General features: G+C 40.4%; 3 protein-coding genes across 8 annotated transcripts in view; all 3 read right to left on the reverse strand.

The window, feature by feature from the left end:
• Window positions 1-9,866, reverse strand: part of LOC308096297 (H-2 class II histocompatibility antigen, E-S beta chain-like) — a 17,033-nt gene extending 7,167 nt beyond the window's left edge. For 2 of the 6 annotated variants that reach the window (XR_013934136.1, XM_080443684.1), the window contains exons 1-6: window positions 9,750-9,847; window positions 9,527-9,610; window positions 6,863-6,961; window positions 6,716-6,799; window positions 5,287-5,541; window positions 473-742 (exon numbers count right to left, since the gene is read on the reverse strand). Coding sequence is in view for 1 of the 6 variants with exons in the window: in XM_080443684.1 (XP_080299810.1) it covers window positions 473-742; window positions 5,287-5,541; window positions 6,716-6,782 (592 nt within the window). In the remaining 5 variants the exon portion in view is untranslated. Of the gene's footprint in view, window positions 1-472; window positions 743-5,286; window positions 5,542-6,715; window positions 6,800-6,862; window positions 6,962-9,526; window positions 9,611-9,749 lie in introns of all 6 variants that reach the window. The other 4 variants (XR_013934135.1, XR_013934133.1, XR_013934134.1 and 1 more) reach the window with 4 other exon arrangements.
• A 17,828-nt stretch (window positions 9,867-27,694) lies between these two features.
• On the reverse strand, window positions 27,695-35,080 carry LOC308096295 (putative C-type lectin domain family 20 member A). The gene is made up of 6 exons (XM_080443682.1): window positions 34,954-35,080; window positions 33,209-33,393; window positions 32,199-32,430; window positions 31,574-31,930; window positions 30,877-30,983; window positions 27,695-30,169 (listed from the first exon to the last, which is right to left on the reverse strand). The coding sequence occupies exons 1-6, from the start codon at window positions 35,015-35,017 to the stop codon at window positions 30,017-30,019; spliced, it is 1,098 nt and encodes a 365-aa protein (XP_080299808.1). The 5' UTR covers window positions 35,018-35,080; the 3' UTR covers window positions 27,695-30,016.
• Window positions 35,081-48,353: 13,273 nt separating this feature from the next.
• On the reverse strand, window positions 48,354-53,130 carry LOC308096588 (chitinase-3-like protein 1; the record flags this gene model as incomplete). The annotated part of the gene is made up of 12 exons (XM_080444003.1): window positions 53,103-53,130; window positions 52,993-53,019; window positions 52,489-52,693; window positions 52,138-52,194; window positions 51,873-52,038; window positions 51,170-51,294; window positions 50,955-51,078; window positions 50,611-50,793; window positions 50,170-50,286; window positions 49,909-50,041; window positions 48,951-49,459; window positions 48,354-48,419 (listed from the first exon to the last, which is right to left on the reverse strand). The coding sequence occupies exons 1-12, from the start codon at window positions 53,125-53,127 to the stop codon at window positions 48,354-48,356; spliced, it is 1,737 nt and encodes a 578-aa protein (XP_080300129.1). The 5' UTR covers window positions 53,128-53,130.
• Between the last annotated feature and the right edge of the window lie 4,608 nt (window positions 53,131-57,738).

The raw sequence follows: 57,738 nt of genomic DNA on the forward strand, positions 1-57,738 counted from the left end.
AGGATCTGAAATGTTTCTCAGAATATTAACCCATTCAAAACAGGAACATATCTGTGTCATTTTACATTTCTTTGGCTTTCTTTATTCAAAAATAGCAGATCTACAAGCTCATAGCGCGGCACAGAGTGCCGCGCTATGAGCTTGTAGATCTGCTATTTTGTTTTTAAATCGTGAGAATGTGTGCAAATCTTTAAATATATATATTTTTAAAGCAAACATTTGTCAAATATGTTGTTCCAGGCACAGAGGCACAGAGTGCCGCGCTATGAGCTTGTAGATCTGCTATTTTTGAATAGCCAAAGAAATCATAAATGACAGAGATGCGTCCCGCAATGTGTTAAGGAATGTTTTATAATCATTATCAGATCAATATTAACACCATTAATCATCTCTGAATAGAATGATTTATTATGATGTCATGTTATAGTTTATGAGGTGATGAGTGTTGAGTGCTGCTCTGAGATCAGCTCACCTCTCTTGTTCAGAACAGCGAGGTAGTAGTTCTCAATGTTGGGTTTGCAGACTGCCTCTCGTTTTGCTCTCATCGCAGCCAGTGTTCCAGGATTATTCCAGCGCTCTGCGTTCTTCACACCAAACTCAGTGTATCCAACCCACTGATCTACTCTACTGTCCCACCTGTTCAGCTCATCACCATCAAAATTCATTGACTCTATGTACTGTATGTCCTTCAGCTCACTGGAGTTAAACACACAGCGGAAAGCCACATAGAGCACATATCCATCTGGAAATAGACAATTAAAAATGTCATTAATGTTCAGTTTTATTATCATCTGTATAATATCAACACTAGGCTAACTTCCCCCTATCGGCCAAACATGTCACTACATATAAAGTCTAAAATAGGTTCAGGATGTGAAATCTGTCATTACAATTGTTTTAATGATTGAATATCTTAAATACAATGTCTGTCTGTCTGTCTGTCTGTCTGTCTGTCAGACCCATCATGTATTTCCAGGATAACAGAGATAACACTCACAGAAAGGTTGTTATTTAGAGAGAGAAATGCCTCACAATATGAATACATTTTGATATGTTTTATTTTGATGGTAACTGTTTGAACTGGATTTGACATGATTCATGTCTTTTAATTGAAAATCCAATTAAAGAAATTAAAGTGTGTGTGTGTGTGTGTGTGTGTGTGTGTGTGTGTGTGTGTGTGTGTGTGTGTGTGTGTGTGTGTGTGTGTGTGTGTGTGTGTGTGTGTGTGTGTGTGTGTGTGTGTGTGTGTGTGTAATAGGAGGCAGGCGGGGCTACTAGCAGCCAGTGATGGAAAAAAGTACTCAAATGTTTTACTTAAGTAAAAGTATCAATACTGCAATATAGAAATACTCTGTAACAAGTGAAAGTCCGGAATTCAAAATATACTTGAGTAAAAGTACAAAAGTATTGGTATGAAAATGTACTTAAAATACAAAAAGTAAAATGACTCTTTGTGCAGAAATGTCCCATTTTCAAATCTTTTGAAAATAGCAGATCTACAAGCTCACAACGTGTCACATCGCAACGCATTTTGTGAGCTTGTAGATCTGCTATTTTCAAATAACCAAAATGTATATAGGGCTGAAGTGGTTAATGTACGTTTTGTAATAATAATCAAAATCTGTAAAGTAACTATTATAAGTTTTCAAATAAATGTAGTGGAGTTAAAGTACAATATTTGGATCAGAGATGAAGTGGAGTAGAAGTAAAAGTATTGAAAACGAGAAATACTGAAGTAAAGTACAAATACTTCAAAATTGTACCTTAAGTACAGTACTTAGTAGTAAATCTACTCAGTTACTTTCCACCACTGCTAGCAGCCCACACACTGACTGCAACTCACTGTGAGAGACGAGGGAACGTCTTCAGGTGAATGGGACAAGTGATAAGAACCATTGGAAGCTAATTAAATAACAATAGAATAGTTAAAGGACGACTTCACCTATTTTCAACCTGTCTTCATATAATTGGTCCTCACTAATGCTCATGATAAAACGGTAAAATGTTCTTCTACTCAGTCTGTGTCTCAGAGGAGGGCTCTGGATAGTTCAGAAACCTGTCTACCAGTGACATCATCGATGGGGAATCCAAGCTAATAGAAAATGCAGGCTTTGTATTTCTGGAAAGTTGCAATGCAATAATGTTCCCCCGATAATAAAAATCTAAATAAAAAAATTGAAATCTTGTTGGAAAAAAAAATCCTGCCTAATAATGATGTCACTGGTAGACAGGTTTCTGGACTGTCCACAGTCCTCCTATGAGACACAGACCAAGTAGAAAAAATTGTACCATTTTATCATGAGCATTAGTGAGGACCAATTATATGAAGATAGGTTGAAAATCGGTGAAGTCGTCCTTTAATGAGTGGGGCGGGGCCACTCAACCCCCCTCCTCCCCAAAGCTACATTTACAGCAGGAAGCCACATGGGAGGAGCTTCAAAGAACTGATTCAGTTGTGTGTGTTCATGTATGAAAAAGATACTATATAGCCTACATTAGTGTGTGTGTTCATGTATGAAAAACATACTATATAGCCTACGTTAGTGTGTGTGTTCATGTATGAAAAACATACTATATAGCCTACGTTAGTGTGTGTGTTCATGTATGAAAAACATACTATATAGCCTACGTTAGAGTGTGTGTTCATGTATGTAAAAAAACTATATACTGTAGCCTACGTTAGTGTGTGTGTTCATGTATGAAAAACATACTATATAGCCTACGTTAGTGTGTGTGTTCATGTATGAAAAACATACTATATAGCCTACGTTAGTGTGTGTGTAAAAACATACTATATAGCCTACGTTAGTGTGTGTGTTCATGTATGAAAAACATACTATATAGCCTACGTTAGTGTGTGTGTTCATGTATGAAAAACCTACTATATAGCCTACGTTAGTGTGTGTGTAAAAACATACTATATAGCCTACGTTAGTGTGTGTGTAAAAACATACTATATAGCCTACGTTAGTGTGTGTGTCTCATGTATGAAAAACATACTATATAGCCTACGTTAGTGTGTGTGTTAATGTATGAAAAAAATACTATATAGCCTACGTTAGTGTGTGTGTTCATGTATGAAAAAAATACTATATAGCCTACGTTAGTGTGTGTTCATGTATGAAAAACATACTATATAGCCTACGTGAGTATCTGTGTTCATGTATGTAAAACATACTATATAGCCTACGTTAGTGTGTGTGTAAAAACATATTATATAGCCTATGTTAGTGTGTGTGTTCATGTATGAAAAACATACTATATAGCCTACGTTAGTGTGTGTGTCTCAAGTATGAAAAAAATACTATATAGCCTACGTTAGTGTGTGTGTAAAAACATACTATATAGCCTACGTTAGTGTGTGTGTAAAAACATACTATATACTGTAGCCTACGTTAGTGTGTGTGTAAAAAAATACTATATAGCCTACGTTAGTGTGTGTCTCATTTTCCCGCCTAGCGTACATGTGAAATTCAGATTATCACATGAAAAAGTCGGTAGCACTTGCTATGCATCCTATGTGTATAACACATCATGAACATACTTATAAGGCATTATAATCTGCTCATAACCCTGTATAATCAGATTTATAAGAGCTCATAAATACTCATAATGCTTTATAACCATAACCATAACAATAACACATTATAAGGCCTTTTATAATGACGTATAAGTATCAAGTGTTATAATACTTCATAATTGCTGCCAAATTGGTAACAGTTGCTATGCATGCCAAATTAATTCTCATAGTTATAATCCATTATAATCAATTGATAATGCTTTACTATCACTGTTATAATGTGTCATAACCATTATAATGCATTATTATAATGCATTATACTACGATTTTAAGTTATTATAAGTGGTCATGTGTTACTTTATGATCATTTTATAAGGCTTTATTATCATGTTTATAATGCCTTATTATCACTTATAAGGTGTTATACTGTGATTATAAGTTATTATAAAGTGAACATTTGTGACATTATGATCATTTTATAAGATGGTATTTTAACATTTGTATTGCCTTTAAATCACTGTTATAATGCATTATAATTACTGTTATAATGCATTACACTATGATCATAAGTTATTATAAGTGGCCTTTTGTTACTTTATGATCATTTAATAATGCTGTATTATATAATATCTGAAATGCCTTATACTCACTGTCATAACGCATTTTAATCACTGTTATAATGCCTTATTGTCGCTTATAATGCATTATAACTGTGATTTACATGCATTATAACAGTGATAATAAAGGATTATTTATAATGGATTATAACTATGAGAATACATTTTGGGTTGCATAGCAAGTGTTACCAAGTGGGTAGCAATTATGAAGTATTATAATACTTGACATTATAAGTCATTATAACATGCTGTATAATGTGTTATGATTGCATTATACGTTGTTATGAATATTTATAACTGTAATCATCAAGTGTTATAAGCATAATACAATGTATTTATACTTGAACTTATAAGTCATTATAACAAGCTTTATAATATGTTATGGTTATGGTTATAAAGCATTATGAGTATTTATGAGCTCTTATAAATCTGATTATACAGGGTTATGAGCAGATTATTATGCATTATAAGTATGTTCATGATGCGTTATACACATAGGATGCATAGCAAGTATTACCAAAAAGTCTATTGAAGTCTGATGTTTGTTTGTTTGCTTTGACGTTCTGTGGCCTATTTGTAACCTGTAACCCTGTATTCTGCACTTTAAATGCGCAGTTGGAGTAAGGTTGTTTATATATTGTTCACAGTGCCTGTTGGGACGTTTGGCAGAAACTAAATGATCGTTTGAGTTACCTGAAGCCAAGGTGGCTTTGTATGCAGCCTAAGTATAGCACCCCTGGATAGCGGAGCGAGGTACAGGAGTGTTCTTTTGTTTGTTGTTTGGATTTTCTTTCTGAGTTAATTTGGTATCTATTAATTGTTTGTCTGGTATTTTGATTTGGTTAGTACTTTTCGTTTGGTTTTGCATTTGAAATGGGTTATTAATTCACTGAATTACATCAACTATAAATTAACTATTTTATTGTTGAATTGTACTTAAAGGAGATACTTTGAAATGCACTGATTTTATTGTTGAGTGAAACTATGAAATGATTTAATATGATTATAACAGTATTCATTTCTATTTTTATAGTTTTCACAGTGTTCGAACAGAGCTTCATTCTGTGTTGAAGAAAAATAAATACACCCGTTGAAACCATCCACCTTCGTCATCATTCTAATCCAAGGGCCGCTACAGTATTCATGTACCTTTCACTGGTGGTTTCTTCATGGCAGTGCGGATGGTGTCCAGGTTGGCTTTGCACCACGCCTGTGAATTCAAAGCTGTTTCATAACTTCCTGGGAAGGTCATATGATCTACAAACGAAGGCTGAGGCTCCACCCCCTTCCCTTTGTTGAAGTCTACGTAGAACATCACTTCACCATCCAGTGCATGCATGTACTCTTTATATGAGTCTTTAACTGTGTCTGAACAGCCAAGGAGTTGAATGTGTTCATGGAACACTGGAAATAAAACAAAGATTAAAATAAATTCAACAACAAACTTCTTTATCATCATCATCATCATCATCATGTAATATTATGAAACAGATTCATAATGATATATTTCATGATGTGAACATAATATAATATAATATAATATAATATAATATAATATAATATAATATAATATAATATAATATAATATAATATAATATACAGTGGCGGAAAAAGTAGCAAAAAAAATACCTACGTAAAAGTACAAAAAGTATTGGTATCAAAATGTACTTAAAGTACCAAAAGTAGAAACTACTCATTATGCAGAATGTCCCATTTCACAAGTTTTCAAAAAAAAATAATTTGAAAATAGCAGATCTACAAGCTCACAATGCGTCGCATCGCAACATATTGTGAGCTTGTAGGCCTAGATCGGCTATTTTCAAATTGTCTAAATGTATGTAGGACTGAGGTGTATGTTTTGTAATCAAAACTTTAGTTACTAAGTAACTAGTAACTAAAGTTGTCAAATAATTGTAGTGAAGTGAAAGTATAATATTTACCTCTGAAATGTAGTGGAGTAGAAGTAAAAATATAGTACATTGGATGTACTCCAGCAAAGTAAAAATACCTCAAAATTGTACTTAAGTACAGTACTTGAGTAAATGTACTTAGTTACTTTACACCACTGATAATACAATATAATGAAAGGTTAGAAACATTGTGTGTGTGTGTGTGTGTGTGTGTGTGTGTGTGTGTGTGTGTGTGTGTGTGTGTGTGTGTGTGTGTGTGTGTGTGTGTGTTATTAGTGTGTATTGTTCATAAGTCAGGTTGCACAGTGTAAAATAATTGATCCAAAGGCCTTGAGGCTGGACTACCGCTTACCAATGGTATTATAAATAATAACACTATGAATAAACTGTATGTATATCAGATATTGATATATCAGTATATTGATATATCAGTATATTATTCAGTATATAATCAACAGACAAGACACAATTTTTATTTATATAAATAACAACATAGACATATGTATAACAATATAGATATGCTGAGTGTTTTAATAATATAAATATAACAATAGAAATATACATGTATTTTATATAACGAGAGTACATTTGTGAATGACTATTTTATATAATAAGAGTAGATTTATAACAGTATCTTTAATATAATAACATAAATATAATGTACTTACTTCCTGGGATCGCTTTGACATGAAGTACAGAGGAGAGGATGAGGAGGGTGGCTGTAATCTTCATCATCACTGATCAAAACTGAACTGAATTTAACAGATGAGAATAAACAGATGAGAATAAACAGATGAGAATAAACAGATGTTTACCTCAAGAGAAGTTCCGGAGTCTGAAAGAGAATGAAGGAGGACTCGTTCTGTAGTTTAGACAAATCAGCCAATCAGATTAAAGATATGATGTTACATCATCTGTCTCCGGGAAGACAATGGTAGGGACTTTTGAAGAAAAACCATAAATTAGTTAAATGACAGAAAGACAGAAAGACAGATAGAAATATTTAGAAGTAAAATGTTCTAATTAATTAAAAGCTTTCAGATGAGACATGATGGGAGGTTGATGGGAGGTTAAAGGTGTCAAGCAGACAGCACCGCAGCCTAGGCCACGCCACGAGGGGCGGTACCTACCAATCCTGATCATGAATCAGCCGCAACTCAACGCACCTGTGAGGACCGGCTAGGTGTGGCACCAAACTACAAACACAGCCACTCTGTCTCAGTCTCCACTGGCTCTCCTGGTGAATGGACAGGTGCTCAGGCGGTAAGCGAGAACTCCACTATTTCCCTTAACAATTAACATTGCTAGTGAAATTGAGAACTAAAAGACTATCTTTTATTTTATAGGCAACCTGCGGAACGACGTAAAAACATGGAATGAAATGTGAATGGAAACCCCGAACCCGGGAAGAACCTGTGTTTCCCTTACTTACCTTATGATTTAAGAAACGTATAAACAATGCTCTGTGAAGCGAAAACTCAATAATTGCCCTTTATTGGGTTTGTACCCTGCCTCCCTGTGTCTTGGCCTTGATCAGTGTCCCACAACATTTACACATGATGTGAAATGTGTCTCATTTAACTCTGTGTACATTTACACATGATGTGAAATGTGTCCTCATTTAACTCTGTGTACATTTACACATGATGTGAAATGTGTCTCATTTAACTCTGTGTACATTTACACATGATGTGAAATGTGTCTCATTTAACTCTGTGTACATTTACACATGATGTGAAATGTGTCCTCATTTAACTCTGTGTACATTTACACATGATGTGAAATGTGTCTCATTTAACTCTGTGTACATTTACACATGATGTGAAATGTGTCTCATTTAACTCTGTGTACATTTACACATGATGTGAAATGTGTCCTCATTTAACTCTGTGTACATTTACACATGATGTGAAATGTGTCCTCATTTAACTCTGTGTACATTTACACATGATGTGAAATGTGTCCTCATTTAACTCTGTGTACATTTACACATGATGTGAAATGTGTCCTCATTTAACTCTGTGTACATTTACACATGATGTGAAATGTGTCTCATTTAACTCTGTGTACATTTACACATGATGTGAAATGTGTCTCATTTAACTCTGTGTACATTTACACATGATGTGAAATGTGTCTCATTTAACTCTGTGTACATTTACACATGATGTGAAATGTGTCTCATTTAACTCTGTGTACATTTACACATGATGTGAAATGTGTCTCATTTAACTCTGTGTACATTTACACATGATGTGAAATGTGTCCTCATTTAACTCTGTGTACATTTACACATGATGTGAAATGTGTCTCATTTAACTCTGTGTACATTTACACATGATGTGAAATGTGTCCTCATTTAACTCTGTGTACATTTACACATGATGTGAAATGTGTCTCATTTAACTCTGTGTACATTTACACATGATGTGAAATGTGTCTCATTTAACTCTGTGTACATTTACACATGATGTGAAATGTGTCCTCATTTAACTCTGTGTACATTTACACATGATGTGAAATGTGTCTCATTTAACTCTGTGTACATTTACACATGATGTGAAATGTGTCCTCATTTAACTCTGTGTACATTTACACATGATGTGAAATGTGTCCTCATTTAACTCTGTGTACATTTACACATGATGTGAAATGTGTCTCATTTAACTCTGTGTACATTTACACATGATGTGAAATGTGTCCTCATTTAACTCTGTGTACATTTACACATGATGTGAAATGTGTCCTCATTTAACTCTGTGTACATTTACACATGATGTGAAATGTGTCTCATTTAACTCTGTGTACAACATGATGACATCAAACAAACTTAATGTCACACATATGGAGCAACTACAGTAGTGTTACACAGTGTAACACAGTGTAACACTGTGTACACTGTGTTACACTGTGTAACACAATGTTTAACACTTCATATGGTCATAATTCAGAGACCATTGCTCTGATCTGTGCAATATAGGACTGGATTAGAAGGCAGCAGTAAAACTCTAAGTATTAATGTACTTTTAATAATGTTAAACTGAGGTGTTCCACATTCTCACATTCATCAGAAGCAGTTAGGGTTTCAGTGCCTTGCTCAAGGACACTTCAACATGAAGCCAGGAGTAGTCAGGGGTCAAACCGGGAACCTCTGTAAACTGAACTCACAGACGCTCCTCTAATCCAAGCCTCATTACATCTCACTGATGAAACCATCACGTCATGTGATCAAAGTGTTACTTCAGAGGGGTGTGTGTGTGTGTGTGCGTGTGCGTGTGTGTGTGTGTGTGTGTGTGTGTGCAAAGTGTCACATGAAAAGTGTTTGTGTGTGTGTGTGTCTGTCTGTCTGTCTGTCTGTCTGTCTGTCTGTCTGTCACAGGTCATTTGTTTTTATTGTGCATTGTTCATATTTGGTTTTATATAATGACAGTAGATATAAATGTATATATTATATAATAACATAAATATAATGTACTTACTTCCTGGGATCGCTTTGACATGAAGTGCAGAGGAGAGGATGAGGAGGGTGGCTGTAATCTTCATCAACACTGATCAAAACTGAACTGAATTGAATAGATGAGAATAAACAGATGAGAATAATAAACAGATGAGAATAAACAGATGAGAATAATAAACAGATCAGAATAAACACATCAGAATAAACACATCAGAATAAACAGATGAGAATAAACAGATGTTTACCTCAAGAGAAGTTCTGGAGTCTGAAAGAGAATGAAGGAGGACTCGTTCTATAGTTTAGACAAATCAGCCAATCAGATTAAAGATATGATGTTACATCATCTGTTTCCGGCAAGACGAACACACTGGTCAATTTAGAAGAAAAACATAGTTAGAATGAAAGAAAGACAGAAATATGTTTATAAAAGTAAAATGTTGTACTTAATTAAAAGATTTCAGAAGAGACATGATGAGAAGGTTAAAGGTTAAAGTTCATCACTTCATATTGAAGTGATTAAATAATAATTTAATAATACGGATGGAATATGGAATGCAGGTATATGTACTCTAATGGTAAATATTAAATAGTACTAATTCATTGGAGTCAAGTTAAATTCATTTCCCTCAAAACCATGAACATAAAATGCTGTCTTTTAAGATGTAGATTTATGTAGATTTATGTAGATTTTTGTTAGGTCATTTAGTTTATCCTTGAGGACTACGAGGGCCAGAATGAGATGGTCAAAGGGCCGGGTTCGGCCCCCGGGCCGTATGTTGCCCATGTGTGACTTAAACCCTCAATACGCTACTTATTAAACTTGACCTTGACCTCTGTACTTGGTTCACTCTTTTCTTCCCTCTACACCAAAACCTCTTCGTAGAAAATAGTCCATCTACAAGTTATGGATCTACAAGCTATACAAGCTATAGATCTACACCTAAGTTATAGATCTACAAGCTCACTGGGCGTGGTGTTTGACCCTCTAGGGGTCCCAGACCACATGTTGAAGACCCCTGGTCTAGACTTTGAGATGACCAGAACGTCTCAGGCTACACTCCTGTTCGTGTGTCTGTTTGTGTGTCTGCGTGTGTGTGCGCTTGTGTGTGTGTGTGTGTGTGTGTGTGTGTGTGTGTGTGTGTGTGTGTGTGTGTGTGTGTGTGTGTGTGTGTGTGTGTGTGTGTGTGTGTGTGTGTGTGTGTGTGTGTGTGTGTGTGTGTGTGTGTGTGAAATGCTGTTCATGTTCATTAAACATCAATCTAAGCCTCATTACATCTCACTGCTGAAACCATCAAATGTCTTTAAAAACACACTGGTCATGTGATCAAAGTGTCACATGAGAAGTGTGTGTGTGTGTGTGTGTGTGTGTGTGTGTGTGTGTGTGTGTGTGTGTGTGTGTGTGTGTGTGTGTGTGTGTGTGTGTGTGTGTGTGTGTGTGTGTGTGTGTGTGTGTGTGTGTGTGTGTGTGTGTGTGTGTGTGTGTGTGTGTGAAATGCTGTTCATGTTCATTAAACATCAATCTAAGCCTCATTACATCTCACTGCTGAAACCATCAAATGTCTTTAAAAACACACTGGTCATGTGATCAAAGTGTCACATGAGGTGTGTGTGTGTGTGTGTGTGTGTGTGTGTGTGTGTGTGTGTGTGTGTGTGTGTGTGTGTGTGTGTGTGTGTGTGTGTGAGTGCTTTCTGACTCTTGAGGTGAGAGGTTGTGTTTTTCTGAGCTCCTGAGCCTTGGATTGCTGGAACACTTTTTGGAACACTTTTTAAAGACTTTTGTGAAATACTTTCAACACTTTTCACAAAGACCAAAAAGGATCAAGGACAACAAGGAATAAAACAGCTTTTTACCACTCAACAAAACATTTGGAGTTAAAACTTGCTCCTTTACCAGAAAAGACACACAACAAACTTGAGTAAGTAAACCTGAAGTTTGGAGATACATTGCAGAACTCTAGTCTAGAGACATTGAAGTGTAGTAAGATTGTTGTAAGACTGTAGTAAAATAGAATACTGTAGAATCATAGTAAACTGCATGGGAACAGTTTAAACATTTAGACACATAGAATAGTAGTAGTAGTAGAAGCAGGCAGCAAAGTAGCATAACAAAGGAAAGTACCGGGGGAGGGGTGTTAGACAGGGGCGTGAAGCTAGGTGAGCCAGGTGTGAGCCTGAACAATGGAAGCCATGGCAACCGAGCTTCTAGCTACAGCAACAGCACACACACCCACAACACCGATACCAATTGAATATCCAACATCAGCTAAGGTTAAGATGGATAAGGAGAACTACAAGACAGAACTCCTGACAAATAACTTAGAGACACTTTATGCAGACTATAACTCAAAGAAGGTTGAAACAAACCTAATCTTTTTCACACATAGACCTCAGGCATGGATTGAAGCCACACAAAAGCACTACACAGAGATACAAAAGGTACCACTGACTGATGGATGTAGCCTTAAACTGCACTCAGAGGAAGGAGCCACCACTGTAAACATTTACAAAACTGGAAGAGTAACAATCCAGGGAAATAGAACACCCATAAGGAATGACTTCACCAAAATCAGGGAGATGGCACAAGAAAAGTGCACTCCAACCACTATAGACATAGACAAGACAATACATCCAGACACAGTAGAGAGTCCACCCCCACCCCCACCAATCAGTGCCACAAAAGCTCACACCATAGAGCCACACCTGCTTACCAAGTTGAATGACCAATTCTTTAGATTAGAATATAGGCAAGTACAGATGGAGCAACAGCTATTGGGGTATACGGAAGAACAGACAGTTCCCAGGGCCAGTGCCACAAAGGAACAGGCAGAGAGTGAGCCTACGCTCAGACAGGAGTTGGTACAGCTACGGGAACATATGGGAAAGGAGATAAGACAGCTAAAGGAAGACATGAGAAAGGAGCTAGCAAAGCTAAAAGAAAGACAGGAAAAGGAAATAGCAGAGACTAGGGAAAGTATGCGAAAAGACACAGAACAGCTAAGGAAAACGACAGAAAAGGAAATAGGGCAACTGAGGAGAGAGATAGAAAAGCTTGAAAGGGAAGCAAGACCAACCAGCAATGAGCAGGAAGGGTTAGAAATACCAGATAACCCTGACCAATCAGCGGTACCTCAAAGCCAAGTACTCTCCCAAGAGATCGTTCAAGAAGAGGACCCACCACAACCCTCCCCCACTGCTACACCTCCAGAAAACCGCCAGCTACAAAAACCAGAAATTGTACTCCTGACTGACTCAAATGGGAAATACATCGATGCAAGAAAGCTCTTCCCAAAGCACAGAGTTGAACACATCAGATGTCGAAACACAACACGTGCAATGGAGTTACTGACAAGGGACCGGCTGGGCTCCCCCAGCCATATAATAATCCACACCGGCACAAACGACATATGGGTACAGGAAGACCACGAGATGGTCACATCTACCAAGGGAATGATAGAAAAAGCCACCTCAACATTCCCCAACGCAGAAGTAGTCATCTCGGCACTGCTACACAGAGGCGACGTCGAATACGACTACATCAACGCAATCAACGCACAGACTTCCAGAATCTGTGCAAGGAAGAGTAAGGTCCACTTCGCAGAACACCCAACCCTGCACAAGGGAAGCCTACACGACCAGGTACACATCCGCAAGGCTGATATCCCAACCTTTGCAAAGAGCCTGAAGGACATCGCACTCGACCGCGACTACCCTACAGACACAACACCCTACACACGCAACCACCGTGGACAACATCCTACACCCAGAGGACACCGCACTGCACACAGAGGACACTCTACTAGACGTCACCACCCCTATCAACCTAGCAGACCCTCTCCTAGACACCCCTCCGCCCCATCCAGACCCCATGCCACACAACAGGGCGGCCCACCCACACCCCTGATGCATATCCTCACTGCTCCACCCAGACCTCATCCCACACACAGCTCACCCACACCACTGATGTCCATCCCATACACTCTTGCATCAGCCTCACCAGCCTCACCACCGCCCACTCTCCCCCTCCCTCTCCAACCATACACATACGCACAGGCGGTGACCAGAGCCATCCCCAGCACACACAGCATCGAGCAGATGTTCAGGGAATTCTACACAGCATGGGCCCAGGGCAGAACCTCTGGAATGTAACAACAATGTGAACAATGGAGTACAAATCACTCACCATATCATCCTGGAATATACAAGGTTTGAGGTCGACTGCCCTTGGCATCAAGAGCAGAACCCCAGACTTTGCCAAAGAGATTGCAAACATAGACATCATTGTTCTACAAGAGACATGGCACAGAGGGGACGGCCCCACTGGCTGTCCTACTGGCTACAGAGAACTCGTGGTACCATCTACAAAACTGGCAGGAGTCACCCAGGGAAGGGACTCTGGAGGTATGCTAATATGGTACAAATCAGAACTAATCCACGCCATTAAGCTAGTAAAAACTGGAACTTCTTCCATCTGGCTGGAATTAAACAAGGAACTTACCACAACCGAAAAAAATGTCTACCTGTGTGCCACCTACATCCCCCCAATTGAATCCCCTTACTTTACAGAGGACTTTTTCCCCACACTAGAAGAGGATATCAGCCATTTCCAGGCACACGGTCACATTGTAATTTGTGGAGACCTAAATGCCAGAACAGGACAAGGGCCTGACACCCTCAACACACAGGGAAACAAACACTTACCAGGAGGGGGACACATCAGCTCCCCAACATGTCCCCCGAGATACAATCACGACAAAACAACAAACAAACATGGGTCACAACTGCTACAGCTCTGTCGCTCACTGGGTCTGTACATCGTTAACGGTAGACTCCGAGGGGACTCCTTCGGTAGATATACATACAGCTCATCCCAGGGAAACAGCACGGTAGATTACTTTATCACGGACATAAACCTGGCATCGCTCAGAGCTTTCACAGTCAGCCCGCAAACACCCCTGTCAGACCACAACAGAACCACAGCCTATCTAAACAGATCAACACACAGACACAAAGAACAAACGCCAAACAAACTACATACTATAAAAAAACGTTACAAATGGAATGAACACAGCGCAGAAGCTTTCCAAAATGCTATTAGGCAAAAACAAGTCCAATCACAACTGGATCAGTTCCTAGAAAAAACCTTTGAAGAAAACAGTGAAAGTGTAAACAGGGCAGTAGAAGGCCTCAATCATATATTTGAACTAACAGCCTCACTAGCAAACCTAAAAGTATCAAATAGGAAAGCCAGAAAAAATGTTGAGAATGACAAATGGTACGATAATGACTGCAATAATCTCAGGAAAAAATTAAGGAAACTATCAAACCAAAAACACAGAGACCCAGACAACCACAACACACGTCTCCAATATGGGGAAACACTGAAACAATACAAGAAAACAGTAAGAGAAAAAAGAGATCAACATGTTAGAAACCAACTGCAAGATATCGAGGATTCCATACAGACAAACAGCTTCTGGGAAAACTGGAACAGACTTAATAAGCTAAAACAGGACGAACTACCCATCCAAAATGGAGATATATGGGTGAACCATTTTTCTAGCCTCTTTGGCCCAATCGAGAAGAACAAAGAGCAAAAACAAATAAAAGATAAACTACAAAACCTAGAGTCAGCCGTAAAAGACTACCAGAATCCACTAGATTCCCAAATCAACCTAAAAGAACTACAAGACAAAATAAAAACACTTAAAACCAAGAAGGCCTGCGGGGCGGACGGTATTCTAAATGAAATGATCAAATTCACCGACCTCAAATTCCAAATAGCCATACTAAAACTCCTAAATATCGTGCTCAGCTCTGGGATCTTCCCCAGCACATGGAATCAAGGGCTGATAACGCCACTCCACAAAAGTGGAGACAAATATGACCCAAATAACTACCGCGGGATCTGTGTAAACAGCAACCTCGGAAAGATCCTCTGCATGATCCTCAACCACAGAATTCTAAACTTCCTCACAGAAAGCAATGTCCTGAGCAAATCACAAATTGGCTTTCTACCAAAATATCGCACAACAGACCACATTTACACTCTAAACACCCTAATTGACAACCAATTAAACAAAAATAAAAGCAAATTATTCTCCTGCTTTGTCGACTTCAAAAAAGCATTCGATTCAATTTGGCATGAGGGTCTGATGTACAAACTGTTGGAGAGTGGCATTGGGGGGAAAACCTATGACATCATAAAATCAATGTACACTAACAACAAATGTGCAGTTAAAATAGGCGAAAAGCACACAGACTTTTTCCCCCAAAGCCGAGGAGTTAGACAGGGATGCAGCCTGAGTCCAACACTCTTCAACATATATATCAACGAATTAGCAAAAACGTTAGAACAGTCCACAGCTCCAGGCATCCCCTTGGCAAACACAGAAATCAAATGCTTACTTTTTGCAGATGACCTGCTGCTGCTGTCTCCAACCAAGGAAGGACTACAGCAGCAACTTGATCTCCTACACAAATTCTCCCAGACATGGGCCCTGACAGTGAACCTAACTAAAACTAAAATCATGATATTTCAAAAAAGATCCAGCCGCCAAAACCATCAATTTTTCCTAAATACAATCCCACTAGAACAAACAAAAAACTATACCTACCTTGGCCTAAACATCAGCAGCACAGGGAACTACAACCAAGCTGTAAAGGACCTGAGAGACAAGGCAAGAAGGGCATTCTATGCTATCAAAAGAAACATCAAAATAGACATCCCAATTAAAACCTGGCTTAAAATACTGGACTCTGTGATAGAACCAATTTCCCTCTATGGTTGTGAGATCTGGGGACCATTAGCAAACCATGACCCTGAAAAATGGGATAAACACCAAACCGAGACCCTACACACAGAATTCTGCAAATCCATTCTCCGTACCCAGCGAAAAACACCAAATAATGCATGCAGGGCAGAATTAGGACGATACCCACTAATTATCAAAATAAAAAAGAGAGCACTTAAGTTCTACAACCACCTAAAAGAAAGCGACCTAGATGCACTCCATAACAAGGCACTCACACACAGCGAAACCCTAGAGAGATGCCCCCTCAGCCAGCTGGCCCTGGAACTCCGGGCACAAACACAAACAGAGCCACGAGATAGAAAACCCATTGGACTAAACCAAATTATAAAACAGCAAAAGGAAAACTACCTGACACACTGGAAAGAAGCAACACTAAAGCAGAGTAAACTAGAATGCTATCTGGCCCTAAACAGAGAATACGCAGTGGCAGAATACCTGAGCACCGTGACTGACCCAAAACAAAGAAAAATCTTAACTAGGTACAGACTCAGTGAGCACAGTCTTGCGATCGAGAAAGGTCGTCACAGGCAGACCTGTATCCCGAGAGAAGACAGACTATGCACCCACTGCACACAAAATGAAGTGGAAACCGAGCTACACTTCCTAACCGTCTGTCCATTGTACCAAGACATCAGAGACACATACTTCCCACAGATTACAACCACACACGGAGATTTTGAAAACATGACCAATGACAAAAAACTCCCATATCTGCTGGGCGAAGTACAACAATGTGCAAACACAGCAGCAAGATTCGTGAGTTGCTGTGATAGGAAAAGGATATCAAACGGAACACAACCACCCTAAAGACTAATCATTGGGTATATTCCGGCACTATAACTGCACCCAGTGATCTTGGTACATAGAAATTGATCTATTGAAGATTCTGACTTTCAAATGTACATATTTTTTGTTTTGATTGTATTGCTGTATTGTTGTATTATGCTTTCTGCTTTGGCAATGTAAACGTATGTTTTCTCATGCCAATAAAGCCCTTTGAATTGAATTGAATTGAATTGTGTGTGTGTGTGTGTGTGTGTGTGTGTGTGTGTGTGTGTGTGTGTGTGTGTGTGTGTGTGTGTGTGTGTGTGTGTGTGTGTGTGTGTGTGTGTGTGTGTGTGGTTGAAGCTTCTCTCTGGAAACTCCCCAACCTTTAATTTCACTTCATGATTCTCTCAGCAGCCAATCAGAATTATTCTTGTATTAAACATCACCAGTTACTAGTGTTGTTGAACAACCTGACAGACTGACTGTACATTTATTGTCTCCGCCAGGCCGAAAGGCATGGCGAGAGAGTATGTTTTGCCCCCTGTCCGTCCGTCCGTCCGTCCGTCCGTGTGTCCGTCCGTCATTCTGTCATTTTGTGTACAGCTAATCTCCGGCACCGTTGGCTTGATCGCAGAGAAACTGTGCACACACACTCCCTGGATGCCAGAGCAGAACCTCTGACCCACATTTTTCACCTGGGCCTGTTATAGCGCCACCAGGAGGCCGCTTTTTGCAAAACATATTTTTTGACAGTACTCCTATAGATTTTATCCAAAAATCCCCCAAATCGGTACACAGTATCTCTATAGTCATTAAAAGAAACGGCTCGTTTCAGATTTTTCATATTCCATCCTGATTGGCAAAAAATGTCTTTCAAAGTTTGCAGGAGTACTCCGTTTCGAACAAAATGCCTCGAATCATGAACACAGCATGCGATTTCCTTGAAATTTTGCACACACATTCCCATTAGGCCGAGGAAGAAATGCCATTTGAAAATGTTCAAATCAGCCTCATGGTGGCGCTGTAACAGGCCGATTCGTGTTTTTACCTATAACTGCACCGATCAGTGTAAAACTTTGTAAAAAAACTTTGCCCTGCATTTTTCACATTTGCTTTTTATAGCGCCTTAAGCCTTCAGATTTGATCCAAATTTCACACAAATCGGTACACATGATCTCTATAGTCATGTGATCAAGACGGATCTGTTTGATTTTTCATATTCCATCCTGATTGGCTAACATTGACATGTAATGTTTGCAGGAGTGGCCCGTTTTGAACAAAATGCCGCAAATCATGAACGCAGCGTTGCGGTGAAACTTTGAATGCACATTTGCACTACGTTGAGGAACAAATGCCACCCTTTTAACATTGGCCTGTTATAGCGCCACCAGCAGGTCAAATTTAGCAAAACACATTTTTAGAAAAAAAATCTCAAATCATGCATGCAGTGTCCGATGGCTGTGCACGGCCTAGGAATAAATGGCACCCATTTCACATTGGCCTATTATATGCCACCAGGAGGTTAGAACAAAATTTCTCAAATCATGCATGCAGTGTCCGATTGCTGTGCACGGCCTAGGAATAAATGGCACCCTTTTCACATTGGCCTATTATAGCGCCACCAGGAGGCCATAATAACCTACCTGACCTGGCGGAGACTTGTGCTCCGAGGAGCACTTTTTCTAGTTTTTTACTATTCTGGTTGAGGTTATGTCTAACTTTGACCACAAAGAGGCAGCGTTCATCATATTCTGCATCCAGCCACACAGGACTTGCTGTCATTGCACACTGACCTGTCTTTTCTTGAACTAATATATGTACAAGGTTACAGGCACAACATGTACAATATTTAGTTTGAGGACACTGCCAACCCAACAGAATAGTGTTTGATTAAATGTTGCCAATCATGGATTATAGTGTCTTTAATTCATGTATGGATCTTCACTTGTCTTACATAGTGCCTGCTGCTTTGCAGTCAAAGCACATGAGGTGTTGATTGATTGAATACTTTATTTAGAAGTTTGCAGAAAAAAAGCACATGAAAGTACAGTTTAAATACAAGGTCAACTAAATAGGATTGAAAAGCCCATGAAAGCCATGGCTTGTTTCAAATGGAGTCCCACATGTACTGATGGTCCATTGTGGAACCTTGGGCCGTCAACCTTTACTTTATAGAGTGCAGTCAGAAGACAGGCCTTGATAGCCACAGCGTTGATATACTGAATGTAATAGATAAGAACTTCAGAATTCTCCAGGCGCTCAACCGAACGCTTGTTTGCATGCAGACTTAGATGTGGAGCGAAGTGCCTTCGTGATATATCAGGTCGTATTGTTTTAATATCATTAATTTGCTGTTCTTTTATTCACATAGTATAGAGGGAATCTCCCTTGTTTGTCAATAAAGATGCCTTGCGCATGTAAAAGGTAATTTCTGTGTATGTCGTCTATAAACTGGACTTTAGGGTTTATTGAACCAAGAGTGACAGGTCTGTCACGGCACGTCAGCTGGTGACCCCGACCGTGACCCTGTCCAGTCCAGACGACCGCTGGATCCATAGGATTCAAATAACAATTCGCCCATACACTATGTGCTACAATTCCTTGGGGCCCCAGGAAGGGTACACGCGGTGCTATATGTGAATTGTATTATACCAAATTTAGGTCAATTATTAAAGACAATGTGTAAATATGATTGCATACATGTGAAGTCACCACTGAACAGCAGATTGAATGACCTTTGTGTTTAATACTTAGGCTCTGTACTTCCTATACCCCATGATGTCCTGTTAGCGTGGCTGGGTGGACCGAGTTGATCCTCCCAGCAACTGTCTCTGTATATGTTTATGAGACCACCGGAGACACCCCGACATTTTTTTTTTTTACACGGATGTTTAACTATCATAAGTGACTATCAGTTATTTGTCTTTATTTATATATATATTCATGTCAAGGCCTCTAGAATAACCCACGATTCAACTTGGGTGTTCGAGCAATGCATGGCTATATATATAAATATATGGATTTATTTTTGTTGTACCTCGAAATACCACTTTTTCACGCTTTGGTTTTCGGTGCGGGTGAAATTATCTAATATTAGTTTTACACTAGATGTAGGGGGTTTGTCTGTGTGCCTGCATGAATATATCCTTACAATTGTCATAATGTACTAATAGTTTACTGAGACACTACACTGTTTCTTTGTATTCTGTGGTCCAATAGTTTACTGAGACACTACACTGTTTCTCTGTATTCTGTGGTCCAATAGTTTACTGAGACACTACATTGTTTCTCTGTATTCTGTGGTCCAATAGTTTACTGAGACACTACACTGTTTCTCTGTATTCTATGATCCTATAGTTTACTGAGACACCACACTGTTTCTCTGTATTCTATGATCCTATAGTTTACTGAGACACTACACTGTCTCTCTGTATTCTATGATCTTATAGTTTACTGAGACACTACACTGTTTCTCTGTATTCTATGATCCTATAGTTTACTGAGACACTACACTGTCTCTCTGTATTCTATGACCCTATAGTTTACTGACACACTACACTGGTTGAGTTTGCACGGCTCTCTATTCAGCTAACCACGCCGGGTCCATAAGAGAAGATAGCGTGCAGCCTAGGTTGTCTCGTCATATGTCGTTGTTTGTATTTGTTTGTTTGTTTGTTTTGTCTTGTATGTAACGAACAAGGTTTAGACTTACAGTGAAGTCTTGAAAAAAATATACACTGCGACCGAGTGAAGGTTTAGACTTAAAGTGGAGTCTTGAAAAAAATATACACTGCGACCGAGTGAAGGTTTAGACTTAAAGTGGAGTCTTGAAAAAAATATACACTGCGACCGAGTGAAGGTTTAGACTTAAAGTGGAGTCTTGAAAAAAATATACACTGCGACCGAGTGAAGGTTTAGACTTAAAGTGGAGTCTTGAAAAAAATATACACTGCGACCGAGTGAAGGTTTAGACTTAAAGTGGAGTCTTGAAAAAAATATACACTGCGACCGAGTGAAGGTTTAGACTTAAAGTGGAGTCTTGAAAAAAATATACACTGCGACCGAGTGAAGGTTTAGACTTAAAGTGGAGTCTTGAAAAAAATATACACTGCGACCGAGTGAAGGTTTAGACTTAAAGTGGAGTCTTGAAAAAAATATACACTGCGACCGAGTGAAGGTTTAGACTTAAAGTGGAGTCTTGAAAAAAATATACACTGCGACCGAGTGAAGGTTTAGACTTAAAGTGGAGTCTTGAAAAAAATATACACTGCGACCGAGTGAAGGTTTAGACTTAAAGTGGAGTCTTGAAAAAAATATACACTGCGACCGAGTGAAGGTTTAGACTTAAAGTGGAGTCTTGAAAAAAATATACACTGCGACCGAGTGAAGGTTTAGACTTAAAGTGGAGTCTTGAAAAAATATACACTGTGACCGAGTGAAGGTTTAGACTTACAGTGAAGTCTTGAAAAAAATATACACTGCGACCGTTTGTTTGTTTGTTTGTTTGTTTGTTTTGTTTATTAAGGAGCATCCACTAGTCTCCACCTTAGTGGAGGCAATTCTTCCTGAGGTCCAATATTGTGCTTAAGTACAGTCTTGAGGTATTGTTACTTTAAGAGGCCCTCGCAGCTGTCTGTATTTTAACTTTAACTCCACCTCACATCAGAGGCAAATAGTGTGCTTCTGCCCCTGCAAAACACCTTGAGAACGTTGGTAACTGTTTACTTTGAAGTGGTAGATAATTGCTGCAGAACCACTTCAGCCCTGCATACAGCTCAGCCATTTGGAAATTGCCGATCTACAAGCTCACAAGCTATTTCATCTCAAGCACTTCGTGCTTGTGGATCTGCTATTTTCAAAGGGAAACTTGTGCATGTTAAATCTGAGAAATTGTGAATGGGGACAGGCTGCCTATTACTGTAAACACTTCTCACGTTGGTGTCTCACTCCACTCCGATACCATTTTTTGTTTTTGGTACTTTGACCCAAGTACATGTCAGTGGATAGTGTAATCTGCTCCGTAAGCATTTTGTTTAGAGATTTTGTCCTGCTTAGGAATTTAAACAAGGAAGATAACCGCCTGCACGGGGTTCAGTGGTGGAAGCCAAGGTCACGAAGTACATTTACTCAAGTGTTCTACTTGAGTACATTTTGAGGGTCCCATTTTGTATCTCACTAGAGTGGTTCCAGTTTTCAATACTTTTACTTCTACTTAAGTGTACATTTCAGAAGCCGACATTGTACATTTACTCCAGTATGATTACTGGAAACCGTGGCTGTTTAGGCTAGCTCAATAGTGACTCATTGTGCTAGTAGAATCTGCTATTGTTGTTAGAGTTATGAACAGTCTGAAATACGCTATAACTATGATTCGTAATCCCAGAAATTAAGGACACAGATAACTAGGGAGTGGTAGCCCTTAGATTAAAAGATTGGAGTCAGTTATTTTGGAAAATGGAAAAAGAGGAAAAAAAAGCGAGGAGAGAAATATGATGTTCAAATAAATTAGTTTCTTCAGAGAATTCTGTAAAAAAAAAAAAAAAAAAAAATAGCTTCCATACAGTAAGTGAGTCACTCCCCTCAGAGAGAGAGAGAGAGAGAGAGCCTGGCGCAGCACTATAGAAAAAAAGGGGGGACCCTGTGAACTGATCAGATCTTATATGCAGAAATAATGTACTGTGACCAAACTAAGCGTTATCCGTAATAATTGTATCAATTTGTAGATCTGCTATTTTCGTTAAATTTTATGCACAGTCTGCAATATGTTGTATACCTATGATTTGTATAATCCCAAAAACCAACAGTTTACTTTCTTAGAAGTGACCAGACCAGAAACAACATGCAAGTGCACTAAGGTGACTAAATGATTGTTGACTCTGAACTGAATATCAGTAAAAAAAAATATATATAATAATAATAAAGAGAAAAGCCAATTTGACCGTGTGGTTAAGTAAGTAGAGTGTAAGTGTAAAATAAATAGGTTATATTTAAAATAAGTAATAATAATAATTATTATTATTATAATAATTTTAAGAATGTAACAGTGGACAGAAAGCCCAAACGCTTCTATGTATTGTTACATTAGTATATCTATATTTTTTTGTTATTACAACTATCTCAGACTTTAGAAGTGGGTTGGTTTCACATTCGAGGACTGCAACACTGGTTGGCGGACGGTCATTTCTTTCTATGAACTGGAAACATGCAGTGGAAGGCCCTATAATTCTGTCTGATCGACATGCTGAGGCAGAGGGGCACCAACATTGCAAACTGCAGTGTTCACGAGACTCACTTCCGATGACACCTATGGCATCCAGAGAGCAAGCCTTGGGAAAGCTTGCGTGACTTTTGACAAACTTTTATCTGTTACAGACACTGGAACTACTATGCCATGGAGAAGGACACACTTTCTAAGCAAGAAGTGGGAATATCTGAAGCAAGGTTGACTTACTGCTAATCGTTGTTGTTGGGGCCTCGACATGTGTAAACAAATACATTTTCTATCGCTCTGGGTGGGACACAATAAAAAAAAAATATATATATATTCTTTTTTACAAATAACTTACACTAGAGAGGAGACAAACATGATACTTATTAGAGATTAAGTGGAATTTAAAACAAATGTATTTCTGCTTTAACAAACAAACAATTAGTTGCACTAATATATTATAGAGTAAACCTGATTTTGACTCGCATAGATTAAAGTTTCAAAAGATCACATAATAATATTTCACCAGTAGTAATATAATATTACATCTGATGTATAGTGACATCATAGACTAAAATAACTATAATAGCTTAATCAGAGAAAACAACCAAATTGAAGTGAAACTGTTGTAATGTGTAGTGTTAAATAGAATGCCACAATCAAACTATATATATATTCAAATTAAACTAAATTATACAGGCCAATGTCAAATTAGTTAACTGAACGGAAACATGCTGTGTGCGTATTGGCTCTTTTTGTGCTCTGGCTTGATTTGATTCACATACAGCGAAGTGAGGTGTTTGTGTGCGTTGGTTTCTCTGAAACAGGTCATGGGTTGCAGAAGAGAATTGTACAATTTTTGTACAGCCCGAGAATAATGTCAATTGACCTGTGCATAAAGCACAGGAAAGTTGTTTTGTTGTGTTTCCAATTACATTTTGTGTATGGTATGTGTTGTTGTGTATGTCAAAAAAGGTAAAGGAGGGTGGCACCCTGGCCTCTGCACATTCCTATGCTGTGTGCCCTGCCGGGTGTCAGGTCAAGGAGGGAAATAATATGATAGAGATCAAAGACTCACCATCAAACCCCCACCCAATTTTTTTTAGATAAAGGAGGGACACTACACATTTAATTTGAGTAGTACCAATATCACTCTCAGCCAGACAGGAACATACCATTGTTTCATGGGGTACATCTATGCTGCCCAAGGCCACTGAACGACCCCAGAATACATATTAATTTTGATTTTGATTTTGATAGTAATGTTGGGGGACATAATCTGATCGTAGCGATCTCCCTGGCAGCTTTAGGCACATTAAATATAGGCTGTCTTGCCCTTCGCAAATGGCAAGTGATAAGAGAGCAGTGACAGAGTGATCCCAATACACACCACAGAAACATTATATTGCCACCTGGGCCCCCATGCTGAACTTGACGAAGAACACCCCTGCACGATATCTACGCCCCGACTTTCGACCTCAAGGAGGGTACGGATCTGACTGGCGCTTGGGGGTTGGGGCCCCTGTGTATAATACGGGGGGCTCCGGTCTCAGGCCCCAGGAGGGTACGGACCCGGGGGGCTCGGGAGTGGGACCTCCGCCTCTTAGCTCATTCAGTGCCAAGTACATTCGTTAATGGCACTGGATGGGTTGGGGGGGGGCCTAGTCTTGGGCTCTGTCGGAACCTCCTCCTCCGGGCTCGGAAAAGTGACCACCTCAACCAGAGGAATTGGAGAAGAAACCAAAAATGCACACAGAGAACAAGAGGAGGTTAGGGGGTAGGCTCCCCAATCCTTGTCTTGAACAGGCGGCAGCGGGGTCGCAAGGCTCCCAGAGCACGTTAAAGACTGTGTATAGTGCTGGGGAGAGACTGAAGGGCCCCCGTGTTCTGTCAAGGATGAATCAACATCCTAGCTGTGTTTTCCGTCTAGTCGGTGTGCCGACTGCCGCTCTCTCCTAGGGTTGGCAGCACATGGTGCGTGGATGACAGTCCACACCTAACTGGACGGGAGCGCGTGACTCACCGGTTACAGGCAAGGCGGGTGAAAACGGTTAATATTCTGGTTCCCGTAGCCAAGCGGGGCCAGGACAAGACCGTCGGTTTCCTGCCTGGGGCGCCAACCACGTCTACGGGTAAGGGATCGCTATCGACTGGGTCACCCGCCGGTCGGATCGCAAAAAGCATTAATTCCATGGCGTGCTCCCCGACAGGAGGCGGGTGTGGTCGCTGCGTTCGGCTCAATGTACAGTCAGGCCATCACAAGCTGAAAGCGACCGCCGGAGTGCTACAGTTACTAAGCGAGTGATGCTCCTGTGATCGGTGGGCTTTGAAAAGAAGATGCCGGGAAGCAGGAGACTTGAACTCTCTATCCAGGGTGACCTGGGTGTAGACCTCAAGTGGAAAGGGGTCTAGCCTGGGACTGCGCCCCGGTGGGGAGGTTCGAAAGACTTAAGTGATTGATTTTTTTTTTTTTTATATATATATATATATATATACACATGTTAGAATAGTTGCTTGTAAAGGAAAACTCAGTGGGAATGCCCCACTGAGGGACCCTAAGTCTAGCAATGCGATATGGAATCAAATGATGTAATTGTCCCCAATAAGAGCTCATGTCCAGATGGTAGGTTTGGGACTGCCCCAGCCTAGTTCAGAGTTTCCCCTTCAAAGAAAAGGGTTTTCCTCGGCTCACATGACTCAAAAAGAGAAAAATGGGACCTGATTTTTTAAACATGAAATATGTTATGCTAATGGATAATTTCTATAAAGTACTGTCTAGATTTTAATCTTGTGTTGTTGTGGGTACTAAATTCGTACCCAAGGAGGGCTTGATGGTCCATTGTGGAACCTTGGGCCGTCAACCTTTACTTTATAGAGTGCAGTCAGAAGACAGGCCTTGATAGCCACAGCGTTGATATACTGAATGTAATAGATAAGAACTTCAGAATTCTCCAGGCGCTCAACCGAACGCTTGTTTGCATGCAGACTTAGATGTGGAGCGAAGTGCCTTCGTGATATATCAGGTCGTATTGTTTTAATATCATTAATTTGCTGTTCTTTTATTCACATAGTATAGAGGGAATCTCCCTTGTTTGTCAATAAAGATGCCTTGCGCATGTAAAAGGTAATTTCTGTGTATGTCGTCTATAAACTGGACTTTAGGGTTTATTGAACCAAGAGTGACAGGTCTGTCACGGCACATCAGTACTCAATTCACATTAAATGACAGTGTTTACTGTTCAATTGTTGAACAGAGAATTTTCATATTCCATTATCCCTTTTAATGCTGACCTTTTCTCAATCATAAATGAAGAATTTGTGCAGTCTCTGTCACATCATTTCTAGTGGGTAATTCTTTCTCCTGAATCTATTACAATGAAACATTCTACACCTGGGATGCTTTTCTATTTCATTGTAAACCAGCAGAAAAGGGCCCTTATGGGACTGTTCTGAAAAATACAAATGGACCATGGACAGTTTGTTAATTAAACACTGAAGATTAAAAAGATAAAACAAATTGTATCAAATGGGGGTCCGTGGCCTAATGCATATACTTTTTTCAATTTGTTCAGGTTGAGAATGTGCAAGGTTCTTACGCCTGACCTGGTGAGTATATAAGAACATAGTTTGCCCAGCATCTACACAGACACGGTTTAAGAATGCAGGGTTGCGTTGCTTTGCTTGTTGTACTGTCCTGTCTGTCTGAGGCTGTGGTTCAGGGAGCCCTCCTGAGAGAGACCTCCTAACTGAATTTGAATGCTCTAGCCCCGTCCTCCAGTCTCTGAATGCCTGTCCTACTCTTACTGAACTAAAGTGAAATACTACAAACCTAATGTACAGTAGGCTTCTTGAATATTCACAGACTTAAATCATACGGATACCAACAGATTTAATGCATTTGATTGGTGTGTTGGTTCAATAATAAAATATAAGCTTTTTATAATAGCATAAACAAGTTGATGAATTTACTCCTGTGTTGACAGAACAACCATTAAGTCATGTCAATGAACTACAGAATCATTTAGCACTCCAATGGATCGAATGTAGTTATTGTTTAGTCACAAGCTCTTGTTATTGCTTTTCATTGGTTCAATATTTATCGAACCCACAGATAGACTTAACCGTTGACATTTTTCAAAATGTTTGAAAAACAGGAAAAATAGAAGATCTACAAGCTCACAAAGCATCACATTGCGTTTCATTGTGTTACATTGTGAGCTTGTAGATGGACTATTTTTTGCTACTGTTGTCTGTCAATTATGTTGACACACAGACAAATGTTATCTGTAAAGAAAGAAAGAACTCCCACACACTGTCTTCAAATGCCATAAAAAGATTTAATGGGAATACAACAACGTTTTGGTCTATTAGACCTTCATCTTAAGATAATCTTAGTGTTGCACATTAAGCTAATCATCTGGGGAGTGGGGACCCCCAAAATTATCAGCATCACCTACAGTAAGGTCAGTGGTTCTCAACCTTTTCAGGCCGTGACCCCCCAAAATAATCATATTTGAACTGGGGACCCCCACCCTGACAAGTACTTGAAATTGTAGGAGTTGAGGCATTACATTAGTTTCAATTTAGTCAACGCCTCACAACACATGAAGGCGTTGTGAGCTTGTAGATCGGCTATTTTCTTTTTTTTTTGCCTCTTTCTTATATTATTTGACAATTTGGCCAATGTTTGACCAGTTTTTTAGCAGGCCTATCGTTTGTTGATTACTTTGCAGTAAAGGTCATTTTTTTAGGTTAATTAATAATGAATAATAAACTTTATTTGTATACCACACTTTTTGAAACAGAGTTTACAAAGCAGTCCACACAGCATTAAATATAAAAATGATGCAAATGATGTGCATAAAAACCGAAAAACAGACTATTTAGGTCATAACAGCAAGTATAATAGTGTTTTGAGAAGTGATTTAAAAGGGAACAATGGCCTTATTAACCTGATCTCCTCAGTACATCATTCCAAAGTCCAGGGCAAAGGCCCCATCGCGTTGTGTCTTCAGGCTAGAGACTTTGGAACGACCATGCGGCTCTGCCGGAGGATCTCCGTCAACTCTACACTCACGCTCATATGGAGGTTAAAACATACATGGGCAACTGGCGGCCCGGGGGCCACATGCGGCCCCCAACTTCACTTAATGCGGCCCGCAGGTTAATACCGGAATACTGATATATTATTGATAACATGTTTGCGTGTTGCAATTGCAAACACGCAAACATGACCCGCTTTAATTACTTCAGTCTATATTATAGTAGCTTAGTATTAAAATTCTATTGTCTGTTAGCATTTAAATGCTAAATCGAGGATAAATACTAGTTTAGTCTCGCCAGTCGCTACGAGTTGGAATAAAGGATGGATATACCAATCAAACTATTCCTATACACTAAACTACGCCGCATCAAGGGTTTTATTGGGTAGGCCCTAAAATTAAAATGCCCTTGATCACAGGGAATTATTTTGGGGTGATGCACAGGCACCCGTGGTTCCGGCTTGTGCGGGTTCCGGCCGCCTGACCGGATCAGAAACCCGAAAATGGTATTGATCCCAGGCTAAGGCTATGCAGTAGCAAAGGCTATGCAGTAGCAAAACTAAAAAGTTTGCTTTGAACAAAAATCCTCTTCTTTGGTGGAGGCATTCTCGTTGCGTGCAGACAGGATACCACAGCAGCAGCAGCACTGCAGCCATAATGCTGTGTTGCTTTTATACGTGTATGAGACTATGAGGATGCTCACCACTAAACCTGTTATGCAAAGTAGCCATTTGGGTACTTGGCTCGTGAATCTAGGGGGACCATAGAGTTAAAAATAATAGAGAGGGCACCGGATATCCCCTCCCATCCACTTGCATTGAGTTGCTCACCCAGCGCATGGGCCGAAATCACCCCTTCTTCCGGGTTGGAAACGTATTGGAAAATGTGATGGGCGAGCCCTATTTGGGGCTTCTGCCCCATGGGCTCGTTCATATGCAGTGGACCCACCTGCAATAACTCAAATGGCCAGCATGTCCATTCCGCTTCAATGCAACCACTGGGTTCTGGGGGCTTGAGGGGGACATGTTCTAGCGTGCACGCGCGTGCACCGTACCGCGCCGTACCTGCGCGTGCACATGAAAAATGACTGGCCACACACCGGTGTCCCGTGAAGCCACCAAAACACCACTGGTGACGTAGGCTAGGAAAGGACCATGCCATGCCTTAAAAGTAATTAATAAAGTAAAATATATTTAGATCATATTAAAGCTGTATTATGTAACCTTTTTTTATGTTATTACAGTATAACCGTCCTATACAATTGGGGTGGTTGAATTTGGTCTCCCTGCTTTTCTATTGAGACATTTAGATCCTGTGTCTAGGTTTGACACGACCTTTGACAGGATCCTGTTTCTGGTTTGACACACATTTGGATCTGAAGGTCAAAATCCTATTTCTCCCTGGGCCCTGAGCAAGCAGGCAGGCTCTATTATCTTGGTGGTAAAAATGTCAGCACTTGCGCAGGAGACCCTGGTTCAAATCCGGGGTAGAACAGGAAAGTTACATTGAGCAGCTTTAACTTAATATGAAATATATTCAAACTGGCGTCATCATGAATGATAGGCATTATAGACGTGTTGTGAGTGTGTAGATCTGTCTTTCAGAGGAAAAGAAAAAAGAAAAAAATTGCATTGGTTATTTTCGATATTCGTTGTACAAGGAACTATGGGGCAAAGGTGATTTTAAAGCTCCCTCTTTGTTAGAACAGGCTTCCTCTCCCGTTTCTTCTTCTCCTTCTTCTTCTTCTTGTCTTCCTTGTGGAAGATCTTTCCATCAGCCTGCTCCAGCCACTTCAGCTTGATGTCCCCCTCATGGCCCTTCAGGCTCTGCTTGAACTGAGACACGGTTATTTTCTTAGCAATTATTATATCAATTTTATTTTATTTTATTGATTATAACTAGTACATCTGCAGTGGGCTGGAGGCCTACTATACTCTTCCATTGAGAAATATAAAGTGGTAAGCTACTGCTGTCAAAGCACAATTTTCCTCTGCCCAAACAGGCTTTCTGTTCTTGCGGAGGACCGGGGTTCGAATCCAGGGTAAGACATAAAAGTCACAGATTGCGGCTTTAATTTTCATTCATTGAAGGAAGGTTTTCCAGGTATGGATTCTCGTTGTTTGTTTTACTAAAGACTCTAATGGGGCTGTTGTTTGTCTGCATGTCACTCTGTCCAGTGGTGGACAGTAACAAAGTATATTTGCTTGAATACTAATACTTAAGTGTGTTTTTTGAGTATCTGTATTCTGTACTGAAAATTATTATAATTGTGAAAATAGAAGATCTACAAGCTCACATCGCGTCACATCGGCTATGTTATCAATATTTAAATAGGGCTTTAAGTGAATTAATCGTGGAGGGCAGAATCTCCTGTCCTGAAAGAGCGTTCATAACATAATTACTCAATGCATTAGTATGTGTTTTATAAACAATGGTCTCAGGATTTGTCTGCATGAGTGGCAAAAGAGGCAATGGCATACAATACCTGAAAAACATAATAATTCATTATAATAATGAAATTAATAGTACAGTTTTATTATACCTGTTCCAAAATGGCTTCCTGTACTGCAGGCTTGTCCAGATCCAGGGAGGAGTTTGCTTTGGTCAGTTTCACTCTCAACACTTGGACTTTCTTCACTGGGACTGGGACTTTGAAAAGAAACATTTTGGTGTCATTTTCATTGATTAGATCAGGGGTTTTCAACGTTTTTAAGGCCAAGGACCCCTTAGCTGAGAGAGAGATGAAGCAGGGACCCCCACATTTCACAGATAGCTTCATAGACTTGTTTGACAGCACTATCATCAGTGTGTGTTGGATTCATGTTCATATGTATTTTCAGACATTTAACCACTTAAACCGTCAATACTTGACCTTTCACTAAGTACTTAGTCTGCTTTTTGCCCCCTCCCTCTACACCAAACCTCTTTGCCGAAAATAGCCGATCTGCAAGCTCACAAACAGATCTGCTATTTTTTGCCGCAGTTCTCCTCATAATAGGGACGCTAGGGTTCAACTGGTTAATGTAAAAAAAAAATATATATATATATATATATATATATATATATATATATATATACCGTATATAAATAAAATATATCCTATCACACAAAGATTTGGTGGCCCCCCTGTAGTAACTCTGAGGACCCCCTATTGGTCACAGACCCCCTGTTGAAGACCCCTGAATTAGATTTGTCTTTAGATTTAGATTTCCCCTTAATCACAAGGTCACCACTCATACCGCTGTTGCAGATGAAGGTAGCGTTCTCGCCACAAGACCAGTTGCCCATTTGGAACGCCCATTTGGAACCGTTGCCAAACCCCAGGGCAGCACATGAGAGCTTCTTTGGAAAACCATCACCGTTTGGTTCCCCTGTATTCCAGGCCCTGAATGAGGAGCTGCCCCCGTCGGACCACTCCCAGGAGTCCAGGAACAGGCCGATCCAGTAGATCCCGTGAGCGCCCATTATATTCTGAATCTCCTCGTTCTCCTTCTGGTTCCTCACACTGGCCAGGTCTGTGTGTTTCTGCCTGCACGCCCTCTGGGCCTCAGCCCATGTCAGAAGGTTGTGAATGATGAAATGTTTCCCTATCGGGTCTGAAAATACAACTACAGTGAGTTCCTGTGTACTTAATGAACACAATATGATTATTGATCTTTGTTGATATATACTGTTTAGATTGATGATAGGTTCTTGGTTTTACCTATGATCCTAGATTACTATTCCTATGCATTTGATGTATTACCACGTGTTTACCTTACTGTAAGTCGCTCTGGATTAAGAGTGTCTCTGCTAAATGCCTAATTGTAAATTGTAATATCGGAGGCTCTGGTGGCTGGGTATTCAGTAATAAGCACATCTCACCTGTGTCATTAAAGCAGATTGAAGAAAAACGTTGTGCACAGTTCTTTTGTTCTCTCCATTCGCCATCCTGCTCATACATGGCTGCACAAAGACCTTCGGTACGGCTTGGTTCCGTAACAGCAAACCATTTCCTGAACTCACGTTCCTCTGCGTCTTTGTAGAACCGTTCATCTGCCAGCGACCATCTCCATCTCCAACTGTTGATGTCCTCATACAGACCTATCCAGGTTCGCTTAAAAGAAATGGCACTGAAGATCATTAACCACTTCAACCCTAAATACTAGGGGTCTTCAACAGGGGGTCTGTGACCCCTGGGGGTCGTCAGAGTTACTACAGGGGGGCCACCAAATCTTTGTGTGATAGGATATCTTTTTTTTAACATTAACCACTTTAACCCTAGCGTCCCTTTTCTGAGGAGAACTGTGAACGACAATAGATCGTCTACTTTTGGCAAAAAGGTTTGGTGTGTGTGGGGGGGGGGGGGGGGGGGAGCAGACTAAGTACAGAGTGAAAGGTCAAGTTTACTGACGCTTTGAGTGCTTAAATGTCTGAAAATACACATGAATGAACATGAATCCAACACACACTGATGATAGTGCTGTCAAACAAGTCTATGAAGCTATCTATGAAATGTGGGGGTCCCTGCTTCATCTCTCTCTCAGCTAAGGGGTCCTTGGCCTGAAAAACGTTTAAGACCCCTGCTACATAGTACTGTACTCTGTTGACCGGTGGTCCCCCAGGGGTCTACACACAATTATTCAATAAAACAAATTAAGCTCACGTGTTGCATCACGATACGTTGTGAGCTTTTACCTCAATAGATAGATTAGCTATTGGTCGTACAAATAATTATATGGCTTAATTGGAACCCCCAGGACAGTATTTGTCCTGAAGTGTCATCTCATTATCTGTTGTGACTATAAAACACACGACTCAGCTGTATTTCCTCAAAAATAATCAGGAAATGATTGTTGATTTAAAATGAGGCAGGTGGAAAATATGTAGCCTACATGTCCCAGTTGTCTCACGCTGCCTTTGTCCACCATATCTTTCAGAGTTTTGACGTCCTCCATGCTGTCTATAGTAGCCAGGTCTTTGAACTTCTCCCTGCAGTACTGCTGAGCGTCGGTCCAGTTCATTTTGTCATATACAAAGTGGTACTGACGAGTGTGACATAAGGACAGAGCACAAAGCCCTACAGGATAGAACAGAAAACAGTAGAACGCAAATGTTATTATCTGGACATCTGAAGATTTGCCTTTGAGGATAAAGTAAAAGCACAACACAAACAAATCATACAGTAAGTCACAAGGACAGCAGAGATGTGGTTTATGATAGAAGAGACACATATTTGCATTTTGGAACAGCCAAGCGCATAGTCACATTAACATATCATATACTGTAGTACAGTGGTTCTCAGACCAGGGGGGTCCCCACATGATTTTGGGAGGGTCCCCAGATGACAGTGAAGTGACAATTTTAGTAAACTTTTTAATACCTAAAAAAAACTACAATTTACTATTTACAATTTAGGCATTTAGCAGACACTCTTAATCCAATGCGATTTACAGTAAGCAAGGACATTACTGCATCAAAAGTAACAAAATATACAAAAGAAACTGGTCAAACATTGGCCAAATTGTGAAATAATACAAGAAAGCTATTGTTAATCAGCTATTTTGAAAATAGCTGATTAACAAGCTCACGAATAGATCTGCTGTTTTCACAATATTTATCTGTGGAACCGAGTCAAACAAAAACAAAATCCTTTTCAGGGTGGGGGTCCCCAGTTAAAATATTTTGGGGGGTCACAGCCTGAGATGGTTGAGAACCACTGATATAGCAAAGTGGTTCTTAATATTTTTTGGCTTCAGCACCCCTTTCGTTGATTTCTGAATCCAAGTACCTCCTTTACCCAACTACAAGCTTAGAAAACGGCAAGAGAATACCTTATTTTAGCTATGGTGCCATGAATGAATGATAACACACCTTTTGAAGGATATATTACAAAAAATAAATGAGTGAAAACGGCAAGAGAATACCTTCTTTTAGCTATGGTGCCATGAATGAATGATAACACACCTTTTGAAGGATATAATATTACAAAAAATAAATGAGTGAAAAAGTTGCAATTGGTGACTCCTGAACAGATTTATTTAACACTGTGCCCATAACATTTCAGCAAGTCCTACTGTAGTACTGACAATATGTTTAAAATAAAACAGCATAATAGGGAATTAGTATTGCTTTCTTCTATTCACTAACAGTTCTAGTCAAGTGCTAGTCAAGTTCTTTGATTGTTATTGTCATTAAACATAACAGTAAAACTATTTTCCCCCCTATTTTCCACTTTCTCTCACATACCTCCTGCATGTAGCACGTCCCTAGGGATATGTTTTTGTTTATGCTTATTAAAGGATCCCCATTAGTGACACATGAATGATCATAAAGTCTTCAAGTCTTCCTGGGGTCCTGAACAAAGCATGTACAACAATACAGATACAGTATGCAATTAAACAAATGCTTATGGCCTGGGCCTCAGCGTGGCGGTCCAGGCACCCTAGGCTGCAATGCCAGCCTGAGAGCCAACCTTTGCTGCATGTCACCCCCCCCCCCATCTCTCTCCCCATTTTTCCTGTCAGTCTACTGTAATCTATCAATTAAGGCAAAAAGCCAAAGAAATATCTATAAAAAAATTAAAACAGATGCTTACCCCCCATATGAGAAACACTAATAGTAGACTAGTAACACTTACCTGTTATAGTCACAATGCACAACAGTGTCTTCATTACAGTCCCTCTACTTCTGTCTCTCTGCATGTGACTGTCTCGCGTAGCCAGACAATATCACTGCGTATCTGAACCTTAACTGTGACTGTGACCGTGACGCATGTAATAATTTTCTTAACAATTTGCCTACTTATTTGTGCAACACCTTTCATGCAAAACATGCAGCCTCAAAGTGCTTTACATGAAAGAGATAAGGAAAAAAGGAAAATAAAACAAAAACACACATTCAAACACAATTCTTAAAAAAGCACATGATCAGATTGCTGAGGGACCCAGACAACAAAGCATATAGGGTTTAAGTCTAATCTACTGTCGTTAGTCTAATGTACTGTCATTAGTCTAATGTATGTATTAATATGTATGTATTAACAGAGAGACTAAAAATGAATACAAGCATAGCCACAAGTAAAAGCTTAATAGTATACCTTTCTAATTAGAACACAACTGACTTGTAGACTATTTTTGCGTTCACACTGGCAGCTAGATACAACATGAAGAACAACAGGTATTGTCATGTCCCTATGTCGGCCTAGCTCACTGGATAGTCCCGCTGGTCCCAAGTGGACCTCCACACGGATCTGCTTCCTGCCTATATGCCCAAGATGCTCGTGGACGGACATAGGTAGCAAGGAGGGTCGGTCCCTGGTGGTGTCAGGCAGACAGGGATCCCTATCCCCACTGTACAGGAGACTCCGTGTCGGTTTGGCATTTTTCGAAGTAATATTACCAGGGGTCACAAGTGACTTCTCTCCATAGTTTACAAAAACACAGAGCATTAAGTGCATGCGGAAAGCAATGCTTGTCTGCCGGATAGCAGCAGGGACATGGCCCCTTATGGCCTGGAGGTTGGTTACACTCTGATATTAGAGAATGGAGGCCAGGCATCATGGGTTGTTCACCTTTCCTCTCTGGCTGTTAAAAAGCTCCAAGCAAGGTAAACCCCATCCCTTACAGGCTTCCACACTCCTCCACCCCACCCTGCCTAAACACCCATTAGACACTGTAGGTTCTGACAGATCTACACTGTCCTCTCCAGGCCCATATCTCTTCATTGTATCCCCACTGAGGAGACCATCTTCCCCATAAACCTGATGTCCAAGCTAGTCCCCGAATCTGGAGCTTATCAAATATGTACAGGTGAGAGGGGGACAATTAAGCTGTTTAATATGTTTCCAAAATGTTTTTGAAAATCATAAGCAGGAAGCCCCTCAAATACAGAGATTATGCAGTAGCGCTACAGAGAGTTTAAGCAGAACTTTAAAAGCAAGGAACACAACAGGCTGTCAAGAGCACAGCACTTTTTAGCACAAAAGGCAACACTCACAGAATCACCACTTTGTGGCTATATATTATATTTTTACAGGCACATTCTCTTAACTCTGAATAAAACATGCAAAACAAGTAAAGTTTATGTATTTTTTTATTTAGTAATACATAAAATGTTGCAAAGATCTCAAGGAATAGCTTTGGTCGGAGATAGCGTCTTTGGAGTTGTAGGTGCTTTTTTGGTGGTTGTAGTTGTATCAGCATGCCCTTTGGTCGGAGAAGGCGTCTTTGGAGTTGTAGGTGCTTTTTTGGTGGTTGCAGGTGTAGTGGTGTCAGCGTGCCCTTTGGTCGGAGATGGCGTCTTTGGAGTTGTAGGTGCTTTTTTGGTGGTTGTAGGTGTAGTGGTGTCAGCGTGCCCTTTGGTCGGAGATGGAGTCTTTGGAGTTGTAGGGGCTTTTTTGGTGGTTGTAGTTGTATCAGCGTGCCCTTTGGTCGGAGATGGCGTTTTTGGAGTTGTAGGTGCTTTTTTGGTGGTTGTAGGTGTAGTGGTGTCAGCGTGCCCTTTGGTTGGAGATGGCGTCTTTGGAGTTGTAGGTGCTTTTTTGGTAGTTGTTGGTGTAGTGGTGTCAGCGTGCCCTTTGGTCAGAGATGGCGTCTTTGGAGTTGTAGGTGCTTTTTTGGTGGTTGTAGGTGTAGTGGTGTCAGCGTGCCCTTTGGTCGGAGATGGCGTCTTTGGAGTTGTAGGTGCTTTTTTGGTGGTTGGAGTTGTAGTGGTGTCAGCATGCCCTTTGGTCGGAGATGGCGTCTTTGGAGTTGTAGGTGCTTTTTTGGTGGTTGTAGGTGTAGTGGTGTCAGCGTGCCCTTTGGTCGGAGATGGCGTCTTTGGAGTTGTAGGTGCTTTTTTGGTGGTTGTAGGTGTAGTGGTGTCAGCGTGCCCTTTGGTCGGAGATGGCGTCTTTGGAGTTGTAGGTGCTTTTTTGGTGGTTGTAGGTGTAGTGGTGTCAGCGTGCCCTTTGGTCGGAGATGGCGTCTTTGGAGTTGTAGGTGCTTTTTTGGTGGTTGTAGGTGTAGTGGTGTCAGCGTGCCCTTTGGTCGGAGATGGCGTCTTTGGAGTTGTAGGTGCTTTTTTGGTGGTTGTAGGTGTAGTTGTATCAGCATGCCCTTTGGTCGGAGATGGCGTCTTTGGAGTTGTAGGTGCTTTTTTGGTGGTTGTAGGTGTAGTGGTGTCAGCGTGCCCTTTGGTCGGAGATGGCGTCTTTGGAGTTGTAGGTGCTTTTTTGGTGGTTGTAGGTGTAGTGGTGTCAGCATGCCCTTTGGTCGGAGATGGCGTCTTTGGAGTTGTAGGTGCTTTTTTGGTGGTTGGAGTTGTAGTGGTGTCAGCATGCCCTTTGGTCGGAGATGGCGTCTTTGGAGTTGTAGGTGCTTTTTTGGTGGTTGTAGGTGTAGTGGTGTCAGCGTGCCCTTTGGTCGGAGATGGCGTCTTTGGAGTTGTAGGTGCTTTTTTGGTGGTTGGAGTTGTAGTGGTGTCAGCATGCCCTTCGGTCGGAGATGGCGTCTTTGGAGTTGTAGGTGCTTTTTTGGTGGTTGTAGGTGCTTTTTTGGTGGTTGTAGGTGTAGTGGTGTCAGCGTGCCCTTTGGTCGGAGATGGCGTCTTTGGAGTTGTAGGTGCTTTTTTGGTGGTTGGAGTTGTAGTGGTGTCAGCATGCCCTTTGGTCGGAGATGGCGTCTTTGGAGTTGTAGGTGCTTTTTTGGTGGTTGGAGTTGTAGTGGTGTCAGCATGCCCTTTGGTCGGAGATGGCGTCTTTGGAGTTGTAGGTGCTTTTTTGGTGGTTGTAGGTGTAGTGGTGTCAGCGTGCCCTTTGGTCGGAGATGGCGTCTTTGGAGTTGTAGGTGCTTTTTTGGTGGTTGGAGTTGTAGTGGTGTCAGCATGCCCTTCGGTCGGAGATGGCGTCTTTGGAGTTGTAGGTGCTTTTTTGGTGGTTGTAGGTGTAGTGGTGTCAGCGTGCCCTTTGGTCGGAGATGGCGTCTTTGGAGTTGTAGGTGCTTTTTTGGTGGTTGTAGTTGTATCAGCATGCCCTTTGGTCGGAGATGGAGTCTTTGGAGTTGTAGGTGCTTTTTTGGTGGTTGTAGTTGTATCAGCATGCCCTTTGGTCGGAGATGGTGTCTTTGGAGTTGTAGGTGCTTTTTTGGTGGTTGTAGTTGTATCAGCATGCCCTTTGGTCGGAGATGGTGTCTTTGGAGTTGTAGGTGCTTTTTTGGTGGTTGTAGTTGCTTTTTTGGTGGTTGTAGGTGTAGTGGTGTCAGCGCGCCCTTTGGTCGGAGATGGCGTCTCTGGAGTTGTATGTGGAGGGGGAGGGAGATCTATGGAGGAATAATATTTCAAATATTCTATACATTCAATTTTAACGAATGGGCAAAACAAAACTTGAGATATACATTTTAGCCACATAAACCCTAGCGTCCCTATTCTAGGCATGTCAAAATATGCGAACATTAGGCAAACATTGAGCGAAAATAGCAGGTCTACAAGCTCAAAACATGTTGCGTAGTGAGTTTGTAGATCCACTATTTTCAACAAAGATTTGGTGTTGAGGGGGGGGGGGGGCGGAGGCCAAGTACAAACCCCTGGGAGACCCCAGTCAGGGAAGTAAGGTTTAGGTGGTTATGTTAAAATATCAGTATATATCAGTTCAGTCAAAACGTGAAGTTCTAACTGTTCATTATAATTATTACACTTCACAAATAAAGTGTATTTTTATTATATAAAATGACAATGTTTGATGTTTAGTTGTTACAGTACCAGTAGTAGAATTGAGAAGAGAGCTCAGGTGAGTGATGAGAGGATAGTTGCCCTGGCCGCAGAACTGTCCTGCAAAGTCATCAAGGTCCAGAGTCCATACGAACGCTCCCCCAAACATGTTGTCTTTTATGTAGCGGACCTGAGGAAGGAATCTGATTTGTAAAGGTATTGTTGCACCACAAATATATAGAAACAGACGATCACCTTGGTCTCAATGCTGTCCTCGTTGTCAAATCCAACCCATTCATTTTCTTTGAAAGCGTATGGGACTTTCTGATCGTCAATCCACTGGATAGAGGCCCCTCGAAGAAATGCGCAAATCTGAGGAATATCCAGATATAAATTATGATCAATACATTATAACACACAAACAGTGGGGGGCTTCCAAACTGGCCAAACTACAGTATGCGTCACATATATGTCGACAGCTTGTTTGCGTCGCATCGCATGTATATCAAGAGCCTGATTGTTTTGCATACATGTAAACAGCCCGTCTGTGTCGCATGCATGTTTACAGCCTCTTTGTGTTGCATGTACAACACAAAGACAACACCTGCATCAGTGTTCCTTACGTTCAAGGTGCCGTTTGAATGCATCTAATAACAGGAGTTTACCGGTTGTGTTATTCATGCAATTCTTTACCTCATAGTAGGACCAGAAGCCATTCTCTCTGGTGAAGGGCCCGCGAGCAGCAGGGCCACTGACGGGAGCCCCAACACCAGTGGATTCAGAGGAGAGGTGAAATGTTCGCCCATAGGCTGCAACCCCCAAGTTGAGCTTCTCCACAGGCGCTCCCTGATCACGCCAATACTTCATGGCAAAGTCCTTCAGGGGAGCAAAAGAGTTGCGTGAAAAGGAGGAAAACATTGACGATCTACAAGCTCACAATGTGTCGTGATGCAGCGCCTTGTCAGCTGGTAGATCAGCTGTTTCCGGACTACGGCTCAAATAGATGAATAGAAACAAGCAAAGATTAATTCTCACTGTATTGAAGTAAACGTAGCCTCCAGTGTCTTGGGACCCCTTGTACAAAGGACTGTTATGGCCTGTGACGTGCTCCCAGGAGCCATGAAAGTCATATGTCATCACGTTGATCATGTCCAGGTACCTGAAGAAATGGGAGACGTGAGTTAACCCACATCCAGACTTGGCCATCAAAAGTCTACCAACATTGAATCTTTTTAACTTTCATTACATACTTAGAAATCTCTGCTATTTCATAACTAGCGTCGATGGTTCTTTTCCATGCTGCCACTCCAGCAGTAAGCATTAGTCTGGGGCGACCAGTGGCTGCTCCCTCTGTCTCATAGGCCTGTCGCAGTTCCTAAAAGGTTGTATTTACAACTTCACCAAAATGTGAATGATTTATCTACAATGAAGAGCTCTGTTTTTTACAGCTGCATACATATTTCAAAGTAAACAATTCCAAGACGTCATTTACCATACTTTATTTTTCATGTTTTTAATCAGTTTATGGTTTAACCACTTAAACCATATATACTTGGTCCCCAGGGGTCTGGCCCCCTCCCGTTTTCCATCTACACCAAATCTAGTTCACGGAAAATAACAGATCTACAAGTTCACAACGCATCATAATACAACACGTTAGGAGCTTGTAGATGGGCTGTTTCCTGCGAATGTTCGCCTATTTTTGCCGAATGTTATGATGACATGCCAAGAATAGGGACGCTACAAAAAAGGTACAACAAATATTGACACTAACCGATTGTGTCAATTGTCTTTACACAGTAAACACAAGACATTTGTATGTTCCTGATGGTGGGTGAAGAGAACTGTGAATCTGACCTTGCATAACGAGGTGAACTTCTGTTTGTCCCCCGCTGGGCTGCCTCGTACTCCTGGATATTCCCAGACCAGGTCTAGACCATCAAAACCATATTCTCTCAGCAGAGTGATGGAGGATTGGATAAACATTTTTCTATTGCCTGGGGTTGACACCATTTGGCTGAATCTGGAACATAAATACATAGGATAGATAAGGTTGTCAAGAGGGCGTATCGAACACATTTTAAACACAGATTTTATGTGGAGCACATCAAGTATCTCACTTTTTGGAGCCAAAACTCCATCCACCAACCGCCAACAGTGTTTTAAGATCAGGATTCCTATGAGAAGATACAAGCACAGTTTACAAGCACAGTTTACAAGCACAGTTTAGCAGCAATGGTTATCTACCATAGCAATTTATAATGACTGAAATGTTCCCCATTATGGGGGGAGAAAGGACCAACCTATCTTTGTCATGCCCACATTTTGGGCATGACATAGGTTTTTATAGGATACATTTTTCAAATTGATCGTCAACGTCTCAAGCATTGTGAGTGAGCATTGTTATCATTTGAAATAAAAGTGAAATAGGACAATTAATTCAATTGTTTAACTGCTCGAATTAATTATTGTGGAGGAAAGGACAAACCTATCTTTAAGTCCATTAAAAGACCTGTAGAGTGTCTCGTCATTCCATTGAAAGGTGACCAGCTCATTGAATAAATTAATCCGAGCAAAGGCATAGAACAGGTGAGTACAGAGGTTGGGATCGATGTTAGCAGGTAAAAACTTCCCTTGTCCAGATCTAAATTGGGCCCAGTTGCTGAAGTAACAGCCCAGCATGGACGAAGAGCCTGAAACAGTGAAACGCATGTTACAAGTTTGTTTGATCGAATGGTTGATTAACATCTATATAGAACAATGCAACAACATTCAGATGCACACATTATCTCAAAAGGAAAAGGATAAGACACTAAAAAGCCAAATTTCCATTGTGGACCTTTGGTGTGTGTGCGTGGATGGCTTGCATGTGTGCGTGCAACAAATCTGTGTCGATGTAGAAGTTTAATGATGTAAGTGTTATCAAAATAAAGATTGTATTTAAACATTCCATTTAATCATCTAATAACCTGTAGTAGGCTCACCTAAACTGCCCAGGCTGATGCACAGACCTTCAAAAAAAAGGTAGAAAGATTCAGAGATTGAGTTAGACTTTAAGAATATTCAGTCTGTTAAATGTATAAATAGCTTACCTGCAAGCAGAATGAGCTTGTTCATGGTGTTTTTAATCGAATTGCTGATCAGTCCAGTGGTTTGCAATATTAGCTCAGATTAGCTCCAGGTCACAGACAAACTCTATACAATAGATGTTTTGCCGCCTACAGAGCCACGTGATATAAAAGAGGAAAAATGGGAAATGTTCTTCAAAGAACTCATGACAATGAGTAACCAAATACAAATTAAAATACATCACTTCAAGCGGTTTGACACAGCCGTTGCAAACTCTACTCCAACAGTACAGTAGGCCTAAAGAACAAATAATGCACAAGGCAGTAAATCATTGTAGTTCAATGATTAAAAAAAAATTACATAACTGTTCTGCCCTTATAATACATTTGGTACAGTCTGTATGGCTTGGCAGACAACTAACAAGTGGTCCCAATAAAGCTCCTTAGATATAAACAAATAACTTTGTTTAAGCTCTTTACTGGTGGTCACTTAAAGGGATACTTCACTTTCACATAAAATAAACATTTAAAAAATATATTAAAAATAAATGAAAAAAGTAATGGAAAATTCATGGCCCCCTCACGCATTAGAGTGTCCTACTAATGTGTGAGGGGGCCTTTATTTTGCCATAACTTCTTTCATTTTTTTATATATATATTTTTTTAATGTTTATTTTATGTGAAAGTGAAGTATCCCTTTAATTTGTAAAACTGAAAATACAGAAAATATAAAACAAACATTTGTGTAATCTAAAAATATACACAAGCAAAATGAGCACATAGCCTATTGTAGTAGCTGTACGAGTTACATTCAAAGATTGAACTTACAAACATGTTAGGACAGATCTTAGCAAACGTAAAAACATAAGCTTTAAGAGCCATATCTATAACAAATAAACACAAACTTAGAGACTTATCCTGTCCAAGGCCTAATACAAAGGGTTCACTCAACACACAGTGTGCTGGTTTGAACTGAACTTCATCAGAAACAAACAGATCCTTTATTAACTCACCTGGTGAGCCTGACCAGGTGTCACAAATTACCAATTTGGCTAAGGGAGATACCACATACAATACACATACAAGGCCTCAAGGTGGCAGTAAATCACACATAAAAGTGGACAGCACAACAATAACCATAAATATTACACATCTTTCAAGTCAGACAAAAGCACACGTGGTGTACTCAAGCAATGACTTTGTTGCCATTACGTTTGAGCAAATCCCTTCAAGATTTGTTGTGTAAGAGTTTATACGGTCTATATACAGACAGTAATTGAAATTAAATTGAAAATATTCGTACAACTTAACTTAACTTAAAGGGATAGTTCACACCCAAAAGGGCTTTTTTAAAATCGATTAGTCACCCCATGGAGACTTGAATTCATGGATATTTTTTAGTTTTTGTCACATTCCTAAGCCAATAATTTGATGACTGGCAACGGTTCCGGTAGGAGACACAAAGAGTCTCCTTTGTGTCTCCTTAACCGCTGCCTTAAGGTCATCAAATTATTGGCTTAGGAATGCGACCAAAAAAAGATAAATATCCACAAATTGAAGTCTCCATGGGGTGACCAATAGATAGACATTTTTTTTTTGGGGTGAACTATCAAGGCATTAACAGTCTGCAGTTTTTGCTCATTCCTGCATTTGGTGTGCAACTGTGTTGCCTTTAGCTGGATTATGGGTTTGAATTGTTTGTATTTGTCTAATAGAATTACTATGCCACTCTGCTGCCAGTGAATATGTCCATGTTTGCAATACAACACCGTCATGGCTAGATTGGGACGTTCTGGATGATCCCAGGCCAAGTTGATAACAACAGTCCTGTGACTGTTTAGCATGACTACAGTTGTTAGGGTTATTGAAGGCAGATAACCAAAACAAAATTATCCTGGGTATGTTTTATACAGTATGCTTCACAGTATAGACCTACAATAGGTTGTCATCAACTTTATTGTAGAGATAAAGCAACATTGAATCTAGCTGTGTCACACTGGGTGACAACCACACAGTATTAATGTAATATGCAACTATACAACAACATGTTTTATTTATCAGGTTTGCACAGTGGAGACTAACAGCATTTCCCAATACAGGGGCAAATTATATACCTTTAAAAAAAAAATATATATATATATATATATATATATATATATATATATGTAAATTAAACATTTTTAACCTGGCATCCCTAATTTGGGCATGTTATTGTAGGCAAAAATGAAAAAAAATGTTTTGAACTCTTTCCCCCACATATCTTCAAAAATAGCCACGCTCCCAACACAATCACAACTCCAACAAGGTCAGAGCGCGTCACATTGCGACACATTGTGAGCTTGTCGATTGGCTATATTCCACTATGAATAGAATACAGGTATTGCCATTGCGAGATTTGGACCTTTCCCATTGACGTGGTGTGTGGGCACCGAAACAAACAAAGAAACAAAGAAACAAAGAGGCATACAGTATTATACCTGCCATATGCAGAGCACACTGCAGACAAAGAAGAGAAGCATGGTACTATGAACTTCACTGAAGGAGGATAAAAGAACAGTCATAGCTCCATCTGATTCACTGATGATGTTGCAATCATCAGTGCAATAACACACATATTTTAAAAATAAAAATCTGCATTGGAAGCAGTCACATGACTGTTGTTATCAACTTGGGATCAACCCAGAATTTCCCAATCTAGCCATGACGGTGTTGAATTGCAAACATAGACATATTCACTGGCAGCAGAGTGGCATCTTTCCAAATGAAGAGTAAACTATTCTATTAGACACCTACGAACAATTCAAACCCAAAATCTAGCTAAAGGCAGTGTAGTATCAAAGTCCTATACTTCTGGCACTACTGGTTGCAGACGGCCAGGGATTAAAGTTCAGACGTGTGCTCAATACAAACTGATGTCCAAAAACGTGTCCGTGGAGTCCTTTGACCAACAAAAATGATTTATTCTCTGTAGTTAACTTGTCCGTCACTTCAGCATACAAACATGATGCAAGATAAACAGTCAAAAGCACGGAATACAGACCACCAACCAGTGGCGTAACGCAGAATCGCGGGGCCTCCCCGCGGGAGTTTCACGTGCGAAGCGCACGCGCGCGAAAAATTTCGGGTCTAATTTGGGTCTAATTCGGTCTAATTCGGGTCTAATTCGGTTCTATTTGACCAATATAAATCAACTTTTTTCTTTTTTTTTAATGTAAAAATATTTGTATCAGCGCAGGCGGGGCCCCGCCTGCTGGTGGCCCCCCCGCACCGCAGCACTTGCTGCCCCTCCGTTACGCCACTGCCACCAACCCTCATGCCCACAGTAAAACAAGGAAGTATGACATAAGATGTCATGTGTAGACGGGTGACAGTGTGAAGCAGGTCAGTCCCTGTACGTCTGTGGGAGTTTTTTTTTTTTTTGCGAGGTCAGGCATGTAGTGGGTAGTGGGATGGGAGGGATTTTTTTCCCTTCACCGATAGCTCTTTGCTAAAAATAGCCGATCTACAAGCTCACAACGCCTCACGCTGCGAGGCGATGGAGCTTGTAGATCGATCTGTCTGTCTGTCTGTCTGTCTGTCTGTCTGTCTATATCTGTCAAGCTCTTTGCCAAAAAATAGCCTATCTATAAGCTCACAACACCTCGCTGCGAGTGAGCTTGTAGATCGGCAATTTTTGGTGTGAGTGAGTGTGCTCTGACGGCCTGGGTCTGTCTGTCTGTCTGTCTGTCTGTCAAAGGTCCGTGGCCGTAACACACACACAAATGCGCAACCCCGCTCGCCACACGTCCCCTCCAAGGTGAATAAATAATAATTTAAGAAATAATAAATTATATTAAAATCTATCTATCTATCTATCTCTGTCAAGCTCTTTGCCAAAAATAGCTGATCTACAAGCTCACAACGCCTCACGCTGCGAGGCGATGGAGCTTGTAGATTGGCTTGTAGATCTGTCTGTCTGTCTGTCTGTCTATCTATCTACTATCTATATCTGTCAAGCTCTTTGCCAAAAAGAGCCAATCTACAAGCTCACAACGCTAAGAAGTCCCCCAAGAATATTAGGCTAAAGTTAGCTATATATGTACAGTACACGTTGTGTATTATTATGTTACAACATGCACTTACGTGCGTAATTACGCACGTGTAAAATTCCACTGTTACGGTAGTTGTTCCACTCAGAGAAGGGGGGGGGGGACCTTCATGTCAGGAACCCCACAAATTATATGTATTTGGCCGTGGACCCCAGAGAGGAGAGAGCGAGAGAGAGAGAGGGGGAGAGAGAGAGAGAGAGAGAGAGAGAATGCTTTTTCTTTCTTCCTTTTTTCCATGTGTTGCATCCGGTGGTCGGAACATCAACCCGTCGGAACATATTGACACGAACCCGTGACATCGTGACCAACGGAGTATAAAAGCTACAGCCTATATGGTCCAGTCTATAGTCTAATTTGGTGCAGCGTTAATGGAGGAGCAAAGAAAGTCTGACTATATTGTGGTTAATTTAATATACCTGTTCATTAATAATCATCGTATTAATCTAAACACTGACAACAGATACATTGTAAATATTTTATTGTTTATCAAATACACAACACACAATTTTTTTCTAGACATGCATTGGAAAGTACAGCCTAATAGCACTACAGCTAATGACAATTACACATGTATCCATATTGACATGAAACGATGATTCATTTACCAAAGTCACATTATAAGCGTTGGATCAGTCGATGTACATTCTACAAAACCAGCACAGCACAATATCACTCTATCAAATCTAAATAAAACTCTATGCATAACAAGGCCTTAACACAAAGAAAAAACATGCAATTGGTATGACATTCAAAGAAACCCCCCAAAAAATTCCAATAATTACAAATGATGTTTCATCAACCATGTATATTTTCTATATCGGTGTTATACATTGTTTGACTAGGCTCGTAGCTTTCAGTATCAAATTAAATACAGTCTTGGCAAAACATAGCCCAGTCCTTTCCTCGTCACATTTTTGGTCAATGTTGCAAGATGGATGTAGCTGATAGTAATAATCAAAATATATATAGACAAATTCTGTTATATTAGGCACTTCATTAAATCAACATTCAAAAACAGAGCAGCAGGCATTCATCATGGGAGTATTTAACAGTAGGCTATGTGCATTGATTGCACGGTTGTGGCAGAATTATTACCTTTTGAAAAAATATCAGCACTGACTTTGATTCATTAAGTATTTCTTGTTTCTGCAAAACAGGCCTATTAGCCGAAAATGCCATCATTTTCAGTACTGCTGCTGTGAATGAATGATTAATAAGACAAGAAATCTTTAATAGATCAAAGTGATTATTCCTTTCAAAGGACAATTGTTATAGTTAAACTATGTCAGACTGTTTAACTGGACGACCATCTCGCATCGCAACCATGTCCAGTCCCTCTGAATGTGAACTGACAGACGTGCTGTCGGCCCTACTGAGCTTTTGTCCGCGGGAGATATGTCTTGCAGCGAAACATAACGGCGTTACAGTATGAAGCACAGGGCACGGCGCGCCTCCGTCATGGTCCAAAACTACACTTCATCGGCGAAAAAAGTAGTCTGCGGTTGTTTGAAAAAGTATTGTGGCAAGCGGGAGTCTAACCCAGACTCCCAGTGGAAGTGGATTTAAACTCTAATGATTAGCGAGGTGCGCCACTGAGGCCTGACATAGGTGCTGACATTGGGTATTCGGGCTGTATTAGAATGTGACGTCCTAACTCTAACAACTGCCACTCAGTGCACTAACATAGCTCGCGTCGCCAGGCTCTCTCCCCACCCGCCACCCCGCCCCCTTGCCTTCAACTACATGCAAAAAGGCTGTTCGCATCTCTGCCTGACCTGCGTCTGTCTATGTCAGTGTCTGGCCTTGAAATGCAGTTCTCTCGCTCTCTCTGACGTTGAATTGTGGGCGTGCACTCCCCAAATATTTTATAGGGGGGCGGGCCATTTGCCTCAAAGCTGTTTATAGAGACGGGTCTAAAAACAGAGCATTAAGTGCATGCGGAAAGCAATGCTTGTCTGCCGGATAGCAGCAGGGACATGGCCCCTTATGGCCTGGTTACACTCGGATAATAGAGAATGGAGGCCAGGCATCATGGGTTGTTCACCTTTCCTCTCTGGCTGTTAAAAAGCTCCAAGCAAGGTAAACCCCATCCCTTCCAGGCTTCCACACTCCTCCACCCCACCCAGCCTAAACACCCAGTAGACACTGTAGGTTTTGACAGATCTACACTGTCCTCCCCAGGCCCATATATCTCTTCACTGTATCCCCACTGAGGAGACCATCTTCCCCATAAACCTGATGGCCAAGCTCAGTCCCCGAATCTGGAGCTTATCAAATATGTACAGGTGAGAGGGGGACAATTAAGCTGTTTAATATGTCTCCAAAATGTTTTGGAAAAACATAAGCAGGAAGCCCCTCAAATGCAGAGATTATGCAGTAGCGCTACAGAGAGTTCAAGCAGAACTTTAAAAAGCAAGGAACACAACAGGCTGTCAAGAGCACAGCACTTTTTAGGGGTGACAGTGTTGCCAGAAGGGGGCGTAACCCAGCACAGATTTGGCTGTAAATCAATGAGCATCAGTCCAGTCATCATAACACCTGTTAGTTACAGCAGGTGTAGCCTGCAGGTGTTAGAAATGGTCAAAAGGCAACACTCACAGAATCCCCACTTTGTGGCTATATATTACATTTTTACAGGCACACTCTGAATAAAACATGCAAAACAAGTAAAGTTTATTTATTTATTTAGTAATGCATAAAATGTTGCAAAGATCTCAAGGAATAGCTCTAACATGCATTCCCTTTTAAGGCCAGTCACAACACTTACAACTGTCTCGAAAAACTAAACCTACAGGACAGTCTTGGATGTGTGTCATGCCATGTCCACAGTTGTAAAAAGACCCTGGGGCATCAGGCTTGACATACTGCCCATCAGCCCTGCCTGCACAGAAGGAAGCACCAGGTGCTGTAGTGGTGTCAGCATGCCGTTTGGTTGGAGATGGCGTCTTTGGAGTTGTAGGTGCTTTTTTGGTGGTTGTAGGTGCTTTTTTGGTGGTTGTAGTTGCTTTTTTGGTGGTTGTAGGTGTAGTGGTGTCAGCGCGCCCTTTGGTTGGAGATGGGGTCTTTGGAGTTGTAAGTGCTTTTTTGGTGGTTGTAGTTGCTTTTTTGGTGGTTGTAGTTGCTTTTTTGGTGGTTGTAGGTGTAGTGGTGTCAGCGCGCCCTTTGGTTGGAGATGGCGTCTTTGGAGTTGTCGGTGCTTTTTTGGTGGTTGTAGGTGCTTTTTTGGTGGTTGTAGTGGTGTCAGCGCGCCCTTTGGTTGGAGATGGCGTCTCTGGAGTTGTATGTGGAGGGGGAGGGAGATCTATGGAGGAATAATATTTCAAATATTCTATACATTCAAGTGCAACGAATGGGAAAAACAAAACTTGAGATATACATTTTAACCACATAAACCCTAGCGTCCCTATTCTAGGCATGTCAAAATATGCGAACATTAGGCAAACATTTAGCAAAAATAGCAGGTCTACAAGCTCAAAACATGTTGCGCAGTGAGTTTGTAGATCCACTATTTTCAACAAAGAGATTTGGTGTTGAGGGTGGGGGGGGGGGGGGGGGGGTGGAAGGCGGAGGCCAAGTACAAACCCCTGGGAGACCCCAGTCAAGGAAGTAAGGTTTAGGTGGTTAAGTTAAAATATCAGTTCAGTAAGAACGTGAAGTTTTAACTGTTCATTATAATTGTTACACTTCAAAAATAAGGTGTATTTTTATTATATAAAATGACATTGTTTGATGTTTAGTTAATTACAGTACCGGATTTCAGAAGAGATCTCAGGTGAGTGATGAGAGAATAGTTGCCCTGGCCGCAGAACTGTCCTGCAAAGTCATCAAGGTCCAGAGTCCATACGAACGCTCCCCCAAACATGTTGTCTTTTATGTAGCGGACCTGAGGAAGCGAGGAACAAAAAAGAAGACGCATCACATCTACTCACAAGGAATTGCAATTGGCATGAAGGAATGAATCTGATCTGTAAAGGAATTGTTGCACCACAAAATATAGAAACAGACGATCACCTTGGTCTCAATGCTGTCCTCGTTGTCAAATCCAACCCATTCATTTTCTTTGAAAGCATATGGGACTTTCTGATCGTCAATCCACTGGATAGAGGCCCCTTGAAGAAATCCGCAAATCTGAGAAATATCCAGATATAAATTATGATCAATACATTATAACACAGCACAAACAGTGGGGGGCTTCAAAACTGGCCAAACTACAGTATGTGTCACATATATGCCGACAGCTTGTTTGTCTCTCATCGCATGTATATCAAGAGCCTGATTATTTTGCATGTATGTAAACAGCCCGTCTGTGTCGCATGCATGTTTACAGCCTCTTTGCGTTGCATGTACAACACAAAGACAACACCTGCATCAGTGTTCCTTGCGTTCAAAGTGCCGTTTGACTGCATCTAATAACAGTAGTTTACCGGTTGCGTTATTCATGCAATTCTTTACCTCATAGTAGGACCAGAAGCCATTCTCTCTGGTGAAGTTTCCGGCAGCAGCAGGGCCACTGACGGGAGCCCCAACACCGGTGGATTCAGAGGAGAGGTGAAACGTTCGCCCATAGGCTGCAACCCCCAAGTTGAGCTTCTCCACAGGCGCTCCCTGATCACGCCAATACTTCATGGCAAAGTCCTTCAGGGGAGAAAAAGAGTTGCGTGGAAAGGAGGAAAACATTGACGAGCTACAAGCTCACAATGTGTAATGATGCAGCGCCTTGTCAGCTGGTAGATCAGCTGTTTCCGGACTACGGCTCATATAGATGAATAGAAACACAAGCAAAGATGAATTCTCACTGTATTGAAGTAAACGTTGTCTCCAGTGTCTTGGGACCCCTTGTGCAAAGGACTGTTATGGCCTGTGACGTGCTCCCAGGAGCCATGAAAGTCATATGTCATCACGTTGATCATGTCCAGGTACCTGAAGAAATGGGAGACGTGAGTTCACCCACATCCAGACTTAGCCATCAAACGTCTACAAACATTGAATCTTTTTAACTCTCATTACATACTTAGAAATCTCTGCTATTTCATAACCAGCGTCGATGGTGCTTTTCCATGCTGCCACTCCAGCAGTAAGCATTAGTCTGGGGCGACCAGTGGCTGCTCCCTCTGTCTCATAGGCCTGTCGCAGTTCCTAAAGGTTGTGCACACACACACACTGCGTTATAAATTAAACAAGACTAGTGAAACGATTAATCCCTTAGACAGAAAATAAATCTAGTCATTAAATGTTCGATTTAGCGATGCATCTTTATTTAATGACAGCATTTACAACTTCACCAAAATGTGAATGAAAAGCACTGTTTTTTACAGCTGCATACTGTACACATTTCAAAGTAAACAATTCCAAGATGTCATTTACCATACTTTGTTTTATGTTTTTAACATCAGTTTAACCATATATACTTGGTCCCCAGGGGTCTGTCCCCCTCCTGTTTTCCATCTACACCAAACTAGTTCTCAGAAAATAACAGATCTACAAGTTCACAACGTGTCATAATACAACACGTTACGAGCTTGTAGATGGGCTGTTTTCTGCGAATGTTCGCCTATTTTTGCCAAATGTTATGATGACATGCCAAGAATAGGGACGCTACAAAAAAGGGACAAAACAAATATTGACACTAACCGATTGTGTTAATAGTCTTTACACAGTAAACACAAGACATTTGTATGTTCCTGATGGTGGTTGAAGAGAACTGTGGATCTGACCTTGCATAACGAGGTGAACTTCTGTTTGTCCCCCGCTGGGCTGCCTCGTGCTCCTGGATATTCCCAGTCCAGGTCTAGACCATCAAAACCATATTCTCTCAGCAGAGTGATGGAGGATTGAATAAATACTTTTCTATTGCCTGGGGTTGACACCATGCTGCTGAATCTGGAACATAAAAATACAAAGGATAGATAAGGTTGTCAAGAGGGTGTATCGAACACATTTTAAACCCAGATTTTATGTGGAGTACATCAAGTATCTCACTTTTCGGAGCCAAAACTCCATCCACCAACCGACAACAGTGTTTTAAGATCAGGATTCCTATGAGAAGATACAAGCACAGTTTAGCAGCACAGTTTAGCAGCAATGTTATCTTCCATAGCAATTTATAATGACTGAAATGTTCCCCATTATGGTGGGGGAAAGGACCAACCTCTCTTTGTCATGCCCACATTTTGGGCATGACATAGGTTTTAATAGGATACATTTTTCAAATTGATCGTCAACGTCTCAAGCATTGTGAGCATAGTTATCATTTAAAAAAACAAGTGAAATAGGACAATTAATTCAATTGTTTAACTGCTCGAATTAATTATTGTGGAGGAAAGGACAAACCTATCTTTAAGTCCATTAAAAGACCTGTAGAGTGTCTCGTCATTCCATTGAAAGGTGACCAGCTCATTGAATAAATTAATCTGAGCAAAGGCATAGAACAGGTGAGTGCAGAGGTTGGGATCGATGTTAGCAGGTAAAAACTTCCCTTGTCCAGATCTATATTGGGCCCAGTTGGTGAAGTAACAGCCCAGCATGGACGAAGAGCCTGGAACAGTGAAACGCGTGTGACAAGTTTGTTTGATCGAATGGTTGATTGACATATATTGAACAATGCAACAACATTCAGATGCACACATTATCTCAAAAGGAAAAGGATAAGACACTAAAAAGCCAAATTTCCATTGTGGTCCTTTGGTGTGTGTGCGTGTGTGTGCGTGGATGGCTTGCATGTGTGTGTGCAACAAATCTGTGTTGATGTAGAAGTTTAATGATGTAAGTGTTATCAAAATAAAGATTGTATTTAAACATTCCATTTAATCATCTAATAACCTGTAGTAGGCTCACCTAAACTGCCCAGGCTGATGCACAGACCTTCAAAAAAAAAGGTAGAAAGATTCAGAGATTAGAGTTAGACTTTAAGAATATTCAGTCTGTTAAATGTATAAATGGCGTACCTGCAAGCAGAATGAGCTTGTTCATGGTGTTTTTAATAGAATTGCTGATCAGTCCAGTGGTTTGCAATATTAGCTCAGATTAGCTCCAGGTCACAGACAAACTCTATACAGTAGATGTTTTGCCGCCTACAGAGCCACGTGATATAAAAGAGGAAAAATGGGAAATGTTCTTCAAAGAACTCATGACAATGAGTAACCAAATACAAATTAAAGTACATCACTTCAAGCTGTTTGACACAGCTGTTGCAAAATCTACTCCAACAGTACAGTAGGCCTAAAGAACAAATCATGCACAAGGCAGTAAATCATTGTAGTTCAATGATTAAAAAAACTGTTCTGCCCTTATAATACATTTGGTACAGTCTGTATGGCTTGGCAGACAACTAACAAGTGGTCCCAATAAAGCTCCTTAGATATAAACAAATAACTTTGTTTAAGCGCTTTACTGGTGGTCACTTAATTTGTAAAACTGAAAATACAGAATATAAAACAAACATTTTTGTAATCCAAAAATATACACAAGCAAAATGAGCACATTGTAGGGTGATCATATTCTGAATTCCCCAAAAGAGGACACTTCAGGCTATTTAACTATTTTACTCATTCAATTCTGAACAGATTCTTAAAATTAAAAATTCTCTATTAGCTGTGAAGGGCCTTCTTTCATGTCTATCAGTCATGAAACATTGGCGGGTCTCCATCGCGCATTTCAGGTGCGCGAGCAGCGCAATGGGGTCTGATTCAGAGTCTGAAATGGAAGAACCGTCGTCCTAAAACACCCTCGCCCCCGGTCTAATCCGGCGGCCTCGGCCTGCAAAAAAAAATGGGGCAGTGTGTTTTAGGACGAGCGTTCCGTTTTCCACCCGTAGAATCCTCCGGCTCGAGTTTTTTTCTTTTTTCTTCGTCCCTGAAGTGGGGGGGATATCACCCAAACTCTCAAAACCCTGGACATTTGAAGGATTTTATAAAACCCCCCAGACAGGCCGGACAGCCCCCCAAAAGAGGATATGTCCGGGTAAAAGAGGACGTATGGCCACCCTACATATTGTAGTAGCTGTACGAGTTACATTCAAAGATTGAACTTACAAACATGTTAAGACAGATCTTAGCAAACGTAAAAACATAAGCTTTAAGAGACATATCTATAACAACTAAACACAAACTTACAGCTTTTCCTGTCCAAGGCCTAATACAAAGGGTTCACTCAACACACAGTGTGCTGGTTTGAACTGAACTTCATCAGAAACAAACTGATCCTTTATTAACTCACCTGGTGAGCCTGACCAGGTGTCACAAATTACCAATTTGGCTAAAGGAGATACCACATACAATACACATACAAGGCCTCAAGGTGGCAGTAAATCACACATAAAAGTGGACAGCACAACATTAACCATAAATATTACACATCTTTTAAGTCAGACAAAAGCACACGTGGTATACTCAAGCAATGACTTTTTTGCCATTACGTTTGAGCAAATGCCTTCAAGATTTGTTGTGTAAGAGTTTATATGGTCTATATACAGACAGTAATTGAAATTAAATTGAAAATATTCGTACAACTTAATAACTTAAAGGGATAGTTCACACCCAAAAGGGCTTTTTTAAAATCGATTAGTCACCCCATGGAGACTTGAATTCATGGATATTTTTTAGTTTTTGTCACATTCCTAAGCCAATAATTTGATGACTGGCAACGGTTCCGGTAGGAGACACAAAGAGTCTCCTTTGTGTCTCCTTAACCGCTGCCTTAAGGTCATCAAATTATTGGCTTAGGAATGCGACCAAAAAAAGATAAATATCCACAAATTGAAGTCTCCATGGGGTGACCAATAGATAGAAAACGTTTTTTTTGGGGTGAACTATCAAGGCATTAACAGTCTGCAGTTTTTGCTCATTCCTGCATTTGGTGTGCAACTGTGTTGCCTTTAGCTGGATTATGGGTTTGAATTGTTTGTATTTGTCTAATAGAATTACTATGCCACTCTGCTGCCAGTGAATATGTCCATGTTTGCAATACAACACCGTCATGGCTAGATTGGGAAGATTTGGATGATCCCAGGTCAAGTTGATAACAACAGTCCTGTGACTGTTTAGCATGACTACAGTTGTTAGGGTTATTGAAGGCAGATAACCAAAACAAAAGTATCCTGGGTATGTTTTATACAGTATGCTTCACAGTATAGACCTACAATAGGTTGTCATCAACTTTATTGTAGAGATAAAGCAACATTGAATCTAGCTGTGTCACACTGGGTGACAACCACACAGTATTAATGTAATATACAACTATACAACAACAACATGTTTTATTTACTTTGCACAGTGGAGACTAACAGCATTTCCCAATACAGGGGCAAATTATATACCTTTAAAACAAATATATATATATATATATATATATATATATATATATATATATATATATATATATATATATATATATATATATATATATATATATATATATATATATATGTAAATTAACCATTTTTAACCTGGCATCCCTAATTTGGGCATGTTATTGTAGGCAAAAATGTAAAAATGTGTTTTGAACTCTTTCCCCCACATATCTTCAAAAATAGCCACGCTCCCAACACAATCACAACTCCAACAAGGTCAGAGCGCGTCACATTGCGACACATTGTGAGCTTGTAGATTGGCTATTTTCACTATGAATAGAATACAGGTATTGCCATTGCAAGATTTGGACCTTTCCCATTGACGTGGTGTGTGGGCACCGAAACAAACAAAGAAACAAAGAAACAAAGAGGCATACAGTATTATACCTGCCATATGCAGAGCACACTGCAGACAAAGAAGAGAAGGCTGGTACTATGAACTTCACTGAAGGAGGATAAAAGAACAGTCATAGCTCCATCTGATTCACTGATGATGTTGCAATCATCAGTGCAATAACACACATATTTTAAAAAATAAAAAGCTGCATTGGAATCCACACACTTGCTCACATGGTACTGATTATATGAATGCATATGCATTTTAATATGCAGATTAATTATGCAGATTAATATGGCTGCCTGGAATTGGAGTTGGTAGGTTTCATTATGCAAGTGTGTGATATTAAACAAGATGGAGTCTAATGAATGTGTTCATGCAGCAATGAATGTGTTCACCGTTGGCTTGATCGCAGTGAAACTGTGCACACACACTCCCTGGATGCCAATTCAGAACCTCTGCCCCAAATGTTTCACATGGGCCTGTTATAGCGCCACCAGGAGGCCGCTTTTTGCAAAACAATTTTTTTGACAGTACTCCTACAGATTTTGTCCAAACGTCACGCGAATCGGTACACAGTATCTTTATAATCATTCAATGAAACGGGTATTTCATATTTTTCATATAAGTTTGCAGGAGTGCTCCGTTTTGAACAAAATGCCTTAAATCATGAACACAGCATGCAATTTCCGTGAAATTTTGCACGCACATTCTCACTAGGCCGAGGAAAAAATGCCACTTTAAATCTGCCTCATGGTGGCGCTATAAAAGGCCAATTAGTGTTTTTACCTATAACTGCACCAATGTGTAAAACTTTGTATGTGCACTCCCTAGGGGCCAAGGAAAAACCTTTTCCCTGCATTTTTCACATCTGCCTTTTTTAGCGCCACCAGAAGGCCGACTTATATAAAACACATTTTATGATGTTACTCTTTCAGATTTTATCTAAATTTCACGCAAATCCGAAGACATGATCTCCATAGTCATGTGATCAAATGGATTTGTTCAATTTTTCATATTCCATCCTGATTGGCTAAGATTGACATTTAAAGTTTGCAGGAGTGGCCCGTTTTGAACAAAATGTTGCAAATCATACAGTATAACTGCACCGATCTGTGTAAAACTTTGTATGCACTCCCTAGAGGCCAAGGAGAAACATTTGCCCTGCATTTTTCACATCTGCCTTTTATAGCGCCACCAGGAGGCCGACTTATGTAAAACTCAAACAAATCTGTATTATCTGTATTTTCATGTTGATTTTTTAACTGTTTGGTTGCTACTATATATGTCTATGAAATTAATTCAAGGACCCCAACGGAAACAAGTCCGCAAGGACTTTTTTGGCCGGACCTTTTAGACAAAAGCATTATAAATGTAACTGTGTTGTTTTACATTCTTTTGCCTAATAAAAATGTCAATCAATCAATCAAAAACATTTTTTTCATATTTTTGTTTCTTTCTGTGCAGCACTTTGGACAATCTTTGGTTGTATGTAAATGTAATCCATAAATACAGTTTGATTTGATTTTAACTGCTTCCTCCTCCGCGCTCTGTGGCAGCACTCAGCTGGGTGAAGCTGAAAACAAGTTCCCCGGCGGGATGAAAAAGGTCACCAAAAAACAAACAAAAACAAAACAAAAAAACATTGAAGACCCTTGCTCTACGGCACTGTTTCTCAACCAGTGGGTCGAAACCCAAAAGCAGGCAAGGGACCGTAATATATTGGGCACAGACTTCTTGGTCTAAATGAAATACTTCAGCAAAGTAAAAATACCTAAAAAGTGTACTTAAGTACAGTACTTGAGTACTTGTACTGTACAATTAGACCATTGTCTATCCAAAACTAGATATTCAACTTGATGTTCACAGACGGAACAAGATACAGAGAGAGAGAGGG

The sequence above is a fragment of the Gymnoscopelus braueri genome (genome assembly GCF_963280865.1).
Source record: "Gymnoscopelus braueri genome assembly, chromosome: 12".
NCBI lineage: Eukaryota > Metazoa > Chordata > Actinopteri > Myctophiformes > Myctophidae > Gymnoscopelus > Gymnoscopelus braueri.

Bases quoted from the DNA above. Each gene is read 5' to 3' on its own strand.
- LOC308096295 (XM_080443682.1), bottom strand. From the start codon at position 35,017: ATGCAGAGAGACAGAAGTAGAGGGACTGTAATGAAGACACTGTTGTGC. The intron at 33,394-34,953 runs GTAAGTGTTACT...TCTATCCTGTAG, and splicing joins GTGCATTGTGACTATAACAG to GGCTTTGTGCTCTGTCCTTA. The intron at 32,431-33,208 runs GTAGGCTACATA...ATTTCTTTTAAG, and splicing joins GCGTGAGACAACTGGGACAT to CGAACCTGGATAGGTCTGTA.